This window comes from Benincasa hispida, chromosome 3 (genome assembly GCF_027475165.1).
Source record: "Benincasa hispida cultivar pf3 chromosome 3, pf3_genome.v1.1, whole genome shotgun sequence".
NCBI lineage: Eukaryota > Viridiplantae > Streptophyta > Magnoliopsida > Cucurbitales > Cucurbitaceae > Benincasa > Benincasa hispida.
This window is the reverse complement of record NC_143480.1, coordinates 66,330,346-66,402,434: the sequence shown is the minus strand read 5'-3', so window position 1 is coordinate 66,402,434 and position 72,089 is coordinate 66,330,346. Positions and strand designations below refer to the sequence as shown.

The window sequence follows — 72,089 nt, the reverse complement described above, 5'->3', positions numbered from 1 at the left end:
AACAAAGCTCCTTGGTTATCTTATGTGAACTTAAGCATGTATATGTGATATATAAGTGGATCATGCCTTAAGTGATAACCTAAATAGGTCTGTAGTATAAGGATTAAGGTGGGATACCTGATCCTAGTGACACTACGGGTACAGCCCACTTTGTAGAGGTTTGCAAGTGTTGTAAACTACTACAGATGGTTAATCCTGACCATTCATGTGAAGACGTGGAGCGGGGTGTCCTATACAAAGAGTTTGTATAAGACCTGGACCACGAGATGACTAATCTCTGTATATAACGCCGTTGATACTAGGGAGTTGCATCTCACCTAAACGACCATAGGTGACACGACCTCAATCCTGAGTGTTTTGGGAACTCCTGCCTTTGAGAGCGGTCCTTTGATTAGTATGGGTGAGAGTGGCTAGATTGCCAACTCAACATGCCTATCTTTTTTAGGACTTGTCTGATCTAGGAGCTAGGAACGCAATCCACAAGATGAAATTCACTCATTTCTCGAAGCAGGGATAAGTAGAAAGATTGCTCCCTTAAGAGCTGATTCCGGGGCTTAAACATAGTGGCCATAGCTTCTCTTTGGAAGAGAAGACTCAGTCATAGTAGGACTATGACTTATGTTCATTAGAGAGATCAATGGTAGGAGACAGATGTAACTACAGGGGTATAACGGTTATTGGCCCAGCTGTGCTTACGAGCGATCTGTGAAGGGTTGTTGTACTGCTCATTGGTTAAGATGGACACATAACATATCTATGGTAAGGAGAGTTCAGCTGTCGATCTTTAGTGGAGTGCCTGGCAATTAACGGATGGTGGATCCCGTGACTAAAGAGTTTAGTTAGTTATTCACGTACGGTTGGAGCTTCAAGCTACAGGTCCATGAGGTCCCCTTGGTAGCTCAATGGATTCAGTTAAGGATAAGTTCTTGGTGTTGATTTGAAATGTTCAAATTGACAAGAGGTATTTTGATTATATATGATATAATCGGTATGATGTATGAGATACATCTAGTGGAGGATTGATGTAAATGAGATTTACATTAAATACCATGGAATAGAAAAAGAACTATGGTTTATATGTTTCATGAGATGAAATATTAAAACTATAGGTTATAAATATAGTATGATAACTTGGTTATCATTTATGTTTATAATAATATTAATTATTGGATAATTAATTTTTTTTCTTTTAAATAACCAAAGTTGTGGGTGGTTATTGAATCATGATAACCGTGAGTTTAAAAGGAAAATGGTTTTCCTATTTCAAAAAGAAGATTTTACTAAATATTTGAAAAGGTTTTTGATTTTTCTCTCGCGAAAAAGAAACTCATGAAGTCATCAAGTAAATACAGATTTACTAAACGAAGGCTGGGCGAGCTAAACGATCGTGCAGTGGCGAGCTAAACGATCTTGTAGTATTTACTAAACGATCACATAGCTTTGCTAGACGATCGCTTGCCCAAGGTAAACGATCGTGTAGAGTCTGTAGGCTACAGACCGAACTTAATGATGAGTTAAACGATCGTATATCTTTTGCTAAACGATTGCTTAGCTTTATCTAAACGATTGGGCATCGACCTATACGATAGGTCTCCGCCATCTCCCACTTGCCTAGTCATGTATGCGATTGGTGTTTCCTCCGTTAGTCTGCCTCATACCAAGTCCGAACAGAGCCCACCCTCTGGATTCTCACATTGAGAATACCAAGGTAGCCTTGTTGGTGGTGTCAAACTCAACTCGACACCGTCGAGGTTTTCTGGAGGCCGTTCGTGGTGCTGTGGAGGCCATTCGTGTTGCTGAGGAGTTCGTGGCCAAGGCGATCATTGAGGACGAGTGCGAGGAGTTCGTGACCGAGGAGATCGTTGAGGACGAGTGGGAGTGTCCGTGATGTGTTCATTGTGGTGTTGCGGTCGTGTAGATCGAGCGTTCGTGGTTGCTGTTGTTTGAGCGATCAGAGTGTGCAATGGACCGTGGAAACGCTTCTGCCATTATGCGTAGAGTTTAATCTCTTTATGCATTTGTTGTTCTTGCTGTAATTTTTGCATTTGATTTGTATAATCGCTTCTTTGAAGTCGACTGTAAATGCATTGTTTATTCATGATTGTAATTTGGAATAATCTTGTTCTACTGCTCATGGAAAACTCGCTTCCGATTTCCTTCATCCACTATGTTCATGCCCCGGAATCAGCCCTTAAAAGAGCAATTTATCTACTTGCCCCTGTATCGGAGAAGAAGTGAATTTCGTCTCATGTAGCTATGTTCCCAACTCCTCAGTCAAACGAATCCACAAAATGGTAGGCTTGTTGAGTTGGCAATTTGGCCACTCTCACCCATACAAATCAAAGGATCGCCTTTATGAGTAGGAGTTCACAATTCACTCAGGATTCAGGTCATGTCATTTATGGTCATCCTAGTGAAATGTAAGTCTCTATTATTAATGGCGTTATATAAAGAGACTAATCATTTCGTGATTGGTCTTATACAAACTCTTTGTATAGGATATCCCTCCTCACATGTCTCCACATGAATGATCAGGATCAAATCATTTGTAGCACTTTATAACACTTGTAACACCTACAAAGTGGGTCGTATCCGTAGTATCACTAGGATAGGATAAGGTACCTAGCCTTATCCATCTATTTCAGACCGTTTAGGTTATTATTTAAACAAGATCCACTTGTATGTCTCTATTACATGTTTAAATTACATAAAATAATCTAGGATATTAGTCTATTGGATTTAATATATGCTTATAAAATAACACTTATTTTATTAACAACAATATGTTTATACAAAGTTTACAAACTACGAGATTACAAGAGATTTAGGGCACCAATCCCAACAGGTGTATCTTGTAAGGATCAAATCCATAGTTCCATACATCAGCTTATAGTCCTTCATTCTCCTAAATACTTGAGGATGTTCTTAATCGTTGTCCAATAGTCTAACCCTAGATTGGACTGATATCTACTAACAATTCTCACTGTACGACAAATGTCTAGCCTAGTGCATAGCATAACATACATTAAGCTGCCCACAACTGAGGCATACGGAATACGTCTCATATCCTCAACTTCTTGAGGTGTCACGACCTCAACTACGACCATGATCTCAACCCCAATTATTAACATTCACAACATTTACCTCAGGGAATGGTATTGTTCCAATTGGTCGAGATTCGTGGTTCTTCATCAATAACTCATTATTTTGTCTGATCATGAGAAGACATGAAATTAATTCAGAATATTATTTAAACCTTTCTCTCGATATTGTTGTTGTAGGAGCATATTTGAGACATGAAATGTAGAAAATGTCTTATCTTATCTAACATATAAACATTAGTGATTTTCTCTCTGCATAACAATAATTTCGAACTAATTTTAAATAATGTAGAATTGTAATCACTTATTGATTTAAAATCTTGTAGCCTTAAATGCATCTACTCATAACGAGCTTTTGGAAGAATAACTGTTTTTTGATGATCATACCTTTCTTTCAAAATTTTTGACAAGATAAAGGGATCTTTTATTGTAAAATACTCCATTTTCAATCTCTTGTAGAGATGACTATGAAGGAAAATCATAGCTTTTGCTTTATCTTGACTAGATGTCGTATTTTCTTCTTTAATTGTTTCTTCCAAGTTCATAGTATTCTGGTGCTTTCAGCATCGAGCACCCATGACAAATACAAAGGTTATGAATTCTAATTTTATTAGGTTTTTCATGGCAACACTATCACAAAACATTGTATTTATATTAAAATTTTAATATGTACTAAGAATGCAAATTTTTAATTTATTAATTATAATAAAGAGAAAAAAATCGACCTACCTTTAGGACCTACCTTCAGCGAGAGAAGCGACAAGAGCTCGTGCTAATAATGTGTTGTGAAATTGAGGAGCTCAACGGAGCATAATGAAGCACAAATATGGAGAAAATATAATATAATAATATATAAATAAATAAAATATAAAATAAAATAAAATAACTAAAATTATGAAAATTTGAGTGAAATTTTGAAGTGCATTTTCTCACCAATGTGTGTTCTTTCAAGATTCACCAAATGTCATTATTTATAGACAAATTGGCAAGTGGGACGTGGTACACTCGAATACTATGCATAAGTGGTTGAATGACACATGGGCAACATGTGTGGTAATGAAAAAAATGATATTTAGCATTGGACACTAAACATGAACATCTAACATCTATTTATAATATTTATAATACATACCACAATAATATTTTAACCTAAATACGTTCTAGTCAATGTAAAATTAAAGATGTGAAAAACACTTATTTTTTGTAAAGTTATTATACAATTTTAATTTATATAATCCACATCTAATTTGATATTATAATTATATAAAGATTAAATTATAAGTTTTGTCTTTGAAAGTTAAACGATAAGTTTTGTCTTTGAATTTTGATATACAACTATTTAGTTTCTAAACTTTGACAAGTATATATTATGCCTTTAAACTTTTGATATTATGTCAAATATATAGGTCCATGAACTTTAAGTGTTAATTTAACCTTTTAAAAAAAAATTCATAAACCCAACTAGGACATGAAATTGAAAATTTAGGCTCACACTAGACATCATTTAATTTTATACTAATAGAAAACAGTTAACTTTTAACGTTTTTAAACAATAAATCCGTTAGACACAAAATTGAAAGTTCGGAACATCTATCAAATAATTAAAGTTCAATAAATATCTGTTAGACACAAAATTTAAAGTTCAATATCGTATTAGACACTTTTAAAAGTTTATAAACTAAATTTGTTATATAACTTATATAAAATCAAAATTTGATATTTTTGTACGAGATCTTTGACGGGGAGAATCCCCACTAATCTATGGTTAAGAATCAAAGTATTTAGCTAAACTAAATTAAAAAAAATAAAAATAAAATCTAAAGCATCTACTAAATTGAGGCTAGCTCAAAAATGTTTTTGTAATCAAAAGATCTATGGATGAACTACCTTTGTAATAGTAATGGATGTCTTTATCGAGTGAGTTATGTTTCGATTCACTATATCATGGGCTCATTTAGATAAAAAAAAAAAATAGCAGTAACAAATATAACAATTGGACTTAAAGTATTAGCAAACAAAGAATAATGCAAAAAGATTTGCAAATATAGCAAAATTAAGATCCAACTCTTAGAGTTTATCAATAATAGATCATATCACTGCTAATAGAAATATACGTGAGATAGAATCTATCATCGATAGATTTTGCTATATTTACAAATTCTTTCAAAAAAAAAAAAAAAAACTATCATACATTAAGTGCTATCCTTGCGGATTGCCAAATTAAGAAAAAAGGGCAAAAGAAATTACCAATTCATGGCACAAACAACAAGCTTTGACAAAAAGATTCAATTTCAGGTATCTAACGCAACACAAACATTTGTTAGCATCGAAGTCACTCCATCATCCCAAGTTCCCAACGAACGATCGATACCCAAAATTTCGTTCAAATTCTTCGAATCATTTATAATTCTTCATCTTCGTTTTTGCAGTGTCTTGTATCCGATTCCCGAAAGGCTATCATGAAAGTGAATCGCATAGCCGTGGCCTTGCTGCTTCTTCTTCTTGCTGTGTTCGATTTGGGGTTTTCCGTTGAAGACCCATTTATCAGAATGAAACTGGGAGGCGTTCGCGATTACATCGGCGCACAGAACAGCGTTGAAATCGATTATCTAGCTCGCTTTGCAGTTCAAGAACACAATAAGAAAGAGGTCTTTTCCTTTGTTTTCTCTAGTTTTACTGCTCCTAACTCCCCTTTTCCTTCTCTGGGTATCGATTAATTTCTGGGTTCATTTCACTCTCTGATTTTCCTTCTTGTTTCGCTCAGAATCGAGTCGATTTCTCACTTAATTTGTTACCCCTGTTTTCGGTTGTTAATTGGTCGTTTTAATTTGCTTAATCACCAATTCTGAGTTCTTGTTTCTTTGGTGTAGAATGGTCTTTTGGAATTTGAGCGCGTGTTGAAAGCTAAAGAACAGGTAATTGCTGGTAAATTGTATCATCTTACATTGGAAGCCATTGATGGCGGTAAGAAGAAGGTCTATGAAGCCAAAGTCTGGGTGAAGCCTTGGATGAATTTCAAACAATTGCAGGAATTCAAACTATGCCCATGATGGATCTTCCAGGTATCGTTCTGTTCCTTGTGTTAAAGCTGGTATGGTCTTGATTCTTGAATCATTCTGATTGATGTCAATGGTGTGTTTTGTATATCTGCTTGACAGTATAAGACTATGGACACTTTAGTTCGGCTAGCATCTGTTAGACACTAGAACATTCTGATACTGGTTGGACATGTATTAGTCAATTACTGGTACAGTAAATATGTGTTAGACACTTTTGAACACTTGTGAAGTATACTAAAATGACACATAGTAATATAGGACAAACATAACAAATTTAAATTTTGAGAGCAAAATGCATCAAACTCATATTTTTAGTTATAAATGCGTAAACTTGTCCACTTTGAATTTTCTAATGCTATGAAAATGCTATATATGTTTTTAACGTGTCCTTGTGTTTGTGTCGTAGATTTTTAAAAAATGTTGCATCACCATGACTTTGTTGTGTTGTGTCTCATGCTCCATATCTGTATTTGTGCTTCTTCACTTACAATGAATAGTTTGATTTCTGGCTTTTGAATGTCATGTGGATCGGAACACGTCTCAAATTAAAAATATGAATAAAAGAATGAAATGGTAGTCATGGTGTTGTCTGAAGAGTTGAGGGAAGATAAAGGGTGTGATATTAGTTAATCCTCTCTTTCTTTTCTTGTTTATTCTAATTGCTGGTCTGCTTGGTAGAATGACTGCAAAGAGAGATTCACTCTTGCTGAGCACCACAGCCTCACACACACAGAAAATGACTCTCGCACACTCTCATCAGTCATCAAAATAATTAACTCTGTTAACAATATCAGTCGGTACTGAGGAAGTAATGATAAACCCAAGTCAGTCACTGACTAATTCAATTAAGAAATCTTTTGAATCTTTAGTGTTGAATATATATGAAGCCACATCAAGTCTTACTATTGGTAGATCCAAGCGATTGGTCTTGGTGATTTAATTAAGTTAGAGGAAACAGTAATTCGGGGCTTGTGTGATCTCTCGCTCTCCATTATTTGTTATTCTATTTTGTTCTTCCATGGATATCGTATAATGAAGCCTGAGGTGAGTTCTTTTGGGATTTGGTGGTCTCCAAGGTTTAAAATAAGCTTGTCTATGGAAGAAAGCTTTATTTTCTAAATGATCTACAACCTCATGAGTCCTGTCGGTTTCCAGGAAGCATGAGAGAGTGTTGAAAATTTCTCTTTTTGGTTGGCCATAGCAAATTTGGTTTGTAAAAACACTCCTCCATTTGGTCAGTACTTGTCTACTAGTTTTCCCTGTAATCCAGGACTCTTTGGTATAACATTATTTTTATTTGGGTTTAGATCATTGTTGACCCTCGGTTAGGGGTCGTCTGAAGTATCATTTTCAGAATATCTTTTGGTTTTGAGGTCAAATGGAACTTTTTTTTTTTTTTTTTTTTTTTTTTTTTTTTTTTTTGAGAATGGAGCTCAGGCAACTTTGGGGAGGATCAATTGATTTGGCGTGGTAATACCAGATATACCATCTAGAAGTTTATTACTTTCGTTTTTTTCTAGTTGTGTGTTACCTACAAGGAGCAAGTTAAATACTATGGGATCATGTTTTGTGGAATTTTTTTTCTATACATGGATTGGAGCGATCGCTCTCTCTATCTTAAAGATATTCTTGAGCAAGCAGTTGCAAAGATGCCTCCTCATGAACTGCTACTTCGAGAAACGACATTGGATATCTTAGAGGGGCAAAAAATTAATATAGTATGATGGAGAATCCTTGTGTCGTCTCAGTTTTTCGTTATATTATCAAGCTGTCATGACTCATGTCAACTTCCATGCTTGCTTTAGTTTTCATGTTACTATTTAACTAGATAATTTGTCTCAGAATAAATCGATATATTTTCTAGATCTTCCCATGAGGAAGATATGGATCAAAATAGGAACTAAAATTCCATATAAAAATTTTGATTTCATGTGGTGTGTATTGTTAAAATGGATTCGAGAGTCGTTCCTTGCCGAGTCCTAAAATTGATTTTCACAAATGTTCCTGACCAAATGTTTGCTGTTCCTGGATGGCAGGTAACTGAAGACTATGCATAAACATCTTCCATTGCCCATATGGATAGCTACTGATAGTAACAGCAGAATAGAACATAAAAAGTAAAACTGAACTGAAACATTATATAAGGAACGGTGTTATATGCTTTGTTTATAATAATTGTGAAATATGCAACTGGTAATCTAAGTTTGTTGAAACAATAAGAGATGTATATACTTTTATGTAGAGATTCCTTCAAAGTTTGACAATGAGACCCACAAGTATGTTAGTAGTATATCCTTGCCTTCTTAATTTCTAGCATTTGGGCTTTGGAAAGATGGCTTTGTTTCTAAAAATGTCTTTGAAAATTGTGATTGAATGACTTGTAAAAGTGAGGGTCTAGTTAGGGATATTAGTAAGTAGTCTATTTTGTTATAAATAGAGGCAGAGGGATTGAGGGAAGGGATGTAGTTGTTGAGTGATCTAGGGCTTGAGTTAGCATACTCAACAAGGGAGGTTCCTATTATGTAGTTTCATCTTTTATATTTCAGATCTTAATCTAGTTACGAGGTATCCGAACAAAAAAATTCAGATTTGAACAATCTTGTTTCGTTTTTATCTTATAAATTGGTAATTTGCCCGGAACAAAATAGAGTTTTTGTTAAATTATAAGTTTAATCCTTAAGGATTCATTTGATAACGTTTATATTTTCTGTTTTTTTATCCTTTGTTTCTCATTTTTCAAGAAATTAACTTGTTTTATAATCATTTTCGTTTCTTGTTTCTAAATTTTAAGAAACATTGTCAAATAAATTGGCCAAATTTGAGGAACTACAAAGGTAAGTTTATCCAGATCCATTTTTTATTTATATTAACTGTTGTGAAAATGGTACAAAAAGGTAAGGTTTGTAACACTACATCTATTTTGGGATCAAATCCTATGTGACTCGACATTTGATTTTTTTTTCTTTTCGTTTTTTCTGTTTCGATATGTTTTATTTATTAAATTTGCTATATTTATTATTACTTCCCCCGTTGACAGGAATATTTCTTTACTATTTAATGAGATTAGAAAATTAATAAATAAGAAGAAGTTATACTAACAAATGTTAAAGTTATATTTTCCATTTAAACTAAGTAAATTTCATTTCCATATTCATATGAAGACTCACAAAATTTTTTAAACAAAAGGCTCACGTACATCAATATTTCTTATATTTAATAAAAATTTTCAATTAATACCAACAAAATTAGAAGATTCTCATACTTTTCCATTTATATATATTAATTGAATTTTTCATACTTTTCCATTTATATATATTACTTGAAATTTTCTTTTTAGAAATAATAAAAATGAAATTAAATATTTTTAAAAAACTATGGATCGTAATATAAATTATAAAATCAAAATTTTAAATCAATTAAGCAAATATAGTACTTTACTTTCTTTGTTAAATAGCTGAAGGATGAACATCCATATTATAGTTTAAAATATAACATACAAGCTTTCTATAAAAATATGATAAAATGGTAAAAACTGTATAATAATAGTAACTAATTTTTTACAAAAAGAAAAAAAATTGCATATTCTTAACTAATGTATCTCACCCCTGTAAATTAAATAGGACAGTCTACGTTTTCTTAACTTCAATAACAGATCCAATATATACTTTAGTTGCAATTACACGATATATATGGATTTTAATTTTATTCATCCATCTACGATTTTTTTTTTCATTTTTATTTCTCTTTTCTTACTTTTAAATTTAATGTAAATAATTTAAAATTTAAACATAATGAAAAGTCTACTAAATCAGAATATATATTTTACCCTAATTTATGTTAAGGAATTTTAATCTTTCCCTTCTTTTTGGAATAATTTAAAATCTTACTGATTTAAATAAATGAAAAATATTGTATTTAGTAGTATTAAATTTCACCTTAAAATTATGTCTAAAAATCTGATCACTAGTTTATTTAAGATACATGGATGCATCTAATAATGAATAAATTAATAAAGATGAGTTTGAAGTTGATGAAACGGCTTAGCCACTAAAATGGTTTTTCTTTTCAGTTTTTTTTTTTTTCATTGTTTATTTTTTAATTTAGGGATATCTAACCCCTAATCTTAATAGTAAAAGTTTTATGACAAAATTTTAGGGATCGAACTTCAGATCTTAAGGTATTGATATTACAAATTTATGTTTGTTGAGTCGTGTTCATATTGACAATATTTTATAACAACTCGATTGTGCTCATTTAGGTGAGTCTTGCTTTTTCTTATATATATATATACACGCATATATACACTATAATATTTTTTTTAATCCGACATGAACATAGTTTAATTGATATAAAATTTATGATCGATTTTGATTTTCATAGTTTACATCATTATAAAAAAATGAAGAAGAAGAAGAAAAAATCAGTAGATAAGTCTTTTTGAAAGATTACCATATTCTTTCAAAATATTTAGTAAAACATTACAAATTTAGTTTATGAACTTTGAAGTTTGTATTTGGTTCCTAAACTTTCAAAATTACGAATTAAGTCTCTAAGCTTTTGAATTGATTTATATTCATGGATCTAGTTAGACACAAAATTGAAAGGTTAAGGTTCCATTTGGTAATCAGACCAATTAATTTTACAAATTTGGAATTTTTGAAAGATTTATTCATACAAAATTTAAAGTTCAAAGATATATTAGACATGATTAAAAATTTATAATTTGGTAATTAATTTGTTAAATGATGTGGAGCTTTGTGATTGGTCTCAAATTTCTATTAAAACACACTTTTTATTTAGATACTTTGTGATTTATTCCATTTTAATTCATGTCTTTTCAATTGACCAAATCTGGTCAATCCTGTACATTCAATGGATTTTAAGGGTATTTTTGAGAGTAGCTTTAGAAATAGTAATTTTTTAAAAAATTGATTTAATAATTTAAAAAAAATTTATTTAATAATAAGTGATTGGTTAACAATGATTTTCGTACAATTATTTTAATGTTTGGTTCTAAACCTTTAAAAAGTGATTTAGTATCATTAAAACTAAAAGTGATTTTCAATGACTTAAAGGCACGTTTGAGATTGACTTTTAGAATAAGTATTTTGAGCTAAATGATTTAATTATAATTAATTTTGTAAAAGTGTGATTAATCAGGTTAATATTTGAATACTTGTACAGATGATTTAAATATAACTAATAATATTTTTAAATGATTAATGTTTGTTTTCAAAGGTAGTTTCAGAATCATCAACTTATTAAGCCTCCGGTTTGGTAACCATTTCATTTTTTATTTTTGGGTTTTAAAAATTAGGTCTATTTTTTTCCCATTTCTTACAATGATATGCACCTTTCTTAAGTAAAATGGTTGAATTTTTAGTCAAGTTCTAAAATAACAAAGGAAGAAATTTAGAGGTGAAAGTAGTATGTATAGGCTTAATTTGAAAAAAAATACAAAACCAATAAGTAAATGATTATCAAACAAGGCCTACAAAAATATTACATTTAAGATTAAAAAAAATTAGAGGCAAAAAAAATTATATAGAGAAAAAAATAGAGAGCTAGAAAAAATTTCAAAAGAAAAAAAAGATGATTGAGCTAGAGGGAAACTTTAGAGAGAAATTTAATCGAGACATCGAAAATTTGAAGATAGAAAAGTAAGGTTACAATACATAAAAAAAAAACTTTTGGGAGAATGACAAAAGTTTTATAGATAAAAAAGGGTAAATATCAATTTATACCCCTTAACGTTGAAGGTTGTATCAATTTAAACCCTAAACTAATAATTGTATAAATTTAATATTGAGATTTGTGTCCTAAAACCTTGTAGTTTATTAGTTACTTAATATATTATTTTATTATTTTATTAAATATGCAATAATGAATAATCCATTATAATAAAAATCCATGGTTATTATATGTAATCTTGAACAATATGTGGTTGACATACAAGTTGATCATGTTCAGGTATCCTAAAGAATGTATAGTATATGAATAAGGCTGTGTGCCTTGTCCAGTGAAATTATGGATACGACCCATTTTATAATTGTTACAAATGATTTAATCCACATCGTTCATGTGGAGGCATGTAAGTGGGGATCCTATAAAAAAAAGTTTGTACAAGACTGGACCGTAAAATAATTAATCTCTCTTTGTAACTCTGTTAGTTGAAGAGATTAATATTTTACAAGATGATCATATTGTAGGAGATTGTGCCCTAAATCTCGTGGTTTATAATGACGACATTCATTTATTTAATAAAATAAGGAGTTATTTATTTGACAATTAGAATTGTGTAACTCAACCATATAAACAAGATCCGAGGTTATTTAATATAACTTAAACATGCATGTGGTTAACATACAGGTAGATCATGTTTAAGTAATAACCTAAATGGTCTATAGTATATAAATATGGCTGGGTGCCTTATTCTAGTGACACCACGGATACGACCCACTTTGTAATTGTTATAATAGTTGTAAAGTGTTACAAACGATTTGATCCTAACTGCTCATGTGGAGACATGTGAGTTGAGACATCCTATACAAAAAGTCTGTATAAGACTGAACTGCGAAATGTGTCTTTCTTTATAACATCGTTACTTGAAAAGACTTACATTTCAGTAAGATGACCATATGTAATTTAACCTCAAACCTGAGTGAATTGTGAACTCCTGCCTATGAGGGCAATCATTTGATCTGTATGGGTGAGAGTGGCCTGATTCGCCGACTCAATATGCCTACCATATTAGGGATTTGTTTGAGTGGGGAGCTAGGAACACAGCTACACAAGATGTAATTCACTCCTTCCCGATCATATGGTAAGTAGATAAATTTCTCCCTTAAGGGCTGATTTCGGGCCTTGAACGATGAAGTACTCCACCCTCTCAGTTATCAGATAGGGGTCTAGTTTATAGTTGGACTATAACTAATTGTTCATTAGAAGGATTAGTGGTAATTAAGAAGTTAGATGTAACTACAGGGGTAAAACAGTAATTTTGACCTAGCTATAGTTATGAACGATTCGTGAAGGATCAACTAACTATTGATTGATTATATCTATGGACACAGAAATATATCTACAGTGCGAAGAGTGCAGCTATCGGTCTTTAGTGGAGTCACTGGTAGTTAATGAATGTTGGTTAATTAGTTAAAGAGTTTAATTAATTGATTAATTTTGTATCATTAGAGCTTTTAATCTATAGGTCTATTAGGTCTCTTTGCTAGTTCACTAAGGATAAACACAAGGAATAAATAGTTTTGAAATAATTTGAATCATTCAAATTATTTAAGAAAAATTTTATGTTAATGTGATCAATATAAAGTATAATGTTTATTGATACATTATAATACATAGTTAATATAAATATGATTTATAATTAATACTACATATAAGACAATTAATATAGTGTATATTGATACATTATAGTGCATTATGAATATGATTTTAATCAATAAGAGAGATAAATATTAGAATGAGATTTAAATGGAATAATATATATTGATACATTATAATATTGTTAATTATAAATATGATTTATAATTAATACTATATAATATATGAGAGGGATATATTTGAATAAGGTTCAAATATTATTTATATAAATGAGATTTATATAAATATTATAAGTTAAACTTTAATGTGAATATGAATCATATTAAAACTATAGGTTTTGAGAGAGATGTGCATCTTAATGTGATTAAAATGCATATTATATGATTAATTAAGTTAGTTAATTAATCATATAACCTTATTATATGATAATAATGTACATTAAATAACTTTCATTACATGGGAGTTATTTGGAGTTATTTGATTTTCACGATGGATGAAAGTTAAAATAACTTCCATCCTCCATCTTCCTTCACAATTTGTATTGCGAATACATAAGTGTAGATTTTGAACGTGAAAAATGACTCTCTTAAGCTCTCTCACTTACTCTCCAACTCTCTGCCATTTTCTTCTTCTTCCAAAACAAAGGATCCCACAATCTGTATTCCTTATCAGAGAATAGCAAGGAAGTCTTTTTGGTGGTGTCCATTATTCGTGGTTAGTGTTGTTCGTAGAAGATTTATTCGAGGGAGATAAAATTTGAAGTTATTTGGGACATGGAGAGAAAACACCGTGAAGATGAGTCTTCAAGTATAAATTTCTCGTGATCTTTTTGTTCGATTTTATGCCCTAAAACTCGTAGATAGTAAATGTAAATAATTGATTGTCATCAATAAATAGTTATTGATGTTATTTCAATAAGAGTTATTGATTGTGTTGTAATAGTTTTGTCTTAATAACTCTAAATTCAATAAACTAATATCCTAAGTTGTGTTATGAGTCTTGAACAGTATGTGGAGACTGTTGGGTTTTATGCACTAAAACTCATAGATAAAAAATGTAAACAATTGTCTGTCAACAATAAATAGTTATTGATGTTATTTCAATAAGTGTTATGGATTATATTGTATTTGTTTTGTCTTAATAACTCTAAATCTGATAAATAAACATCATAGGTTGTCTTATGAGTCTTGAATTGTATGCGAAGACATACGGGGTTCAATGTTCAAGATACAACCTAAAGGGTCTACAGTATAGAGATAAGGCTAGGTATCTTATCCTTGTGACACTATAGTTACGACCCACTTTGTATTTGATATAAACGCAATGATCCAATATTCATATAGGTGATATGCGAGTGGGGGTATTCTATACAATGAGTTTGTATAAGATCAGACTGTGAAATAATAACCACTAGTTGTAACTTCGTTGACTAATTAGGTTTCTATTTCAATAGAATGACCTAAGAAACTTAGTCTTAATCCTGAGTATATTATGAACTCTTGTTCACGAGTGATTTTTCTTAATTTGTATGGGTGAGAGTGGCCAATTCGTGACTCAATATGCTATTTTTGGGACAAAACTGAGTGGAGAGCTGGAAACATAATAATACAAGATGGATTTCACTTCTTCCCGACTTTAGGATAAGTAGATGAGTGTTCTCTTAAGTAGTGTCTCCTGAACTTGAACAAAGGACCAACGAGAGGGGCTTTGGTTTAATGATTGGACCATAAAAATGTTGTTCATCGGAGGAGTATTGGTACTTAAGGATATAAAAGTAATCTAGGGGTATAATGGTAATTTTGACCCAGCTGATGTTACGAACACTCGTGAAGAACTAACTTGCTATTATTGGTCTATATCCATGGACACATAAATATATTTGCAGTGTTATAAAAGTGCAGTGTGAGTCTTTAATGGAGTGTACCTAGAGTTAACTAATATTGATTAATGTGGTTAATGAATTTAGCAAATTAATCTCATATCGTTGACACTGATCTGTAGGTCCATGAGGTTATTGGGGTTGGTGCCCTAAATCTTGTAGGATTCTGTAGTTTGTAATTGTATTGTACAAACATTTTATTTCTTTAATAAAATATGAGATGTTTTATTTGACATTTATTAGCATTAAACCTACAAACCAATAAACTAACATCAAAGATTATCTTATGTAGCTTAAACATGTACATAGAGACATAAACGTGGATCATGTTTAAGTGATAACCTAAATGGTATGTAGTAGATGGATAAGGCTGGATACCTTATCTTGGTGACACTACGAGTATGACCCGCTTGGTAGATGTTAATTTGTTGTAAAGTGTCCTGATCATTTATGTGGAGACATGTGAGCAGGGGTATTCTATACAAATGAGTTTGTATAAGTTTGGACCACGAAATGACTAGTCTCATTATCTAACACCGTTTATAATAGAGACTTACATTTCACTAGGATGACCATAGGTGACATGACCTGAATCCTAAGTGAGTTGTGAACTCCTGCCTATGAGGGCGGTCCTTTGATTTGTATAGGTGAGAGTGGCCAGATCACCGACTCAACAAGCCTACCATTTTGGGGATTCTTCTGATTAGGGAGCTGGGAACATAGCTATACAAGACACTTCTTCCCCAAGGTCGAGGTAAGTAAATAAATTGCTCTCTTAAGGGCTAATTCCGAGGCTTGAACAATGTGACGACACACCCTCTCTTGACCTAAGAGGGGTTTGGTCATAGTTGGACTATGATTTATTGTTCATTAGGGGATCGGTGGTGCTTAAGAAGTTAGATGTAACTATAGAGGCAAAACGGTAATTTTGGCATAGTTGTACTTACGAGTAATTTGTGAAGGGTTATCGCTGTTGGGGATGATTCCCTAAAGTCTCATGTCCTGTAGTTTGTAAACAAATTTTGTACGAACACTTGTGATGTATAATATATGATATTTACTTCACTTCTTGACTTTGCACATTGGATGTTTTATTTGCTTTACCACAAACCAATAAACTAAAATCCTTGGTTGTCATTATGTAAATTAAGCATGTATGTGGTGACATACAAATGGATCATGTCTTAAGTGATAACCAAAATGGTCTATAGCATATGGATATAGGAGGAAAACCTTATCATAGTAATGCTACGGATGCGACTCGCTTTGTGAAATGGTTACAAGTGTCGTGATTTACTACAGATGGTTTGATCCTTATCATTCATGTGGAGATGTGCGAGTAGGGGCGTCCTATACAAAGAGTTTGTATAAGACCTGACCACGAAGTGTTAATGTCTCGTTATATAACGCTGTTCATGACAGAGATTTCACTTCACTAGGATGACCATAGGTAACATGACCTCAATCCTGAGTGAGTTAAAAACTTCTGCCATTGAGGGCAGTCCTTTGATTTGTATGGGTGCGAGTGGCCAGATCGCTGACTTAAACCTACCACTTTAGGGATTCGTCTGATTTGGGAGTTGGGAACTCAGCTACACAAGATGGAATTCACTCCTTCCCGAAGTAGGGGTAAGTAGATAGATTGCTCCCTTAAGGGCTGATCCTGAGGCTTGAACGATGTGGCGCCACATACCTTCTCATGGCCCGAGAGGTGTTCACACATAGTAGGACTATGTTGTATTGTTCATTAGAGAGATCAGTGGTACTTAAGAAGTAAGATGTAACTACAGGAGCAAAATGATAAATTGGGTCATCTGTACTTACGAGCATCTGTGAAGGGTTATCGTACTCATGATTGGTTATATCTGATGGACACAGAAATATATTTATGGTAAGAAGAGTTCAGCTATCGATCTTTAGTTGAATGCCTGGCAGTTAACGATGGTGGATCTCGTGGCTAAAGAGTTTAGTCAGCTATTCACATACCGTTGGATTTTCGAGCCATAGGTCCATAAGGTCCCCTTGGTAACTTGGATACAAGTTGGGAATAAGTTTTTGGGTCACAAACCTTCATCTTGAATGAAGCTTTTCACAAACCCACATACACACAAGGTAGATAGTTAACATTTCACATCTATAAATATTCATTAACATATGTGCACATAGTTATCCCTATCATGGGCTCAGAAGCTAGGCCCGTCGGCCCTTTGACCATCCCATGTAAGGTCTCTCCCACAGGCTTAAGCACTAGACTTCTTGGTCCCTTGACCATCCTGTGATACCCCATCTTGGGTTTAGGAGCTAGTTCGTTGACCCCCCGACCATCTCAATCCCATGCTCACCTCATGGTATAAGCATTCATTCATAAACAATAGCATATTAATTCAGAATATGCTAAAAGACTAAAATAACAAACCACTCATAGTGATTTGTTGGAATTGCTTTTCTTTCCCAGTTCACCTGGTTTTCCTTAATCTTCTGTTAAATCCTATTTCATATTCAATTTCAAGCTTAGATTACTCATCATTCCGGACCTTATCTCAAGACATTTCCCTCTACAAAAATGTTTTAAAATGTCTTAACTATCTTACCCTAAAGTTTGGCACTGAGATTCCCTCTAAAAAATTTGGAGTCTCAAGTTTACTCTACTCGACCCGGCTGTCTTTTCACTGGTGAACACCTCTCGGTTTTCCTTATGTTTGACAGCCTTAGAGTTATAATTTCCTCATAATAGCCCTCATACTAAAACTTTATTCAATTTAAAAGATTTTGGTTCAAGAATCACCTGATTTGCACGAGTAGTTTGGAATAACTCCTCGTTTGAACTTGGCACAGTCGTTTGTCCATACAATCTGCTCTGCCCAACATCACTGTTTTGATCACCGCTCAGATCAACGTTGCTTTTTCTCCATTCAACGCATGGATTTCTCCTATTTACTCTCAATTACTTCTTTTTATGTGATCTCTCATAAGGGAAATTTTTTATGAATTGAAGTGAAGCCTCCTGCCCTATTTATAGGCATTTACCCTTCACCTTAGCTTAACACCTCCACCGTGAAGCATGTCCAGGCGTTCTCTTTTCAATCTTCCAACGCCCAACCTTGCCACCTCTTGTTTGAAGTGTCTTCTTCATCTTCTTCCATCTTAAGTTAACCGATTTGCATGTTTTCTCCTTCGCCTAGCTCAATTTGCATGATCTTCAGGCATTTCCTTTGATCGCCATATGTTCGGTTAATCTTTCCAGCCCACAGCTCTCAGATCCTTGTCGTGCAGTACATCGTATCATGCCTGACCATTGTATAGCATTTATCCCTCATTGTATAGCTTATCGTTAGCTAATCTCTTATTGTCGCTTAACATTCAACCCTCTTGTTATTGCCAATCGTCTAGTGCCTACGTCCCATCACATAACACTCATGCCCCATCGTGTAGCTCAATCATTTAGTGATCTCTCTGATGCGTTGTAAATGTGATGAAATAATGGTATGAAATTGCGATGATGATTTATGCATTGCACATGCAATTTTTCCTAGTAAAACCCAAGTATAAATCTCATTAGGTTTCCTGGTAAGTCTAGGGTCGAACACATGGACTACTGAGTTACTATGCAAAAGTAAAATTGATTCCTTTGCAGTGGCAAAAACAAATAAGTTTGGTTGGTGAATTGTTTAAGTATAAATTCTATACGACGGATTCAAGTAAAGAGTTGATGAAATCGAGAATACAATGAGTATGCGATGAACGGGTTGAGAAGGGATTTAGCTAACACTTCCTAAGATTGCATTCAAGTTATGCGATCATGCTACACACACACAACAACATGTCATCTCTTAATGAAAACGCCATAGTTCCTATTTTTAGGACCATGCGATGTATACGATAATGTCGATAGGACTTATGTCTAAGTCTCTATTCTTGTCTATGCGATGATGAACGATACATACATACACAAGGTGACCGCATACTATCATATCCTATTTCTAAGGTGCATGCGATGAACAATAGCAAACAGAACTTATGTCTAAGTTTTTATCTCTTGTTTATGCGGTTCTAATCTGACTTTCTCAAGCCTAGATTCTAATCTGACTCTCTCAAGCCTAGATTATTTCTTTAGACTACTCTCTCAAGTATCTCTAAAAGGGTGAATAACGCATACATAAGACAAGATGATCGCATAAAGTGAAGATCCTAGGTCATGCTAGCTAAGTACTTCTCAACCCATTCGAAAATTTAGCTACTCATGCGAAATGTGAAGAGATTGAACAGATGTTGAGATGAGAGTTCCATTTTATAAATAAAGTCAGAATACAAAACAATAATGGAAAGTAGGGATAAGAAGCTTGGTAGCAATGTCCTGTTTCCCGTGGCTTTTACACTATCTTTTTACTCTACTCTACCTAGAAGAATATCCTTGCTCTTACAAGTGTCGGCCCTCTCTCCTTTTAAAGCGCTTCCTAGCAGTCTTTCGAGCTGTCCAGGAATGTCCTCTCGGCGTCTTTTTCTCTTCACTCGCCTCCGCCTTCTAAGTATATGAATAACTACAAGCTAACGAATATCTATTTGTATATGATCTATCTTCTATGTGTGTCGAACTTTTTTAACAATGGTGGCCTTCAGTATTTATAGAGCTCAAGGTGAAGAAGATTTTCTCTCTAATGATTGCAATGATGGGAAGTCATTAAATCTTCTGTCTGATGTGCCGATTAATGATCACCGAAAAGTTGAATGTACTTGCTACAATGTGTCGTTAACAGCTTGTCAACTAAATTCGAATTCGACTGTCATCAGCTTTCTATCCCATCATGATTTATTAAGCTTTCACCTTGATGCGCCATCTTTATGCGGCCACCTTTTTTAGCACATTCTCGCGGGCACATACAATCGCATGGCTTTGCAGTCGCAATCTTCCCATACGCGTGGACGCCGAATTCCTTGGATCGCATTTTAACTTGCGCCAACGCATTTTTCTTGCACAAAATAAGTGAATTAGCTGCTTTTATGTGATGGGCTCATGCGATCGTAATATTGTCAGTTTAATGCTTTTGGACATGACTTTATGTATTTTTACCATCGCATTCCCTCATTGTTTTACTTATTTTCGCTATAATAACGTACATTTCTGCCCATTATCACTCTCGCTCTCAACAATCTCGCTGACGCTCATCGTTCAGCACATGGCCTATCCCATAGCGCTTGCACCTATCGTTTAGCTCCATCGTGTAGCGCTGACGCCTATCGTCTACTGCGTCCGCTTATCGTAAAACGCCATCACCCAACGTGTGCGTCTATCGCGCGACGCCCCATCATCTAGTGCTTTTCCTATCGTGTAACGCTCATGCTCATCGTGTAGCGCCATCGTATAGTCTATCGCTCAGCACCCGCGCCTAACGCATCATCTAGTGTTCCCCACTCATCGTTTAGTGCTATCGTCTAGCACTATTATCATTCTTTTATGTTTATCGTCTAGCGCTTGTACTGATCGTTTAGTACCATTTCCTATCATATAGCTCTATTGTCTAGCGCATCACTTCACATCGTTTAGTGCCGCATGTAGCTACACTATCGTCTAGTGCATCACTCAGCGCCCACACATAACTATACGATCGTCTACTAGCGCCTTACGCTTATTATCTCGCTCTCTTCGCTCTCGCTCATGTAGCCTCAACGCATGAGCAACTCTTGGCAATGCCTCTTGCTAACGCTTCGGCCAACCTATGTCTAAACCTCACCATCACTACGCATGGTTTCCCTAGCTTCAATGCTAAACTCTTTTTAACCTCTACAACTTAGCCTATCTCATCCGTTAATATTTCCTAACATCAAACACATGGTTCCTTTTTGACTTCTTACTTAGCCAAATTTCTACTAGTTAAGACTTGTCTCAAAGCTACTCAAAGAAAATCTATTCAAACACTTAGAAATTTCCTTCTCTTCAACATAGGATTTATCTTATGCTTAGTTAATTCCCTTAATTACCAACTTAAGTAGGGAAATTGAAATCCGGGTTTCATATTTACCTCCCCCTTAAGAAAATTTCGTCCCCAAAATTTGATCATTACTATAAACATTACTTTATTACTTATTTCAACATATTTACAGGCTTCATTTTATTTAAGTAGAACTTATTTACAACTACCCATTTTCCACGCCTATTCTAATACCAAAGTCCTTCCACGCTTGATTCCCTCCTGAACCACTGGTAGAACTATTTGTTGGGCAGTCTTTACAGTGATGCCCTGGTTCCTCATATTTTAGGCACAACCCCTCTCTTCCCTCCTGATCCTTTAGATGACTTCTCTGACATCTATGGCAGGGAAAATCCTTACTAGGGTCGAGTGTCATTTCTCGATGGATGAGGAAACGGAAAAACTTTGGGCATTTCTTCCCTTTATGCCCTGCTCATCTGCATATATAACATCTATCCATTCCCTTTAAGCATTCCCTTGGATGGTACTTCTCACATCTCTCACAGAGAGGATTTCTTTCTTGGCTTGATCCCATCTAGCTAGCAATTATTTCAACAAACAAACACAGATTGTCAAAATATACTTTATTTATCATAATGTAAATAAAACATATTTACAAGAAAGAAGTTTTAATTAAACATATAAGTTTGTAGTTGGGATGGGGCTACGTTTGTAAAATATAGTTAAAACTTGTAAGCTGGTTCCCTAAACAAAGTTATGATTTCATTTACTCCATTAAGTTTTCCGCTGCAATATTAAGTGTTTTAAAGGAAACTAGTAAGAATGGGCAATAGGTGTCATAAAAGAGTGATATTTGTTGTTTTCATGCCTCCTTTTAGGTAAGAGACGAAATCTGGGAGGGGGTGAGACAATTAATTAATTTAATTATATATGATATAATTACTATAATGTATTTGATACAATATAAAGTTTCTTTGAGAGGAAATAAATATTTGAATATGATTCAAATGTTAATTATATGAATTGGATTCATATAATTAAATTTAATATAAATGAGATTTATATTATATGTCATTGGTGAGGGAATAGAAACTATTATTTATATTGTATTTGATACAATATAGAAACTATAGTTTATATGTTATATGTGATATAACATATAGTTATGTATATATGTATATTTATATACTTATATAATATTAATTAATGAAAATTAAACTATTTTTAATTTTATTTTATTTAATTTAAATTTATGTAATATTTGAAATTAAGGGATGGAAATAACTTCCTTCCCCTATTCTCTATCAACTCATGTATTATGTGAGTGGTTGGATGAGGGAGATCTTCTTCTTTTTCATTTTGACAGAGGGAGTATCACAGAATTGTTCTGAGATCCCAGTCTTCCCAATCTTCTCTCCTCTCATCTCTAATTTTTTCTCTCTCCCAAAATTTCAAGAGCCTAGAAACTCTTTGGATTCTCATCCCAAATAATACAAGGTGTTTTGAATGGTGGTGGTCATTTGGAGATCATTCTGTTTGTGACGCTTTTGAAGAAGGGTTCTTCAAAGTTTTTTTTTTTTTTTTAAACCCTAATTCTTCTTCTTCTCTTTTATTCATTTTGTTTCAAGCATGCTGTAATTTATTTTAATGCATAAAGTTTCTGTATTGAATCTATATAATTGAGCATTTTGTAAAATTTGAATTTTGGGTCAAATCCCGTTTCCACTTAAGGACCTTCAACGGTTCCTTCAGAGATCCCATTCCTAGCTCGTAAAGGGTATTGAAGTAATTATGTCTTGAATAGAGTTTGAAATGTTCAAATTCACTTAGTATAATGTATAATGATATACTATAATATAAAATTTATATTTTAATTAAACTTTATAATATAAATTTAATTTTGGATATGATTCAAAATTAATTTATGAGAGAATTAAATACTTGAAGAAGTTAAAATATTAAGTTAATATGAATTGTATACATTTTAAAACTATAAGTTAAATTAATGTGTATTAGATGCACATTAAAACTATAGGTTATAAGAGAAATATAATTGAATATGATCCAGGCTAAATTAAATATGTGATATTTAATTTAGTAATTAATTATTTGAAAGATTAATTAATTATTTAATTTAATTTGATTTAATTTAATTTAATAAATTGAATTAAAACTATAGGTTATGTGAGAGATGTTCATTTAAATATTATTTAAATGAAATTATTAATTAAATTAGATATAATTATTAATTTAATGAAATATTATTATTTAATTAATTGATTAAATTAATTATTTAATTGATTGATTAAATTAATTATTTAATTTAATTTGTTAAATTAAATGAATTTAAAAAAGAACTCCCACGTATGAGAATTATCAAAAAAACGTGGAATACTCATTTAACTCTCAGTCTCTCATCCCTAAATAGACATGGAGAAAGAAGAAGATCAAACACAAAAACGTTCTGGTGAAAAAATCTCTCAAAAATCTCTAAAAAAATCACATTGTACTTGTGATTTTTCTTTTCCCATTTTGAGATTGGTTCCACAAACCATTAACCTCAATTTCTCAGAGAACAGGGAGGTTTCGAAGTGGTGGTATTCTTGAATTCCATCCAAAGAAGAATAGACTTTTTCATCTAAATCATCAACGAGAGTAAGTAACATTTTTTTTGTTTTTTGTAAGATTAAATTCCCAAAAAAGTAAAACATGTTTATCCTAATTTATATAATATATTGAAGTTTTTTGTATCTCTGTTTTATTCTGTATGTATTTCCACTGTACTGGTATTTTGGATTCTAATTAATTTTGTGTTGGGTCTTAGTTCTTCTGCACGTTAGGCTTTTATTCCTATAATTGGTATTGAAGCAACTCGTATAATTAATTTAAAATTTTCAAATTTTGCACTGGTTTGGTTGCGAATGAATATTTACAATATAATTTGGCCTTAGATTTACATATTTTTTTATTTGATCAATTTGTAAAGGCCCCTTCATTTTTTGGCATTTTATCATATATATCAAATCTTTTTGTAAGTTCATGTCTAGAATTAGGGTTGTTTACGATGAAGATCGAGACCATTTTTGGCCAAAATTGAAGAACAGTCACAAATCTACATAGATCTACTTCCAAAAGTCGTAGCGTTGTAACATTGTTCCTCAGCGTTGCAACATTGACGCGACTTCATAAGGGTTAGCGAAATGCATCCGATTCGGTTGCGGTCCAGGATGGTCTAGTCCTGTCTGGGTGGTTCAAGCTGGATGGGCTCAGTTTTGTGCTAGGTGGCTTGGTTCACAATTTTGGGGTCTGATTCGAAGTAGTTCGGGTTGATTTGGTCCAGTTCTGAAGTGGCAGAATATGTTTTTTAGGATAAATTTTGCAAAACTAATTTAATTCATTGCTTTTATCCTAGTAGCCAAATTACTGGCTCATTTGCTATTCAAATACTTTGGATGTCATTTAGATAAATCCCACCATAGGTTAAGCATATTCATGCATTTTAATATATTATGAGGTTTATGGTATTAATGCATGATATATGATTTTATGAGTTTTCAATATATTTTGTTACGTTAAATATATGAAATTGGAAAAGCATGATGCATGACATTACTTAGGTAAATATAAAGAGTTATATTTATTAATGTCTTGTGTATACTTGATTGACTTTCATGAATGGATTGATATAATTGTTATATTAATAAATTTTAAAATCAATTTGTATTGAGCATGACACATTCATGGTATAATATAACTGTTATATTAAAGTCATAAAATGCATGTAATATGGTTTTCTAATTAATTAGAATTTGATTGTTAATTAATTAAACCATAGAAAGCATGATTATAGGACTAATATTTAATTTTGTAATAGTTATAAATTAAAATTTTGTAATCGTCAACCTATAATAAAGAGTTGCATGTAAACTTAGGATCTCAGGGAATTGGAATTAATTTTAAAATATTTAAATTAAGTTAGACCTTAGATTAAATTAATTTTTTTAATAGACTTAAAATATGACTAAGTAGGATAAACGGGACTCTAGATTATTGGAGTTGATGCCCTAAATCTCGTAGGGTCCTATAGTTTGTAATTGTATTGTACAAATATTTTATTTATTTAATAAAATATGAGATATTTTATTTGGCATTTAGTAGTATTAAATCCACAAACTAATAAATGAACATCCAAGGTTATCTTCTGTAGCTTAAACATGTACGTAGAGACATACAGGTGGATCAAGTTTAAGTGATAACCTAAATGGTCTGTAGTAAATAGATAAGGTTGGATATCTTATCCTTGTGATACTACGAGTACGACCCGCTTTATAGATGTTACAATTATTGTAAAGTGCTGCAAATGATCTGATTCTGATCATTCATGTGAAGACATGTAACGGGGGTGTTCTATACAAAGGAATTTGTATAAGACAAGACCACGAAATGACTAGTCTCATTATATAACGTCGTTCATAATAGACTTACATTTCACCAGGATGACCATAAGTGACATGACCTGAATCTTCAGTAAGTTGTGAACTCCTGCCCTTGAGAACGGTCCTTTGATTTGTATGGATGAGAGTGGTCAGATTGTTTGACTCAATAAGCCTACCATTTTAGGGATTCGTCTGATTGGAAAGTTGGGAATATAGCTACATAAGATGAAATTCACTCCTTCCTTAATGTTGGGGTAAGTAGATAAATTGCTCCCTTAAGGGCTGATTCTGAGGCTTGAACAATGTGGTGACATACCCTCTCTTGGCTCGAGAGGGGTTTGGTCATAGTTAGACTATGATTTATTGTTCATTATAGGGATCAGTGATACTTAAGGAGTTAGATGTAACTATAGAGGCAAAATGGTAATTTTTGCCTAGCTGTACTTACGAGTAATTTGTGAAGGATCATCGCGCTGTTGACTGGTTATATCCAATAGACAATATATCTATAGTGCGAAGAGTGCAACCGTCGGTCTTTAATAGAGTGCTCGATAGTTAATGGTTGTTGAATAATTAAATTAAAGAAGTTTAATTAATTATTCAAGTACCATTGAAGCTTCAAGCTACAGGTCCACGATGTCCCCTTTGTAACTCAACAAGGATCAAACGAGAATCAATATTGGATTAATTTGAATTGTTTAAATTATTTAAGGGATTTAATTATATGTGATATAATTAATTTAATTTAATTATATATAATATAATTACTATAATGTATATAATACATTATAATATAAAGTTTATTTAAGAGGAAATAAATATTTGAATATGATTCAAATATTAATTATATGAATTTGATTCATATAATTAAATTTAACATAAATGAGATTTATATTAAATACCATTGATGAGAAAAGTAAAACTATAAGTTATATTGTATGTGATACAATATTAAACCATAGGTTATATGTTTTATGTCATGTAACCTATAGTTATATATATACAATAAGGTAGTTGTTATATATATATATATAATCGTTTTATTTAAATTAAAACTAATTTATTTTTTATTTTAATTTTAATTTTGAATTAATAGGAGAGAAATAACTTCCTTCCCCTGTTTTCTCTTAACTTACGTAATGAATAGGAGGTTACGTGAAATTATATGAGTGGTTTTCTTTTTACAGAGGGAATTACATAGAGAACGATAGAGAAAAAAAAATTCCAAAAATTGATCTCCCTCTCCTCTCAATTTGATCTTCCTCTCTTCTCAATTCTAAGAGCCCACACATTCCTTAGTGATGCACATCCCAATAGAGAATGCAGGAGGTCCCTTTCGTGGTGGTGGTCATTAGGATTTCGAGTTTATGGCAGTACGTGACATTTTGAAGAAGAGGATACACGAGAATAAAAGGTTCTTCAAGGGTAAGTCTCCCTCTCTAATCATTTTCACAATTTTTATTGTATGGTATAAATTTTATTGAATTTCAAAATTATTCTGTAATAGGTATTCTACATAGAATTGAAATTGGGGGACCGATCTCCACGCTTCCACTCAGGGCCTTCACAGGTTCCTTCACCTTAGTCTGTTAGCATGCAATTCACTAGGTTAATAAAATGGTTTAATTCATTTAGAACATGAAGATTAAAGACTTATTATAGGAGTCATAATTGGCATAAACTTAGAGAGATTCATTGGCCTAAATTTAACTGAGTATAATAAAACCCTAAACTGGTAGAACATTTCAGTGGAAGAGAAAAAAGGGTATATATGATATATCAATTTGTAGCTCTCACGTCCCTAAGAGTTCTCATCATGAGATTTATGCTCCGCTTCGTGTCGCCATGGGTATAATCTTTTTTTGGAAAGTGTTTGCATGGCTCAATACCAAGGTGAATAAGGAAAGTGTTCATAGTAAGTAGGAGAAGGATGTGTGTCAACGTTTGCTGCGGTCTCCTCCATTAGATTGCACCGTGAGATTTCTATGATCTGCCTACATGTCGTCCTAGAGTGACCACTCCTTCGGAGAGCCTGATCATAGGATTCAGAACAACGTAAACTCCAGTAATAGGTAGGGTTTCTTAGGTTAATCTTCAACAGTCATTCCTTACGGTAGCTTATTGAAGTGTAGCTCTGGGATCCGAAAATGGTAGGGTCATACTTACAAGATGAATTAAGCTAGTTAATGAATCCTTGGTGGAAAAAATGGTAGTTAAGAACTATTGGAATAAGTGTTATTCTGATATTAGTAATTAGTTGAGATTGTTTCAATTCAGGAGAAGGGTAACTGATCACCCTTTAGTAGTTGCTGCTCTAAGCCTCTAAAGTATCATTGCAAAACTAAATCAATAGTTTAATTAGGTTTCTTTGATTGTTTGTTTTTGCTAAATTGATTGTATACTTGTATTTTGTGTAATGAGTTAAGGCAAATATAACTACTATGGTAAAATGTTTGTTATTCTTTTCATCATATCTTCCTTAATTATATCCTTCCTAAAGAACGAAAAATTAACCGGTGAAAACTATGCGACATGAAAATATAACTTTAATACATCTTTAGTTATAGATAATATGCTATTTGCCTTAACGAAGGACTGTCCTCCAATCCTTACTTGAAATGCATCCCAAGCAATGGGGGATGCTCATGCCGTTAGACAAAGGCCAATGACAAGGCCCGAGTCTATATCTTGGAAAGTCTATTTAACGTTCTTACCAAGAAGTATGAGGCCATGCTCACTGCACGTGAGACAATGGAATCCCTCCAGGAGATATTTGGGCAACCGTCTACTCAGATCCGACATGAGGCCTTCAAGTACATTATAATGTTCGAATGAAGAAAGACCAATCAGTGAGAAAACATTCTCTTGATCTGATGGAAACCTCCATATTCTCTTTATGGTTGAGATTCCACAGAGGTTGTGGGCTTTGTAATAATTTTTGTAGAGGGAGAGGGAAAATCTTTGAGAGGAAATGTCTGCAAAGAGATCTACTGGGAGTGTAGAGTGAATCATAAACCTTCTGTGTATTATTTGTTTTTGTGTTGAATGGAAGGGAAGATGAAAAAACTAAATCATCAACCTCCCACTTCCACGTACTAGAGAGAAATAAGGGGAAGAGTTAATCCATTAACGTTTTTAAAATTAAAACTAATTTTCAATCTATATATATATATATATATATATACACACTATTATTTTAAACCATATGGTATATCTAATATAACATATGACCTACAGTTCATATTATATCACATATAGTATAATCTATAGTTTAATATTATGTCATTTAACCTATAGTATTTAATATAAATCAAATTCATATTAAATTTAACCTATAGTTTTTATATTAATCAAATTCATATAATTTATATTTGAAACATATTAAATTAATTATTTCCTCTCAAATAAAACTTTATATTATAATGTATCAAATATATTATATTAATTATATCAAATATAATTAATTGTCTCCATTAATTTGAATCATTCAAACTAACCCAAATTTAATTCGATTCTCAATAATCCTAATTGAGCTACTGAGGAAACCTTATGAACCTATATATCGAAACTCCAATGGTACTTAGTTAATTAATTAAACTGTTTAATCAAATTAACCTGTCAGTCACTCCACTAAAGACCAAGAGCTGCAGTCTTCGCACTACAAATATATTTATGTGTCCATTGGATATAACTAATCAACGATGCATTAACCCTTCACAAATTGCTGTAAGTACAGTTGAGGTCAAAATGACCATTTTACCTTTATAGTTACATCTAACTTCTTAAGTACCACTGATCCCTCTAATGAACAATAAGTCATAGTCCAACTATATATAACCAATTTATCATATAATATATATTAAACTATATGTTATATCAAATATAACATATAACCTATAGTTTAATATTGTATCAAATAAAATATAACCTATAGTTTTCATTCTCTCATTAATGCATAGTGTTGAATATAAATCCCATTTATACTTTAATTATATGAATCCAATTCACATAATTAATATCTGAATCATATTCAAATATTTATTTCTTCTCAAATAAACTTTATATTATAATGTATCAAATACATTATAGCAATTATATCATATATAATTAAATTAAATTAATTATATCACATATAACTAATTTCCTCAATTAATTTGAACAATTCAAATTAATCTAAAATTGATTTTCATTTAATTCCCATTGAGCTACAGAGGGGACCTCATACACTAGTAGCTTGAAGCTCCAATTGTACTTGTAATTATTCAACATCTATTAACTATCGGGTACTCCACTAAAGACTGACAGTCGCACTCTTCGCACTACAAATATATTTATGTGTCCATTGAATACAATTAGTCAACAGTGCAATGATCCTTCATAAATTGCTCGTAAGTACAACAGGACCAAAATTATCGTTTTGCCCCTGTAGTTACATCTAACTCCTTAAGTACCATTGATCATTCTAATGAATAATAAGTCATAGTCAAACTATGACCAAACTCCTCTCGGGCCAGGAGAGGGTATGACACCACATTGTTCAAGCCCTGAAATCAATTTTTAAGAGAGCAATTTATCTACTTACCCCGACGTTGAGAAATGAGTGAATTCCATCTTGTGTAATTGTGCTCCCAACTCCCCAATTAGACGAATCCCCAAAGTGGTAGGCTTATTGAGTCGACGATCTGGCCAATCTCACCCATACAAATCAAAATATTTCCCTCATAGGTAGGAGTTCACAACTCACTCAAGATTCAAGTCATGTCACCTATGGTGATCCTAGTGAAATGTAAGTCTCTATTATGAATGAAATTTTATAATAAGACTAGTCATTTCATGATTCGGTCTTATACAAATTCTTTTATATAGAATACCTCCCCTCACATGTCTCCATATGAATGATCAGGATCATATCATTTGTAGAACTTTACAATAATTATAACATCTACAAAGTGGATCGTACTCATAGTGTTACAAGGATAAGGTATCCAGCCTTATCCATCTACTATAACCCATTTAGGTTATCACTTAAACATGATCCACCTGTATATCTCTACGTACATGTTTAAGCTACAGAAGATAACCTTGGATGTTCGCTTATTGGTTTGTGGGTTTAATACTACTAAATGCCAAGTAAAACATCTCATATTTTATTAAATAAATAAAATATTTGTACAATACAATTACAAACTACAAGATCCTACGAGATTTAGGGCATCAACCCCAACAATAACGTGATAGGAAAAATGAAATATTATATATCCATTTTCCTCCCACTAAGCGTATTATCTAGAGTTAATTAACTTAGAAAAATACGGCTAGTTATTTTTAGTAAATGATTGTTTACTTTGCCCAATGTAACATTTAGTTTGGATAGTTAAACAATATTAATTATTGTTCATTAAATGCTTTAATAAACTTTAATCAATAATTGCATGCTTATAATAGATTTATCTAATTCACTTTCTAGGTAGTTTTCAGGTAGGGTGTTTTGTTTTCATCAGCTTAAATACCCTAGTCTAGATAGAACCGACCTTAGACAAAGGTCTCTTATAGATACATTTGTTAGAAATTTAATCTTTTAATATTAACTAATTTAATCCTATTAAACTAATTAAAAGATCAAACCTATTTCTAATTTTATTAGAAATAATATGGACATAGGTCTAAAGTGAATCATATTTTAAACTATTTAAAAATTGATTTTTATCCTATGTGGGCATGCAATATTTTAGATTTTAATTTCAAATTTCATTTATTTATAACTATTATAAAGAATACATGAAATAAATTAAAACCTAAGATTGCAGCTAAATGACATACTTCGGAAAAAAATATAATATTTATAGATTACCTAAAGTAATGTCATGCTTCATGCAATCTCATTTTCATTACTTAACATACATAACATTTATATAATAAAGTAATGAAAAATATTAACAACATTCATCCATACATACTAACTATATATTGTAACCATCATAATATAAATGATGCATGGTAATGTTATTAATACATGCATTCATATATTACAACTCTTATATTATATGATGCATGAGCATATTATTAATTAAATCATAGAACTATAGTATAACATTATAATATTCATGATACATGAACAATGCATAACCTATGGTGGGATTTTCTCCATTTACATACATTATGACCTATATTATTAAAAAAAAATCATACATCCAATGCATAATTTAAATAGCAATAATTTGGATTGGGTTGAACTCCTAAAAAATTAATTAAATTAGTATAAAAATTATATTAATTTAATTAATAAAAAGCCAATTATTACAAATAATAATTAAAAACATGAGAAAAATAGTTGCTGAACTGCTGGAGGAATTGAATTGAAAAAACCGGTCTGCTTCGCGTTTTCATGTTTCAAGCATTGCGGCGCTTTGCCCTAGCAATGCGGCGCTACGAAAACTTTTCCCGTCGCATCACATTGGAACGCCACGGTGTCGCTGTACAGAACAACTTCTGTACAACACGATTTTGCACCAAGCTTCTTCCTTTTTGGCCCCGAAACATCTAGATCGATGCCGGAACAATTCACAAACGACCCAAACTATGAATTTATAGACTCGATGGTGAATATATAAAAAAAACACCTAGTCCTTACATACCGAATTCGTAAAAGAAAAAATAAAACTATAGACCAACTCAGAACATCCAAAATTGAAAAACCACATTCAACAACATAAATGTAGTACAAAATGAAAAATCACACCATAATTCTGAATCAATTTTAAGAATAATGAAAAATGGGACTCAAAACGACTGCTCTGATACCAATTGAAGAATTGTGAAAACCATGCGAAAGTGAGATCGAATCCCATTTTCATAATTTTTCAAAAATAAAAATTCAGAGGACAGAAATCATATGCATTCTAAAAAAAATACAACATGCTTTTTAAGAAAAGAGAAATTTAGGGTTTAGAAAATACTAACCCTGGAAGTCATAAAATTCTTCACGTAATCCTCTCTAGTCACGATCTCACGAATCTCCTTCGACAATGCCAAATTCAAAAATAATTTAATATATAAACACATATATAATAACTACCTTTTCCCCTATATATATAGATATATATATATATATTAAACCATATGTTATATCTAATATAACATATAACCTATAGTTATATTATATCAAATATAATATAACATATAGCTTAATATTCTCTCACTTAACCCATAGTATTTAATATAAATCAAATTCATATTAAATTTAACACATAGTTTCGATGGTGAAAACATGCATAAAGCGGAAACAAACAAAATAATTAAGCACTCTAATTAAACTTAGTTACTAGCATGCTAAAAAACAAGTTTTTCACATACAAGTGTTTCAGTTTATTACCTTTAAAGAATTCCACCTTAATCCTTCTGCTCTCCATGACCTTCAAATTTTCAGTAGACCACCAAGAGAATCTTCTCTACTATTCTCAGCCTTGAATTTGAGTTGTGGAACTCTGAATTGAGAGGAATTGGATCTAGATTTGAAGAGGGTTTGAGAAAGAGTCTTAAAATTCTCAGAATTTTCCAATAATTCAACATCTTTCTTTTTCAATTTCTGAAATTGAAGTATTTATTTAATAAACACATGCAAGCACTAACACTTCCAGCCATTTAACACTTCAAATTGCATTCAAGAAGTGGGCTACATGTTGATTTAGGGAAAAATTCGACTAAGAAATCTAATGCGTGGAAAATGGAGTAAATAAATATGCGTTCATTGTTCGTTCTTCATGCGTCGCTGGTCACATGTTGGACTAAGAGATGTGCAAATGCGTCTAAGAATCTATGCGATGAACATGCATTCCTGTTACAAGTTTTCTTGCTCTCTCGCCAAGTATAACGAGATCGCAAGTTTCTCGAGGTGATCCGAGGTCGAACTCAGGGACTTGTAGCTAAATGTTATGAGGAAATGTGTTTGCGACGAAGAATAAAAGAATATTGAAGTTTAAGGACTATGCACTACTTCTACTCCTAACTAAACAGATTAAGCAATGGAAGTATGACTATGAGAGTTAGAGACATGGCAACTATTGACGCGTAATAAGATGCATGGGAAAATAGATAAAATGGTGGAGGGAATGACTTCACTATAACATTAGGCTTGATTGCAAGGGTAACCCCAGCCAGTGCAAGTTATGCAATTATGCTATACACAATTGACTACGACGCATGCGATGCATATGCGATAGTGTCGATAGGACTTATGTCTAAGTCTCTATTCTTGCTCACACAACCTAACACATGAACAAGGTGACCGCTTACCATCGTATCTTACTTCTGGACGCATGCGATGTGATCACATACTATCATATCCTATCTATAGGGTGCATGCGCTGTGTAATAGAAAATAGAACTTATGTCTAAACTTTTATTCTTGCTTATGAGATCCAATCTGACTCTCTCAAGCCTAGATTTGGTTTTTAGACTACTCTCTCGAGTATGTTCAAATGATGAATGATGCACTCATAAGACAAGGTAATCACATAAAACATGGTTGACATAAGATTATTCCTATCTCTAGGAATGGCTTACTCTGCTTAGTGAGTTCCACTACTTACCCTCTCAGGCAGTTAGTCGTCATTGATTAGCTTATAGACAAGCATTGCGACCATTCATAGACAAGCTTTGCTATAACCTCACACTAAAAAAATAGGATTTTCTCACAATACTCGTGCAACCACACCTCTCGGTGGTTTGTTACATGCTTTATATGTCTATGTCGCATGATTAAGTATGCGATACTCTAGCGATCTTACTTAGTCGTTGCAATGAAAGTAAAGGATAATAAAGAAGAGGTAAATGAAGATGGAATCGAAGGAAATAGAGAAATGCATTGATAAAAAAATGTATTAATGGCTTAAGAAAAAATGTAATACAATACAGAGATAGAAGAGGGATGGAGGGCCAGATGTAGGCAATGTCTTGCTTCCATCAGATATGTGTCAAGGCTGCCGATGGTGCCATGGATGGGTGGTGGAGTAGTCTCTCTCGAGATCTACCTCCGGCGAAGCTCCGGTCGTCACTCAGAATGAGTGAAAGAATGAAGAACTCTCAAAGAATGTCTTCTCACGCTTTCATCTGTGATCACAAGGATCTGCCCGAAGGCAGAAGCTCAGATCATTTGAAGTTGGGCTCTAAGGCTTCTATTTAGAGCTCGATCGTCGACAACATTAATGGTCATTCTCTGAGTTTCTGCTGCTAACGACGTGATGGACCTGCTCTGAATCTCTGCTACTAACGGCATGGTAGGTGAAATGTCAACATCACTTTTTGATACTCCCAAGGTATGCGTTCATGATTGGTTTCCGAAGTGTCATCGCACTCCACCACTTTTGCATTCATCCCTCTATTATGGTTATTACTCTGTAGCCGCAACCTCTATGCGATGGATGCATGAAGTTAATGGCCGCAACATCCATGCATCGAATATATGTGATGGTGAGATTCACTGCATGCAATCGGTTCCTGCGATAGCTACAAAAATAGACATTTGGATGCAAAATAACGTATAATATTGGGTTAGCCGAGATTTTCAATGCTGATTGACGCAAGCTCACTTTTCTCATGAATTCTTAGTAAATCACCACATATGAATTCTTAGTATAATCAACACATATTCTACTTATCAACCTTCATAATTCTAAATAAAATGCCTATAATAACGTGCATTTTTGCCCGTTATCAAAATCCAATTTCTTGGATAATTCCACTATAGCCAAATTTCTGTTTTAAATTTTCAAATTATCCTTAATTTATAATTAAATTAAATATAATACAAAATTCAATATCTAACAATTGAATTTTAAAATTGAAATTTTATTTGATTTTAAATAATTAATTAGATAAATTTAATTAATTAATTAAAAATAATTTAATATCAAATATTAAATTAATTAAACACCTACTTAAAACATGAATCCCTATTCATGTTATCAAAATTAAAATATTTTGAACACTAAAATTATATTTAATTTCAAAATTAAACATTAATTATATCGAATATAATTATCCAAACTCTAAGTAGAAATTTGAACATTTCAAATTCCAAACTCTAATTTCGAATTGGAACGTTTCAAATTCGTTCAATATTGTAATCCAAGGTTTAATCTTTTACGAGCTAGTAGAGGGACCTTATGGACCTACAGATCATGAGCTCCAACGATCTGAGATTAATTGTCTAAACTCTTTAAACCGAATTAATCGATATTTGTTAACTACCGAGACACACCACTATAGCTCAATAGTTGCACTCTTTTCACTGTAGATATATTTCTATCAACTTGATTTAACCATAAGCAATAAGTCTACCCTTCACAGGTTGTTTGTAATAACGGCTGGGTCAAATGCTGTTTTACCCTCGAATTTACATCTTGCTCCTTAAATCATTAAATCGAGTCTCTCTCTGGCCAATGATCGGGTGGGGCCCCTTGTTCAAGATTTAGAATCAGTACTTAAGAGAACAACCTGTCTATTATCCCAAAATCAGGTAGGTGTGAATTCTATCTTGAGTCCTATATCCCTAGTTATCTACCCGGTCTTACCCCTGAAATTGGAGGCTTATTGATCAATGCTATTGAGTTAACCCTCACCTATAAAAATCTAAGGATAATTCTGAATAAATAGGAGTTCATGGTTAGCTCAAGATTAAGGTCGAGTTATCTAGGTCATCGATTTGAAACAGTCAGTCTTAAACAGTAAACAACGTTACAAAGTAAGAGTGACTTGTTTCTTAGTCCTGATCTTATACAAACTCTTTGCATAAGACGCCTCTACTCGCATGTCTCCACATGAATGATTCAGGATCACATCGTTTGTACTAGATATAAAATGAGCTGTATCCAATAGTGTTACCAGGATAAAGTACCCAACCTTATTCATATACTATAAACCGTTTTGGTTATTTACTCGAACTCAATCCAGCTTATGTCTCCACATAAAGTCCAAGTATTCATGTAATAGCCATGGATCTTAGTTTATAGGATTTAGTCATTACAAGTGTAATTAACAGTCTCAACAACAAATTTTATTGAATAAATATCAATAATATCTTTATTGATAATAAACTATTTTTATCATTACAAACTGTGAGTTTTAGGACATACAATCCAACGAACTCCCATTTAGACTAAAACTCCAATGGATTTACATATATACAAATATATACAATGTTGAGTAATGAGAGAATAGAATAAACTAGGGCATCTATACACCTTTGACATTCTCCCACTTGCCCTAGTTTTATGAAGCTCGTAGTCCCAGTCCTACTAGGTGATCCCCGAACACTTTAGCTGGGAGGACCTTTGTAAATGGATCAACATGATTATCTTTAGAGGCTATTTTCGTGACTATCACGTCTCCCCTGTGTATTATCTCTCTGATGAGATGGTATTTTCACTTAATTTTCTTTCCTCGTTTATGGCTCTAAATTTCCTTGAGTTGGCAACTGCTCCACTGTTATCACAATATAGGGTGATCGACAGGTGCATATTTGGTACAACTTTCAAATCAGTCAGAAACTTTATGAGTCATATTGCTTCTTTGGTTGCTTCACAAGTAGCTACATACTCACTTCCATGGTAGAGTCAACAATACAGCTTTGCTTTATGCTTCTCTATACTAGAGCTCCTCCATTTAGAGTGAATATTAACCCCAAAGTTGATTTCCTTGAATTGATATCAGTCTAAAAGCCAGAATTAGTGTATTTAGTAAGGAACAGATCATTTGCACCATACATGAGCATATAGTCCATCGTTCTCCGAAGATCTTGAGAATGTTTTTAACGACAGTCCAATGATCATATCCATTATTGGACTGATATCTGTTGATAATTCCATTTTCATAGCATATGTCGAGACGTGTACACAACATAGAGTACATCAAGCTCCCAACTGCTGATGCATAAGGAATTCTTTTCGTTTCCTCCATTTCTTAAGGTGTCTTATAACACTGTTCCTTAGAAAAATGATTTCCATGCTTGAAAGGTAACATACCTTTCTTGGAATTTTGCATTTTATATCTGGACAACATCTTGTCAATATAAGATGCTGAAACAATGTCAGCGTTCCGTTCTTACGATTCCGAACTATTTGGATTCCAAAAACATACTGTGTTTCTCCCAAATCCTTCATTTGGAACTACGTAGCTAGTCATCTCTTAATATTTGCTAGAAATTCTACTTTATTTCCTATGAGTAGAATATCATCAACATATAGAATTGAAAAAGCTACAATTTTGTTGACAATTTTCTTGTAAATACAAGGTTTGTCAACATTCTATTCAAAGCCATAAGATTTGATCGCAGTGTCATCGAGATGCTTGTTTTAACCCATAAATGGATCTATTAAGCTTGCAAACCTTTTGCTCGACCCTATTCACTAAACCTCTCTGATTGAGACTTATAGATACTCTCTTCAAGATAGCCATTTAGAAAAGTTGTCTTAACATCCATTGTGAGATTTCATAATCATAAAAGACGGTAATGAACAAGAGTATTTTAAGACTTAATCATGACAACTAGAGATATAGTTTTTTCATAGTCTATCCCCTCTCTTTGGGTAAACCCTTTTGCCATGAGTCTAGCTTTATGGGTTTGTACCTTATCAGCTTGGTCTCGTTTTCTCTTGTAGGCAACCAATAGATTTTACCCTTGATCTACAAGTTTCCAGATTGAATTGAAGTATATTTACTCCATTTCAAGGTCCATGGCTTTTATTCATTGATCTCTATCCATATTTTCCATTGTCTGTTTAAAAGTCAATGGATCCTCTAAGCCATCATCTGGTATAATGATTTGAGTTTCTGTTAAACCCATGTAATGGTCAGACTGATAAATAACCCTCCCACTACGTCGAGACATTCTAAACTCTTGAGAATGATGTGAAGTGCCAGTTTCATCAAAAACTCTAATTGAAGGACCAACTTAATCAACAACTTTTGTTGATCTATCTGTAGTTTCTCCGAACATCTCACTCAATACTAGCTTACTGCGAGGTTCATGATTTTTAATATACTTTTTCTATAAGAATGTTGCATTTGTCCATACAAATACTTTATCTTCTCGAGGATCATAAAAATAACTACCTTTTGTCTCTTTAGGATAGGCTATAAATAGACATACTTTTGAACGACATTCCAATTTCTTTGAGCTCTACACCAACATATGTACTGTACATCGCCAAATCCTGAAGTGACGTAAACTACCTTTACATCATTTCCATAACTCGTAAGGTGTTTTTGAAACACTTTTCGAGGGAACCATATTGAAAAACACTACAGTCTCTACTGCATGACCCTAAAAAGAACTAGGAAACTGAGCATAACTCATCATTGAACGAACCATGTCCAATAGGGTTCTATTTCTCCTTTCCACTATACCATTTTGTTATGGTGTGCCAGTATTAAGAGTTGAGACTGAATTCCATGTTCTATCAAATAGTCCTGGAATTTTAAATCCATAAACTCACCACCTCAATCTAATCGAGGTGTTTTAATTTTTTTACCTAATTGATTTACAACCTTTACCTTATATTCCTTGAAATTTTCAACTGTTTCAGACTTATGATGCATTAGGTAAATATAGTCATATCTTGAATTATCATCTATAAAGCTGATGAAATATTCATACCCTTCTCTAGCTTTAACATTCATCGAACTGCAAAGGTCTGAATGTACCAGCTCTAAAGATTCTTTGGTTCTAAAACCATTTCCTATAAAAGATCTTTTGGTCATCTTACCCTCAAGACAAGATTCACATGAAGGTAGAGAGTTATCTTTTAACTAATTTAGAATTTCACTCCTAACCAAACTCCCAATCCTATTGAGATTAATGTGTCCTAATCTTAAGTGTCAAAGATAGGCATTTGGAGAAATCTTTCATTTCTTCTTTAGAGTTTCAGCTGTTCTAAACATCTTTATATTTAAAATGGCTTTTACCTCAGTTGGTTTTAACATGTATAAGTTAAATTTGCAGAACATACCTTAAGACCTTTCGAAATAATGAACACTTCATTATTTTGAAAAGATACTTTGTAATTTTGTTCAAGCAAACATGAGATAGATATTAAATTCGTTTTCATAGAAGGAATATAATAGACATTTTCAAGTAAAATTTGTTTATCTCTAACAAATAACTTCATATCTCTAACAAAATGAAAACCTTGTTAGAAAAAAAGGTGGAGGACAAATATGAAAAATGAAAGATATATTTTCCATTCAATTAAGCATGTCTTTATATAGGCTTACAAACAAAACCATAGGAATGCCAATAGTTTAAAGCTATAAATGTCATCAAATGCTCATAACTCACATAACTCCTACAACTCAAAAATCACTAATGGTTACAGAAAACTAAAAGTCACAAAACCCAAAAGTCACACTAAATGCCATAAATAAAGTTTAATAATGACAAACTTTTCAACCCCCCCCCCCCCCTTAAACTTGATTTGTTACACCAAGTAAACTCCTCATTTTGATAAAAGCCTCCAACTTGAGGGGCTTTATGAAAATGTCCGCCGCATGGTCTCGTGACTTGATATATTTGAGTTCTACTTCTTTCTTCGTAATGCAATCCCGAATGTAGTGAAATTGGGTATCAATGTGCTTGCTCCTCCCATGAAATACCGGATTTTTGGCTAAGGCAATGGCCGATTTGTTGTCAACAAAAATCTCTATTGGACCTTCCATTTGAAACTTCAACTCCTTCACTAAGTTTCTTAGCCAAATTGCATGACATACACATGAAGTTGCTGCGATGTACTTTGCCTCGCATGTTGATAATGTGACTATGGGTTGCTTTTTTGATATCCATGTGAACGTCGTTTCACCAATAAAAAACACAAACCCCGTAGTGCTCTTTCGATCATCCAAATCACTACTCCAATCACTATCACAATAACTAACAATATCAAAATTGCTAGAAGAGACATAGGAAAGACCATATCCAATCGTCCCTTTGATGTAGCGAAGTATCCTTTTTTCCATTTTGCAATGTGTTGTTGTCGGTTCCTCCATAAATCGACTAATAATTCCAAACGAATAAAGAATATCTGGTCTTGTACATGTCAAGTATCTCAAACTTCCAACCAAACTTTTGAAATATATAGAATTTACCTTCTCTCCTCCATCTTGCTTGGTGATTTTGACTCCACATTCCATCGATGTTCCAACTGGATTAACATCATTCATATTGAACTTCTTAAGGACTTCTTTAGCATAGCCCTCTTGGGATATAAAAAATCTCATCTTCACCTTGTTTGACCTCGATCCCAAGATAGTAACTCATGAGACCAATGTCCGTCATTTCAAACCCCTTTGCCATCTCTCTTTTGAACTCATCAAACATGCTAGGATTGTTTCCAGTATATACTAAATCATTAACATATAAACAAATGATTAGTATGCTTTCACCTTGCATTTTGATGTAAAGGGCATGCTCATGAGGACACTTCATATACTTATTCTCTTGAAAGTACTTGTCAATCTTCGAATTCCATGCTCTTGGTGCTTGCTTTAAACCATAAAGTGCCTTCTTCAATCGAAGCACTTTATCTTCTTCACCCTTGACTTCATAACCCAATGGTTGTTCCACATAGACCTCTTCCTCAAGAATTCCGTTCAAGAATGCCGATTTGACATCCATTTGATGTATCTTCCAATGATTATGGGCAGCCAAAGCAATAATCAAACGAATAGTTTCAAGACGAACAACAGGGGAAAATACCTAATCATAGTTGATGCCATGTCATTGGCTATACCCTTTCACCACTAGTCTCGCCTTATTTCTCTCAACATCGCCATTGACTTTTTTCTTTGTCTTGTATACCCACTTCACTCCGATTGGTTTGTGCAATTTTGGATGCTTGGTCAATTCCCATGTGTCATTTTTCTCTATCACTCGAATTTCTTCATCCATTGCATCCTTCCATTTCTTACTTGCAATGACTTTTTGGAAACTAATAGGCTCACAATCACCAAAAAGACAATAGAGAATTATGTCAATTTGATTTTCATTTACCTCATTAAGTTCCCATAGACTTCAAATTCCTCTTGGGCTAATTTTGTTCTCTGAATTGCTGGATGAACCTTCAGATGATGATTGATCAGTCAGATGAGGTGGCATTGGAATGGGCAAACCTTCACCCATTTCATCCTTAGTCGGCTCATTTTCATCGTCTTCTTCAAAATATGGAAGGAAATCATACTTCTTCTCTTGTATATTCCAATCTCAAGAGGCTTCCCCATCAAAAACAACATCACGACTAATCATTACCTTCCCATTCAAAGGATTGTAAAGACGATAACCCTTTGAACTTGCATCATAGCCAATGAAGATGAGTTTCTCTCTTCAATCATCGAGCTTGGTCCTTTTTTCTTCCAACACATGAGCATATGCAATACTCCCAAACACCTTGAAGTGACCAATCCCGAGCTTTCTTCCATTCCATGCTTCTTGAGGCGTCTTGTCAAGCACACTTTTGGTTGGTTCTCAATTTTTCAAATAAATCGCACAAGCTACGGCCTCCGCCCAAAATTCTCTCTGCATCTTTTTTGTCTTTAGCATGCTTCTTGCCATGTTCAAGATTGTCCGATTCTTCCTCTCCACCATGCCATTTTGTTGCAGTGTCCTTGGGACTGTTAACAGACGTTGGATGCCTTTTTCATCACAAAATTGTTTGAACTTATTTGATGTTAATGCACCACCTCGATCGGTTCGCATGGCCTTGATTGTAAGGTTGCTTTCATTCTCCACACGTGCCTTAAATCTCTTGAAGATTTCAAATACTTCTGATTTTTCCTTCAAAAAGTATACTCATATTTTTCTAGAAAAATAATCAATAAAGAGAAGGAAATATTTACTTTTACCAAGAGACTCTAGTTTGATCATTCCACACACATCGGCATGGATGAGTTCTAAAGGCTTCTTTGCTCTTATCATAGACTCCTTCAGAAAACTACTTCGATGATGTTTGTCAGGCATGTTGGGGTTGATGCCCTAAAGTCTCGTGTCATGTAGTTTGTAAACAGTATATACGAACACCAGTGATTGTTAATATATGATATTTACTTCATATATTATTTTTTTACTCAGTTATTTGTTTTATTTGTTTTACCACAAACCAATAAACATAAAATCCCTGGTTATCTGTATGTGACTCAAACATATATGTGGTGACATACAAGTGGATCATGTCTTGAGTGATAACCAAAATGGTCTATAGTATATGGATATAGGAGGGAAACCTTATCTTGGTAATGCTACGGATGCGGCCCGCTTTGTGGAATGGTCATAAATGTTGTGACTTTCCACAGATGGTCTGATCTTGATCATTCTTGTCGGGGACTTGCGAGCGGGGGCGTCCTATACAAGGAGTTTGTATAAGACCTAACCACGAAGTGTTAATGTCTCGTTATATAACACTGTTCATGACAGAGACTTCACTTCACTAGGATAACCATAGGTAACATGACCTCAATCCTGAGTGAGTTGGGAACTCCTGCCATTGAGGGCGGTTCTTTGATTTGCATGGGTGCGAGTGGCCAGGTCACCGACTCAATACTACTACTTTTGGGATTCTTCTGATTTGGAAACTGGAAACTCAGTTACACAAGATAGAATTCACTCCTTCTCCCAAGTACGGGCAAGTATATAGATAACTCCTTTAATGGCTGATTCGAAGGCTTGAACAATATGGCGCCATACACCTTCTCTTAGCCCGAGAGGTGTTCACACATAGTTGGACTATGTTGTATTGTTCATTAGAGAAATCAGTGGTACTTAAGGAGTGAGATGTAACTACAGGGGCAAAATGGTAAATTGGCCCAGTTGTACTTACGAGCATCTGTGAAGGGTCATCGTACTCTTGATTGGTAATGTCCGATGGACACATAAATATATCTGTGGTAAGAAGAGTTTAGCTGTTGGTCTTTAGTGGAATCACTGATAGTTAACGGATGGTGAATCTCGTGGCTAAAGAGTTTAGTCAGCTATTCACGTACTGTTGGAGCTTCGAACCACATATTCATTAGGTCACCTAGGTAGATTGGATAAAGTCGAGAACCAGTATTTGGGTTAATTTGAAATGTTCAAATTGACTAGAGGAAGTTCAATTATATATGATATAATTGGATTGGTTAATTATATATGATATAATTGGCTAAATGTATGAGATACATTATTTTGGAGGAAATTAGATATAAATATGATTTATATCAAGTAGAGGAAAAAAAATACTATAGTAGATATATGATATCAAACTATAGGATATAAATATAATATGATTATATTTATTAATTAAATTAATTAATTAATTATTTGATTATTAACCGATTAATCCACATTCGGACGTGGGAAGTTGGGGCTACGATGGTTATGGTTACCAGCGGGTTAGAGCAATGAAAAGAGTTTTCATTTTAATATTCATTCGTGCATTCATCGCCCACGCCCAAAAAAGAATCCGTGAAAGATCGCAAGAGCCTATACGATAGAAGCTCGTTCTTCTAAACAATCGTGTATTTCACGCGTTCTCTAAACGATCGTATTCATCTTTCCTAAACGATCATTCAGTTTTTCCTAAACGATCGTATAACTCTACTATACGATAAGCATTTCTGCTATATGATAGCAGGGTTCATCTCCCACTTTCTTATCGTCTATACGACATCTTCTCCTCCGTCCTCTACCAAACTCACCAGAGCCCACTCTTTAGGTTTTTGACGTCGAGGACACCCAGGTTTCTCTTGTGGTGGTGTCGTCCCTGCGGCATTGTTCATGTACTTTTGGATCGTGCTATTGCAATCGACAGACTCGCTGGATGCTGGTAGATTGGTAGGAGGTTTTCCACTACTTTGGGTTCAATCGTTCAAACAGCGTCTTCATCTAGTATGAAACATTTCCTTGTATTTTATTGTATTCTGAGCATGCCGATTATGAGTTTAATATGCACAACTATTTGTATGGAATGTATATCGTTTATGTTTCGGTCACTGTGAAATTAGAGCGATCTAAGCCCGCTCATGGAACTCTCGGTATAAGATCCTTTAATAAACACCCTTCACACACTTGGTTTGGCTTGTGAATATGTGGTAAACCTCACACCATTTTCTTCTTCGAAAAATCTTCTAGACTTCCAAAATTGAGGTGCCCGAACCATAGATGCCATAGCCAAGAGAGATCTCTATAACATGTCTTCAAGCATTTTGGAACATCCTTACATATATTCAAAGGAAACATTCGGTTTTTGGTCATGGAGACTTTAGTAATAAGTCTCTCATGATTATCCCTCAAATACAAACAATTATTTTTCATTTGAACTTCAAAACCTTTCTCTAACAATTGTCCTACACTCAATATATTATTTTTTACATTTAGAATGTAATAAACATTTGTGATATATTGATTTTCTCTATTTTTTAACCGAATGAGAATTGTACCTATTCCTTTGATGGCAACCAAAGAATTGTCTCCAAAGGCAATATTACCTTTCTCCATCTCATTCAACTCCACAAACATCTCGCGTTTTCCACACATGTGATTCGAGGCTCCTATGTCAAGATACCACATACTATATTGACTTTCTTCTTCTCCCTTTGAAGCCATAAATAAGGTTCCATTCTCCTCTGCATAATTGGATTGCCCTTGATGGGCTTTTGATGTACTAGCGGTTGATCGGTCCTGATTCTTTCGATCAATCAACTCTGTTTGAGATGAGTAATATTCATTTACATAATGTCCATTTCTGTTACAATTATAATATTTTACCTGAGATTTATCTCTCCCGGACCTTCCTCCAGGTCTTCCATGACCTCGACCTCCTCTTCCTCTTGAGGATTCAGGCGAGTTTTGAGAAACATCGGTGTTGACTTCATCTCTTCCACCATGGCCTCGACCACCACGACCTCTTCCACGTCCACAACTATTCTCCTCCTTGATTTTGAGTTGGAGAAGTTGTTCAACGGTCTCTGTTTGCTCCATCCTCCTTTCTTTTTCTCTTTATAGGCTTGTAACGAGCCTATAAATTGTTCAATTGTCATGTTCTTGAGATCCTGTGTCTCTTCGATCGTCGTGGCGATAATATCGAACTTTTTATTTACCCTTCGTAGAACCTTCTCCATGACACGAACATCGGTGATTTCTTTACCATTTCGTCTCAATTGGTTTACGACAGCCATTACTTTTGTGTGATATTCCACTATCACCTCTGTCTCCTTCATTTATAAAGATTCAAACTCACCACGTAAGGTCTGCAACCGTACCTTTTTCACACGATCGGCTCCTCTATGAGTCGATTGGAGCTTGTCCCATGCTGCCTTTGACGTCTCTGCATTGGCGATGGTCTCAAACATATCTTCGTCCACCGATTGATACAAGATATAAAGAGCCTTCTTGTCCTTCTTTCTTGTCTCCTTTAATGCATCTCTTTGCGCTTGATCGACTCCAGCTTCTTCCTCTTGGAAACCTTTCTCCACGATCTCCCACACGTCTTGTGCTCCTAGTAACGCTTTTATCTTGATGCTCCAATTGTCATAGTTGAGCTTGGTAAGTATTGGTAGTTGAAGTGAACCTATCCCACTGTTGGCCACTTTTCTCTCAATATTTTCTACTAGCTCTAATGCCACTATGTTAGAAAAAAATATGAAGGAAAAATATGAAAAATGAGAGATATATTTTCCATTCAACTAAGCATGTCTTTATATAGGCTTATAAACATAACCATAGGAATGCCAATGGTTTAAAGATATAAATGTCATCAAATGCTCATAACTCACATAACTCCTATAACTCAAAAATCACTATTGGTTACAAAAAACTAAAAGTTAAAAAACCCAAAGTCATACTAAATGCCACAAATAAAGTTTAATAATGACAAACTTTTCAACAAAGCTGGTCCGACTACAGATAAAAAAAACCCTTGACTGAGAGATTTGGAACAACTTCGATAGAAGAAATGTGTGTCGCTTTAGAATCGAGAACAAACTAAGAGATCCGAAATAGCATCAACGATGTTGGATCTCTTTTGATTGCTTCAACAACGTTGGAACTGTTTTGATGGCGTTGGAGTTTAAACATACAAGAGTTTTCAAACCAAGTGAGAAATCGATAGTGGAGTTGTGAGAGGATTTTGAATATGGAGAAGAAAGAAAAGGGGTTTTAGGGTTTTAATTTACTTTACCTTTTTTTTCAATGCCCAACACTGATAGAGGGATGGAAATCCAAAGGAGCAGGCAAGTGAACAAATAGAGTAGAGGAGGGGGTAGAGGGAGAGAGATGGAGGGAAGGAGTAAACAACAAGGGGTAAGGAGAGGAAGAACAGTAGGGGAAAATCTAATATTGAGGGAGAGAAGGAAATGAAGTTTTTTTTTTCTTTTTCTCTATCCTATTTCATTCTTTTGTTTTAGGAAAAATATTTTTCTTTTAGTGACAATGTTATATGTTGCTAATGGTTATTAACTTTTTGTGATGCAATTTAGCATGTTGCTGAAACATTTAGTGACGTTAGTTTATAGTCTGTCACTAATAATTATTTTTTATAACATATTTTTGGATGCATCGCTATAAATTAGTATTTAGTGACATATTTTGGCCACGTCACTAATAAATTGTCACTAAAAGTATTTTTTTTTTTTTTTTTTGTAGTGAGGGGTTTCTATTTAATGGTTGGACAATAAACAGTGAGTATTGATACTTAAGAATATAAAAGTAACCTAGGGATAAAATGGTAATTTGACCCAGCTAGTGTTATGAACACTCGTGAAGGACTAACTTGATGTTGTTGGTCTATATCCGTGGACACAGAAATATATCTACAGTGAGAATAGTACAATTGTGGGTTTTTAGTGAAGTGTATCCACAGTTAACAAATGTTGGTTAATATGGTTAATGAGTTTAGCTAATTAATCTCATATCGTTGGAGTTTCTGATATGTGAGTTTATCAGATCCCCTTCCTAGCTCGTAAAGGGTATTGGTGTAATTATCTTTTGAATGGAATTTGAAATGTTCAAATTCACTTAGGTAAATAATATAAGGTATGGTGATACATTATAATATAAAGTTTATTTTTTTAATTAAGATTCGTTGTCTTTTAACCGTCTGTTCTTCTTTGTCAACGTTACGTTAGACCTAAAGGAAAAGGCGCTACTTAGCCCTACATTAGTAGAAGTAAGCGGCTGAGTTAGCCTAGCCTACCCTACTAATGTATTGTATAGTAGGGTATAGTAGGCGAGCGAGTTAGCGAAGACGCTTAGGCTTATAATATAAATTTAATTTTGAATATCATTCAAACTTAATTAATGAGAGAATTAAATATTTGAAGAATTTCAAATATTAATTTAATATAAACTAGATTCATGTTAAAACTATAGGAGGTTATGAGAGAAACGCAATTAAATATGATTCAAATGCAGGCTAAATTAAATATGTGATATTTAATATGGTAATTAATTAGAGAATTAATTAACTAATTAATTAAATTTGATTAAACTAATTGAATTAAAACTATAGGCTATGTGAGAGATATTCATTTAAATATGATTTAAATGAAATTATTAATTAAATTTAATTTAATTAATTATAAATTACTAATTAATTTAATTTAATTTAATTAATTATTATTTATTTGATTTAATTTGTTAAATTAAAAATAATAAAATTCAAAATAACATGGGATTATCATAAACATGGAGCACCGTAGACGTTTACCACTTTCTCCAGTAGTCTCTCACGCCTGATATACCTGCAGAGGTGAAAACAAAATCATATAAAGGTTTCTTGAGAAATAATCTCTCTAGAATTCTCTCAGCAAAATCACACAATTGAGAATAGGAAGGTTTCCATGACCATTTTACAGTACAAAGAGGTTCATGATTTCCATCACAAGGAGAATTGGTGATTGCATCTGAGTCGTCAACTAGAGTAAGTGATGACATTCCCTTCTCTATAAAATTAAATCACAAAAAGATAAAACATGTTTAACCTAAATTATATGGTAATATAGGTAAATATATGTTAATTGATATGATGCAATTAATTATTATAATGTATATGATACATTATAATAAATAGTTATTTTTAATGAGATTTAAAATTAAACTATATAATATGTGAGATTTAATATATTTCAATATGATTCAAATATTAAATTAATTTGTTCAATGAGATTCGTATTAAATTTATATGCTATCAATTTGATGTGAATTATAACGATGATAGATGGATTCTACGATGACGCTTTTTGAAAAAACACGCCTTTTTTAAGTTAGGAATTTTGAGTTAAATTTTACTTTTGATGGCGGTTTTAAAGCGCGGTCGAACTTTACTGTGTTGTCATTTGAGATTGGTGGATTGGTTTATTGAAATTATTCTATTGGTTTCTTGTAGTTGTGCTGGCCGAGATGGGAGGTTGAGATATATAGATAGCATTGCTAACAGATTTTTGTTGATTTTCAATTCTGATAGAAGATTATAATTTGTTTTGTTTTAATTTGAAATTTTCAAAATGGTTTCAAATTAGTTTTGATTGAAATTTTCAATTTAATTCAAATAGAGTTTTCTTATTAAGATTTCAAGTTCCTAAATTGAATTTCACATTATTCCAAATTGATGCCTAAATTTGATTAAAATTTCAAATTTATAAACAAGATGTCAATTTCACTTCTTTTGAAATCTTTCTGGGAGTTTAATTTAATTTCAATGCATATTGATTGGAATTTCAAAAGAATTTCAATTTTGTTTCTCATTGATTTTTTATATTAGACTTAATTAGATTTTGGGATAGTTCCTCCAAAATTCATCTTAATTGATTCTACTTGGGAGTTCTAAAATAATACAAAGTTTGACAATGAATTTTAAATAAAATCGACTATATGAAATGAGTTTTGTCTAGGCTGAGATACTTATGACCGTAAGGAAACACCTCTATCTAGGAACTATTCATTAGTTGTATTTTTTTTAATTTCATTACCATTTTTTTGAATAAGTATTTTTAATAAAGTTAATTAACATTTGTTTTTATAAATTAGGAAAAATTTATAGAAATAAATTGAAAAACAAAAATAAGATGTTTCTAAACGAGTATTGTAGGGTGCTAATTTTCTTTCCCTACACTCAACAGCCCCCAAACCTAGCTTCGGTTAAGTAGACCACATTTTTTCTCTAAAATAGGTGATCAATCACACCGTTAATGATTAGTGGTGACTCCAAATCTTTCACCTCGAAAGAGACCCTCAGGGAGGAACATCGGTCGCTCCGCGTCACGATGATGTTGCAACAACTTGACGATTCCACTGGGGAATATAGAGGGTCAAAGTCGTTATGTTTTATTTTTTGTATCCATGCATTTCTGTTGGTCTATTTTGTCGTCATTTAATTGTTTATATTTTTTTAGATAATTTTTTAATACTTTATTTATTATTTTCATTCTATGCATTTTCATGCATCACACACACTTTCAGAAGCCTTCTACTTGGGCTATACCCTTTAGGATTATATTTGGAGGATGAGTAATGTAACCTTCGTGGAACTTGGTTCCCGTGTAGGCGCATGAAAATCTTCACTCCAGTCAACTATGTTGTGAAAACCGTTGAAAGTTCTAAAAAAATAGCAAAATTTAGGAGATTATTAATTAGATTTTTTTCTTCAAAGTCTTTTAGAAAAAAATATTTTTCAATTGTCTTTGCAAAAAGAAATAATTAAAAAAATAAAAATGAAAATTTCGAAAATTTTCATAAAAAGTTTTAGACTTGGATTTTCTTTGTCTTTAGGAAATTAGAAGACTTTCATGGTTTTTAAAAGAAAAAAGTGTTGGCTTTTTGACCCTTAATCTCAAATTAATTAATTTTAATTAATTAATTAATCAATGTTTTGATGATAACAAACTCAACTTTTAATTACTGAAAATTTTAGTGTTTTAATATGTCCATAGCGTAGAGCTCGGAACAACATTCCAACACCTCTTGAGTCACTCAAATCGGAGCTAAAACGAAGACGATATGATGGATGATGTGGCATAACTAGACCATTTGTATGTAGACATGTGGCAGCATATTGTTGAAGGTGGATCATTAAGAGATTAATATATGATGGACTTTTGATTTTTGGATTGATTTAAAAAAAATTAAAAGAAATTTAAAAGGAAAATAAATTTAATATTATTTTATGTTTGTGTCTAACGGTTAGTTTTTTACACATGGTACGTTTTTTATTTTTGGATTGATTTTAAAAAGAATGAATTTAAAAAGAAAATAAATTAAAAGAAAAATAAATTTAATATTATTTTATGTTTGTGTCTAACGGTTAGTTTTGACACATGATATGTTTTTTATTTTTTGGATTAATTTTAAAAAGAAAATGAATTTCAAAAGAAAATAAATTTAATATTATATTGTGTTTGTATCTAACATCTAGTTTAGTTTAAAATCTCCACCATTGATTTTTCTTTTCTAAAATCCAATGGTCCAATGGTCCAATGGTTTCTAAAAAATTTTCTATCTCTATATAAACCATCTTCCTCTCCAAATTTTGTACTAATAAATTTTACATTTCATAATTCTAACGGTTGGGCTCTAATCTGTGGAAAGAGTCGGAAAGACTTTATTCAAATTCTCAAGAGGCGCTTGGAGAGTGGAGTAGGTCAAGTTTGATCGAACCACTATAAAAATTACGGTGTTTTTTTCTCTAACTCTTTCCTTTTTATTTTTGCAATTAATTTAAGCAATTTATTGTATGTTTTAGTTTGTTTTTATTTATTTGCTAAAATTTGATAGAATTAAATTATCACACTATTTGTCATCTTATTTGTTGCATAAATTGAATTTTTCTTATTATTTATAAAAAGTGTATTAATTAGTTTAATTTAGTTAATTTAAAAAAAAATTAATTAAACTCTATTCACCCTCTAGAGTTGTCATATCAATCCAACAAAAAGTTTTTTTTTATTTTTTTTATTTTTTTATTTTTTTATTTTTATTTTTTAAAGAAACAAGGATGAGGTCTTTTAGGAGAAAGTTAAAAAACATCACTAAAGATTTTAAAATTGGATTTTTTCCATGATGAGAGCCTTCAGGAAAATAGTTTTCTATGGTTTAAAAGTTTTTTTCATAAATATGAGGTTTCTTCGGAAAAAAAATTCTTTAAAAAGTCAGTAAAATTAAAAAAAAAAAAAGTTTTCAGATAAAACGAAACAAAAACCATTAAAAAAACAAAAACAAAAAAGATTAAAAGAGTTTTTCCTTAAAAAAAAAAAAAAAAAAAAAGGCCTTAAAAAATCTTTAAGAAAAAAAAACCCAAAATTTTCACAAGGATTTTGAATTTGGATTTTTTTAGAAAAAGAAAATTCAATGACCTTTAAAAAAACAAAAGTATTTTCTCAAAAAAGGTATTGTACAAACAAAAGTAAAAAAAATCATAAACAAGTTTTCACGTAAAAGGGTTTTTTTTTTTTTTCCAAAAATAAAGTGTATAGAAAAGAAGGATTTTTTTTAATGCTTTTGGAAAAAAATAGAAAAAATAATAGGAGGTCTTAATTAGATTTTTTTTAGAAGGAGGATGTTTAGAAAAGGAAATTTTTCTATGGTAAAAAAATATATACTTCTTTCCCTAAAAAAAGAACTCTAAAGACAAAATTCTTAAAAAAAAATGGGAAAGTCTTCTTATAAAAGTCTTAATATTTCATAAAGGGTTTGGGGTAGTCTTTCCTATGATCTTAAAAGAAAAAACACACACAAACAAAAACAGAAACAAACACACACACAAAAAGAAGAGTTTTTCTTTTAAGAAAAGATTTTGAAGATGTTTTTTTTAAGAAAAAAAAAAGGTCACAAAAAACCAAAAATTTGAAGTTTTTTTTATCAAGGTTTTTAAAAATTGGATTTTTTTTTTTTCAAGATAGAAATCTTCAGAAAAGGTATGTAAAAAAAAAAAAAAAACCACAAAAGGATTTTCAATTTGGAGGGTATTTAGAAAAAGAATTTCAATGATTATTTAAAGAGAAAAAAAAAACAAATAAAAGAAGAGTAAAAAAAGGTGGTCTTGTACAAAAAAGTTTATTAGAAAGAAAAGAGTCTAAAAACGCCAAAAAAAAAAAAAAAGGAAAATTCAAAATTTGTTTTTCCTAAAGAGTTTTGGATTTGGATTCCCCCACCCCCCTCAAGAAAAGAGCCTTTAGGAAAGAAGGATTTCAATAGTGTTAAAAAAGGAACTCTTTGTGCTTGCATTTTTCTCAATTTGATATCAAGTTTCTCATTTATATCAAGATACACATAACATCTTTGGAAGTATTGTAGTGTTTTGGAGGGAACATAATTGTACATATGTGAGATCCTCATTTAAGTTAGTTCATTTGTTATTTTATAACATTAAACTAATTTGAAACCATTGGTCTTTCTAAGATTAGAATTTGTCCTCATATTAGTTTTGACATTCATAAAAATACATAAAATCACTCAAAACATCTTTCAGCATCTTTTACATTTTAGGATAAGATATTGTTAGTATCCTCGTATAGACACCAGGGTCGTGCATTATGAAAGGCTTATGGAGTTCATATCTAAAATAAAAGGGTCATGCATTTGTTCATTTTGTATATAACCATAAGTGAATTATAACTCTTGTATAAAAAAGTCTCATTTATGCTGCATTTAGGGTCGGACATTTGTTTGAAGTCAAAATTTGAAAAGACATTGACATTCTTTATATGCATAATCATCTCATTTTGCATAAAATTTATAAAAAAATATTAAGCATGTCATCATGCATACATACATGAATTAAAAAATAAAAAATATATATTTTTCATCACATCTTTAATACATTTCCATTTTGTAAAAAAGAAACTATCACATTTTCTTTACCTTTTCTTTTAAAGAAAATAGCTCAACAACCACATGTTCTATCTTTATAGGGTATAAGGAAAAACATGGAAGAACAAAATGATGAGCTAAAAAATATGAGACGGATCATTAACCAGATTCAAGAACAAGTCACAAGAATCCAAAATGTGGAGCTCAAAAGTTAAGTCAAACTCAAGAACAGGTCTTAAGATTTCAAAATTCGGAGATATTGAGAATGAGACAAGACATTGATGAGATTCAAAATGAAGTAGCAAAAATCCTTGATGCTTTCAAGAATACTGAAAAAACTACAAACTATCAACTTGGATACTCATTACATAAGAAGTTAACAAAAGCAAATGAAACAGATTATCCTGAAAAAGTTATTTATAATGAAATGCTTGAAGACAATGAAGAAGTTTACTTCCAAGGACATGAGCATAATAGGAACATAGATCAAGACAATTTGAACTTTCTTGAAATGAAGAAGACCATAGATGACCTTAAAATGAGAGATATATAGTTGCATGATTTATTTTTATAGCATGTTCATGCATCATATAATATAAATATTATAATATATGTATGCATGCATTAATAACATAGTCATGTATCAATTATATTATAAGGGTTATATAATATATAGTTTGGATGTATGGATGTATGTATGTTATCATTTGAATTTCATTACTTTAGTATATAAGTGTTATGTATGTTAAGTAATGAAATGGAGATTGCATGAAGCATGACACTACTTTAGATAATTTTATTAAGTATGTCACTCAATGTAATGTATGATTTTAATTTGTTTCATTTATTTTATAATTATTATAATTAAATGAAATTAGAAACTAAAATCAATAATTCAGAATTGCATGCAAACTTAGGTTCAAATCATTTTTTAAAATTATTTCAAAATATGTTTCACATAGACTTAAGATCACAAAATTTCTAATGAGATTATAAATTAGTTTAATCTTTTAATCAGTTTAATAGAATTAAATTGATTTTAATTAAAAGATTAAATTTGTAGCAAACGTATCTGCAAAGGACCTTTTGTCTAAGGCTAGTTTTGTCTAGCCTGGGGTATTAGTTGATGGAAACAGAAAACCTCTACCTGGAAACTAACTTGGAAAGGTGAATTAGATAGATTTGCTACAACCATGCAATTGTTTGATTGAAGTTTATTAAAACGTGTAATAAACATTAATCAAAATTATTTAACTATTCAAAGTAATTGTTACTTTTGGGCAAATTTAAACAATCACTTAGTAAAAATAATTAGCCTACTTTTCTAAGTTAAATAATCCTAGGTAAACCACTCAGTGGGAGGAAAATGAGGTATATGATACTTCATTTTTCTCCTTTTCACGTTTCTCCCTCAAAGTTCACATCGTGAGATCTATACTCGTCCTTGAGGCATATTTGCTTGTGTCTCCCTATGAGTAGTGTTTTATAGGTCAATACGAAGGTGAATGGAGAGAGTGTTTATATAAGTGGGAGTGGGACTTGTGTCAACACATCCAGGTCTCTCTCATTAGTTTGTAGTTAATTTTCATGCTCGACCTCTAAGTACCTTTGCTCGTATCCCCCTACGGATAAAATTTGCATGACTCTTTACTCAAACTCCAGAAATGGATAGAATTGCTTTAGTTTTTTTCCTAATCAGGTTTTCCCTACAATTGGCTCATTGGGACAAAACAACAAAACCTAAAATGAGGAATTACATTTACAACAAAATGTTAAGCTAGTTAACAGTTTCTGAACCGAACAATGGTGACTAATAGTTACAGTAACAAGGAGTTATTCTGTATATTGGTGGAGATTGTCTCATTTCAGCAAAACAGATATCACAAAAGGTGCATTAAATTATTTTGCTAAATTTGATTGGTTTTTCCAAATGGATAATGCTTGAATACTAATATGAAGAAATTATATGTTTCAGCAAATTTACATAATGACTTACGCAACTTTAAATTTACTTGTCGTTCACAAACTTACTAGCAAAAACTATACTACATCGAAAAATACTATCAACACAATATTAATCATCGATGTGAAGGAACTCTTAACAAGAGTACATATGAGCGAAAGCTGATCTTTCCAAAAGCATTGTGACAGAATTACCACATTTACATTCATACAAACAGATATGCATTAAACTACTAAATTACTGGCATGCTTAGAGATAAAACAACACAAAGTGTGACGGCCAATTATCCCATAACTGTCCAATTAATAAATAATAAATATAATCATATTATATTCATTAACCTATAAGTTAATATCATATATCAACCATAGTATTTTCTTCTCACCTAGATATAAATCATATTTATATCCAATTTCCTCCAAATTAATGTATCTCATACATAAAGTCAATCATATCAAATATAATTAACCAGTTCAATTATATCATATATAATCGAACTTCCTCTCGTCAATTTGAACATTTCAAACTGACCCAAAAACTGATTCTCAACTTGAATCAAGCTACCAAGGGGACCTTATGGACCTATTGCTCGAAGCTCCAACGGTATGTGAATAGTTGACTAAATTCTTTAGCCTCGAAATCCACCATCCGTTAATTGTTAGGCATTCCAGTAAAGACTGACAACTGAACTCTTCTTACCACAGATATATTTATGTGTCCATCGGATATAACCAATCATCAGTACGATAACCTTTTATAGATGCTCGTAAGTACAGCTAGGCCAATTTACCGTTTTGCCCTTATAGTTACATCTTACTCCTTAAGTACCACTGATCCCTCTAATGAACAATACAACATAGTCCTACTACGTGTGAACACCTCTCGGGCCATGAGAAGGTATGTGGTGCCACATCGTTGAAGCTCTAGGATCAGCCCTTAAGGGAGCAATCTATCTACTTACCCTTACTTCGGGGAAGGAGTGAATTCCATCTTGTGTAGCTGAGTTCCCAGCTCCTAAATCATACAAATCCTTAAAGTGGTAGGTTTGAGTCGACGACTTGGCCACTTGCACCCATTCAAATCAAAGAATTGTCCTCAAAGGCAGGAGTTCCCAACTCACTCAGGATTGTGGTTATGTTACCTATGGTCATCCTAGTGAAGTGAAGTCTTTGTCATGAATGGCGTTATATAACGAAACGTTAACACTTAGTGGTAAAGTCTTATACAAACTCTTTGTATAGGACGTACCCGCTCGTATGTCCCCACACGAATGATCAGGATCAAACCATATGTGGTAAGTCACAACATTTGTAATCATTCAACAAAGCGAGCCGCATCCGTAGCGTTACTAGGATAAGGTTTCCCTCCTATATCCATATACTACAGACCATTTTGGTTATCATTTAAGACATGATCCACTTGTATGTCACCACATACATGCTTAAGTTACATAATGACAACCATAAATTTTAGTTTATTGATTTGTGATAAAGTAAATAAAACATCCAATGTGCAAAGTCAATAAGTGAAGTAAATATCATATATTATACATCACAAGCGTTCGTACAAAATGTGTTTACAAACTACAGGACATGAGACTTCAGGACATCATGCCCAAAAATCTCCTATTTATCCTAAAGCAAGTGGGATGTTCAAAAACTAGTACAAAAGAATAAACTAGGGCACTAGGGCCCAGAACAATAAAATCTCCCACTTGCCCTAGTCCAGCTGCGAGCGGTCCCGTAAACCCATGCTCTGAAGATGACCCTCAAACACTGTAGCCGTGAGAGCCTTCATAAATGGGTCAACAACGTTGTGCTCCGAAGAAATCTTCATGACGATCACGTCTCCTCGATGCACTATCTTACGGATCAGGTGATACTTCCACTCTATGTGTTTTCTACGCCTGTGACTCCTGGGCTCCTTGGAGTTCACCACAACACCACTATTGTCACAATAGAGGGTGATGGGTCTAGACATATCTGGAACAACTTCCAGCTCTGTCAGGAGCTTCCTGAGCCAAATGACCTTCTTAATAGCTTCGCAAGCCACTACGTACTCAACCTTCATCGTGGAGTCGGTGATGCACCCCTACTTAGTGCTTTGCTACACTATAGCTCTTTCGTTAAGAGTAAAAAATGACCCTGAAGTGGACTTGCGAGAGTCCTTATCAGTCTAAAAATCAGAATCCCTGTATCCAGTAAGGATCAAATCTCTAGATCCATACACGAGCATGTAGTCCCTCGTTCTCTGAAGATACTTAAGGATGTTCATAACTGCGGTCCAGTGACCCTGGCCTGGGTTAGACTGATACCTACTAACTATTCCCACAGCATAGCAGATGTCTGCCTAGTATAGATATCGTAAACATCAAACTGCCAACGACAGATGCATATGGGACCCGTCTCATCTCCTCAACCTCTTGAGGTGTCTTAGGACACATGTCCTTAGAAAAAGTGACTCCATGCCTGAACGGTAGTAGGCCCCTTTTGGAGTCCTGCATCGAGTACTTGAGCAATATCTTGTCAATGTATGATGCCTGAGACAGTACTAGAACTTTGTTCTTACTATTCCGAAAGATCTGTATACCCAGAACAAATTGAGCCTCTCCCAAATCTTTCATTTGAAATTAGGTTGCTAGCCAGTTCTTAATTACAGTCAGTAGACCTACATCATTCCCAATGAGTAGGATATCGTCTACATACAACACTAAGAAAACTACTGAACCATGGACAATCTTTTTGTAGATACAAGGTTCATCAACGTTTTGGTCAAAGCCATACGATTTGATACTCAATAATCGTCTACCCCATCGTTTACACGACCTGACCAACGCTTGGTCGTCTTCATCCTCGAAGAACAGCAACCCTTGCTACGAAGCTTCTTTACAAACGACTCACAGACTCAAACTATCTTTGAATATAGACTCGATAGAAGTTAATAATGCTAAAAAACGCAGGGGCCTTTACAATTAACTTGAAATGTAAAAGAATTTAACAAACCGAGGTTTCATCCCAGAAAAATTCATTAATCCATACATTCACAAACGAATTAACGCTTAAAACAAAGTGTAGACATGCTTTTACCCATCGAGAATATAAATGCAATTCTTTGCAGCAATGAAATTGGAATATCAAAAACCTGGCTTTGATACCAATTGAATGAACTCTTATACAAGAGTACCTATGAGTAGAGGCGGATCTTTCCAAAAGCATTGTGATAGAATTACCATATTTACATTCAAACAAATAGATATGCATTAAACTACTAAATTACCGGCATGCTTAAAGATAAAACAACACAGAGAATAGCAACGTACCAGTTGAAGACTCTCTTCTTGGCAAATCTCGCTCTCTCCACAAACGAGTGCTCTTGCTCTCGCTGGAATAACAAGCTATCGTTTAGCAACACTTCATCGTCTACCACGAATGGACTCCACATGAACAGATGAAGAATAGAGACGACACCACCACTTGGAACCCTTATTATTCTCGGAGTGAGAATCCAAAGAGTGGGCTCTGTTCGGATTTGGTAGAGGGGAGGAGGAAAACAGATCGTATACAACGATCAAGCAAGTGGGAGAAAAAAACATCTATCGTATAGACAAGGTGCTTGATCGTTTAGGTGAGATACACGATTGTGTAGGAAAAGGTAGATGATCGTCTATATGATTGTTTAGTAAAGCTCGGGTGCTAAGCGATCGTTTAGTAGATGCGCGCACGCGTGTAAGCGATTGTCTAGTAAAAATGAGCTATCATATAGGCTCTCAATTCACTAAGCAATGGGCAGCAAACAAACCGTGAGCTATCTATTCGTGTTCTTTGCAAACTGAAAAAAAAATTCATTTTATTCTTCAGTTACGAAAATCGAATAGAACTTCCCACTAATGCATGGTTATGGAGAAAACGACGACCAATTATCCCAAAACTGTCCAATTAATAAATAATAAATATAATCATATCATATTATTAACTTATAATTTAATATCATATATCAACCATAGTGTTTTCTCCTCCACTAGATATAAATCATATTTATATCCAATTTCCTCCAAATTAATGTATCTCATACATAAAGTCAATCATATCAAATATAATTAACTTCCTCTCGTCAATTTGAACATTTCAATCTAACCAAAAAATTGATTCTCAACTTGAATCAAGCTACCAAGGGGACCTTATGGACCTATTGCTCGAAACTCCAACGGTACGTGAATAGCTGACTAAACTCTTTAGCCATGAGATCCACCATCCGTTAATTGCTAGACATTCCAGTAAAGACCAACAGTTGAACTCTTCTTACCAAATATATATTTATGTGTCCATCAGATATAGCCAATCATCAGTACGAAAACTCTTTATAGATGCTCGTAAGTACAGCTGGGCCAATTTACGTTTTGCCTCTATAGTTACATCTTATTCCTTAAGTACCACTGATCCCTCTAATGAACAATGCAACATAGTCCTACTATATGTGAACACCTCTCAGGCTATGAGAAGGTGCGTGGCGCCACATCGTTGAAGCCTCGGGATTAGCTCTTAAGGGAGCAATCTATCTACTTACCCTTGCTTCAGGGAAGGAGTGAATTCCATCTTGTGTAGTTGAGTTCCCAGCTCCCAAATCAGATGAATCCTCAAAGTGGTAGATTTGAATCGATGACCTGGCCACTCGCACCCATGTAAATCAAAGGATCGCCCTTAAAGGCAGAAGTTCCCAACTCACTCAGGATTGAAGTCATGTTACCTATGGTCATCCTAATGAAGTGAAGTCGCTGTCATAAATGGCGTCATATAATGAGACGTTAACACTTCATTGTGGGGTCTTATACAAACTCTTTGTATAGGACACTCTCGCTCGCATGTCCCCACACGAATGATTAAGATCAGACCATCTGTGGCAAGTTACAACACTTGTAACCATTCCACAAAGCGGGCCGCATCCGCAGCATTACCAAGATAAGATTTCCCTCTTATATCCATATACTACAGACCATTTTGGTTATCACTTAAGACATGATCCACTTGTATGTCACCACATACATACTTAAGTTACATAATGACAATGAGGGATTTTAGTTTATCGGTTTATGGTAAAGCAAATAAAACATCTAATGTGCAAAGTCAAGAAGTGAAGTAAATATTATATATTATACATCACAAGTATTTATACAAAATGTGTTTACAAACTACAGGACACAAGACTTTAGGGCATCATCCCCATCACGATAACCTAAGATTTTTCCTTACGGAGGATTGTCTTCCTGTGACAGCGTAAATGCCATTCGAAATGTTCAGAAGTCATATGAGCATTGGGTATAGACAAATGAAAAGGCCGAGCGTACATCTTGACAAGTTTTTCTGAAGTCTTGGCCAAGAAGCATGAGCCCATGCTCACTGCTCATGAGATCATGGAGTCATGGGGGAAATATTTGATAATCGTTTGCTCAGCTCAGGCATGACTGTCACATACCCTCCTAAATTACTCTCTTAATCTAGAAGAGACTGTGATAGCAGCAATTACCAACCCACTTATGCCATCCACTGCCCATCTAGACTTTGATGACCTATTTAAATAACCCTTGCCATACAAACACAACATATAACAAACCAATATTATGTCCATATTAAACTTAGAACATTAAGGGTTCAACACACAAGCATGCATCACATATTTACAATACAAAACTTAGTGGATCCCAACACTTCCTTACTAGTCCCTAACCATGTACATGACATTAACATAGACTTAACCAAGGTAGACACCTAAAACTTCTCTTTTGTCTTTTGAATGGCAGAGCAGCAACACAACTATCCTCTGGGGAGGTGACCACTACCTAGGGAAAAGGAAAACATTTGAAAAGAATGAGCTACTAGCCCAGTGAGTGACTATCTAAAAACACGTCTATAAGAAAAGCCAAGCAAACTCACACTTAAAACTTTTAAACATAAAACTACCGAAAATCATTAAACATTATAATCCTTAGTTGAGAGAGAACCTTTTTGCTCAATCCCTCAACGTCAATCTTTAGTTGATGCGAAGTAATCTCAACATAACTAATGTCAACTCTACCTACGTGCACGTGGTAATAACTGAGTATCGTCATATCTTAGGTACTAGGGCATGGATACCTTCTCAAAGTCCTTTAGTATCACGTTTATCATCAAATCATCATAAAGCTCATTCATGGATTAAAAGCATACTTTCAAAACATAAGTAAGTTATCATAAAATAAGAGATGTTCAACACATGCCTCATAAAACATAAGAATGGAAAAACTTAAGTCATGCTTTCATAGAATCATCATAGTACTTAAGCATGCGTTAAAAAGAACTTTTAAAACTAGTTTGATTGGAAACCTTCCTCTTTATACTAGAAATAAAAACAAGTGTCAAACTAGCATAAAGGAAATCATGCGTTCATCAAAGCATTTGGAAAACACTTGAATTTGTCACTCACTGTCTTAGGCGTTCTTTTTATGGTTGGTAGGCTTGCCCTATTGGCATTTGTCCTGTGGAAAAGACAAATACATTTGGTCAATGCCACTAGCTCCCTAATGGGCCTAACTTATAAGAACAAGCTTAACATCTAACTTAGGGTACCAATCTCTCTTCTCAACGCATACTAACCAACGCATGCCACTATTGGTACCTTAGGTAGAGTTGCTAGGCTTTGCGGTCATATGCACTTATCCCTTACGCTATGCCACACTTGCCATGCCTATGCGGTGTGCGCCTCACCTATGCGCCAATGCTCGCTACACCCGTACAACCGTGCGCTCACTGCCTCGCACACCACAACATGCTTCGTACCTTCACAGCACAACACTTGTGCACAAGCTTGACAAAACGCCTGACGCCCAGTCTTGCCCTTGTGTGGATGTGCACTAGTGCCTCCACCTGGTCGATCGAGGTACTTGCTTACTTAATCGTTGCAGTTGCTTGCTTGTTTAACCAAATTTCTAGATTCAGCTTTAAACTCAAATAACACTTTTTCCAGACATTGTTTTGAAAATTTTCCTTCTACAAACTTGTTTATAAATGTCGTAACTTTCTTACATTAAAATTTGAGCTCCCAATTCTTTCTCATCTACCCAGAAAACTTCAAATTTCACACCTTACTCACGATAATCTGAAAGCTTGAACTACTTGGAAAAAACTTTAGATTTCAACTCGAATTTGTGGGAGATTTCTTCCGAAAGACCAAGGTCTTCATCTACACTCTTCAATCTTCAAATCAACTCAAGAACTTCCATTTTTGCACTAGTGAATTGGGCAAACCGAAGACTCCTTTTAGCCTCAACCTTTTTATAGCTGAAGATGCATGTTTCAATACAAGCTCAAGATGTTAACTAGCCCACAAAGTGGGATTAAATCTCCTAATCACGATAGCTGGCCCACTAAGGTCGGTGCTTAAGTTGAAAACCTTTATTTTTTCACTAACGCAAGTCCCTTACTCATCGCTTGCACGCATGCATAACCTCTACTTGGCTAGCGCATGCTCATTCGTCAGCCTTCGCTCACGACTCATACCTCGCAAGCCTTATATTGCTGCATATGGCCTACTAGCTTCTCCTTCTTAATGCCTTAATATATACTCAAGCTATCGCATAAGCCAACGCTCATCGCATAGCATCCTCCCGACCATTGCTTAGTCATCCCACACCTAAGCCTTACCTTTCGTTAGCGCATGACTAGTGCATCACTTAACCTCCTTGGACGCATACGAATGTTGCATACCTAGGCTTCAACCTTCAACGCATCTTGCCACCAAACTTGGTTTCTAACACTTAGCCAAATTTCTTTCTTTTAACCAAGCACAAATATACTTTATACCTGAGATCTTTAGGTTTCAACACTTAGATTATTTTCTTCTTCCTTTAGCATTCTCAAGCCTCTTCCCTACAATTAAATACAGTCATGGGTTACTTAACACTTTAATTAATCATATTTAAGTAAGGAAAACAAGGCTTGGAATTTACAAAGACGCTCTTAAATACATCTTCAATGCCATATGCAAGAAGGGGCATCTGTTCAAGAGCATATTCTCAACATGATGATCCACTTTAACGTGACAACGATGAATAGGTCTGTCATCGATGAGGCCAGTTAGTTTAGCTTCATCCTGGAAATTGTACCTGAAAGTTTCCTGCAGTACCATAATAATATTGTTATAAACAGAAATGACCACAACCCAACGAACTATAGACTTTCCAGTCCTTGATGAAAGTCAAGGAATAGAAAGGAGAGGAAAATGTTGCCTCATCCTCTAAAAATTTCTTTACAGGTTTGACCTCAAGAACTAAGTTTGTGCCTTCTTCTTTCAGCATCAAAAAGTGGAAGAAGAAGAAAGGTGGAAAGGGGAAAGCTAACCCACCAACTGCTGTGCAGAAGGGCAAGAAGGCCAAGGTTGCAAAGAGATCTATTTCCATTGTAACCAGAAGGGACACTGGATGAGTTAGAATTGTCACTTATTGTTTATGATTCTCATTCTTTTGGCCTCCTCGATTTGTAAATAATTAGCAGAAAAGAAGAAGGCCAAGCAAGGTAAATGTGATTTACTTGTTTTGGAGACATGTTTAGTGGATAATGATGATTCAGCCTGGATAATAGATTCAAGCGTCACTAACCATGTTTGTTCTTCATTCGAGGGAATTAATTCTCGACGGCAACTAGAGATTGGGGAAATGAAGATACATGTTGGAACTGGGCACGTTATCTTAGCTACGGTAGTGGGAGGGATTCAACTCTACTTACAGAAATCTTATATTTTATTAGATAATGTATATGTGGTTTCAGGCTTAAAAAAGAACTTGATTTTTGTAACATGTCTTTTAACACAACAATACTCTTTAAATTTTTATGTAAATAAAGTGTTTGTTTACAAGAATGGAGTACATATTTGTTCTGCTAATCTCGAAGATAATTTATATGTGCTAAGGCTGTTAGCAACTAAAGCTCTTCTAAATACCGAATTGTTTAAAACTGAGATAACTCAAAATAAAAGAAAAAAAAATTCTCCTAAGGAAAATGTCCATCTTTGGCACCTAAGATTATGACACATAAATCTCAATAGGATTGCGAGATTGGTCAATAATGGGCTTCTAAGTGAGTTAGAAGAAAATTCTTTACCTATATATGAGTCATGCCTTGAAGGAAAAATGACTAAAAGATCTTTTACTATAAAAGATCACAGAGCCACAGAACCCTTAGAACTTGTACGTTCAGACCTCTATAGTTCGATGAATGTTAAGGTAAGAGAAATGTTTGAATATTTCATCACTTTTACATGATTATTCTAGATATGAGTATTTTTATTTAATGCAACATAAGTCTGAAGCCCTTGAAAAGTTCAAAAAGTACAATACTATGGTTGAAAATTCATTAAATAAAACGATTAAAACATTTCAATCTGATCAAGGTAGAGAGTATTTGGATCTAAAATTCAAAGACTATTTGATAGAACATGGAATTGTATTCCAACTCTCAGCATCTCGTACATCTCAACAAATAGTGTATCAGAAAGGAGAAATTGAACCTTATTAGACATGATTCGGTCTACGATGAGTTATGCTTCCTTACCTGACTCATTTTAAGGCCTTTTATGTTGAAACTCCATATAATCACCATTTTGAAGAGCAGACTGACCCATGGGTCAGTCCATCAGGACCATATTTGAATTTCCTTGTCGAGTTGGCTTAATAATTTTTTCATTGGGCCAACCGAAATATGATTGAATATATTAAATTTTTTTACTCTATATTTTATATGTTTAGAAATAAATTTTTTATTTAGTTAAAACATAATTTTATAATTTAAATCTCTTAGTTTCTGGTTATTGAAAAATTTGAAAAAGCTACAAATTAATAATATTTTCTTTTTTTTTTAAAAAAAAAAAAAATAGTAAATGAAACTTTATAATACTAATAATTAGCTTCTCATGCATCCCCTCCTAACTTATTGTAACATCTCAGACCCATGATTCAAATCAATATTCAGAAATTTGGTATCTGATTGTCTTGACATTCTCCTGCATTCCTTGCAACCTGAAAACGGCATTCTTATTTGTCATTTTAGCATGTTTTGTCCTCACTCACATGCATCCAAGAAAAATTTCCAGGAGGTCGCTCAACCTAAAACTACTCCAAGCTAAGCACGCTTAATTGTGAAGTTCTTTGTTGGTAGGTAGTAACGTTCAATACTTTTAAGTATTTCTTAACCGTGCTTTCATATCCCTAAGATACCTCTCATTTGGATGTGATGTCGGTTCATCCATGTCGTCCTCCTAAATTCGAGACATTACATATACTTTCATATTTTTAGGATTCCTCTCATTTAGATGTGATCTAATTATATTCATGTACCTATTCTGTACTCGTAGGCGTTACAAGGGTACAAAATACATAATAAAATTGATGAATGCATGGATCCATCTCTCTAGATCAATTGAAAGTTTAAAAAAAATGAATTTCATACATTTGACTTTTTTAATTTCTTCAATTAAAATAATAAAATTTAATCCTTTACATTAAATCGTACACATAACAGACTTTACACAGAAAAGAAAAAAGAAACAATTTCTTTTTTTTTTTTTTGATAAGTCAATGACATAAACATTGGTTATACTATTTCCATAATAGCAATCCAACAAAGGATCGAAGTGCAAATGATCAGGAATTTTGAATAAACTAGAAATGAGATATTGTGTGGTGTACGTTTATTAGTGAAGTTGATTTGAAAGAACACAAATGAAGAATAATTATATTGCTCAATTTTATCACTTGGTGACATTAAGGGCATAATTTATTAGGAAAAACCTCCCATTTCTATTGTAAGAATAAGTAGAAAAAAATAACAAAAAAATTAAAGAAAAGCAATAAAACACGAGTATTTACATAGAAAACTCCCTACTCGGAGAAAAACACGGCCCACCAGAAAGAAATCCACTATGTGAAAAATTGTTCCAATCATGTAAAATAATTCTCTCCCCCGATCTCAATTACAAGAGCACTCTCTTAAAATTTTTTATACTAGTTACACATTTTTCCCACTCTCAAACTAGAGAATACATAAAGGAAATTTAACTAGAGTTAGCACACTCAAGCTTAAGGTGTTTCTAATTGGGATGACTTGAAACTAGAGACATAAACTCCTTTTATAGGCTTGGAGCCCATCCCTATTCTTCAATTTAACTGATGTGGGATAAATTATACTTCTAACATTTTGCCAAAACCCCAACAAATTCCACCTTGGCAAGATATTTAAAGAATACACAGCTTCTGCAGCATCCATTATCTTGGCCGACAAGTATAATTCTCATCTCATAGAATTACTTACTACACCATAAAAAGTAGACCACTTGGAATACCACCTCCCAAGATTTTCCTTTCTTATCACATGCTAATAAACCATGCTGATATTTATGATGCAACTTCCACCTATTTTACTCACTTGGGAAGTCCTTCAACCATCAACACAACTTCCACCACACACCTTGCATAACAGCCAAGTTAATACCCATGTGCAAACTTGTGGAATCGCTAACATCACATCCTCTATCATGGTAAAGTGGACATACCACGAGAATGATCTCTGTCTTCTTCAAAGGAATTCACTGTCTCCCCTGACGTAAAAGGCATCGCCAACATCTGATCCAGAGCCTTTTGATGAACCTACTCTATTTTTCATGTGCCCAGACTGTTTGCATGCCCAACAACCTATCTTCTACTTGAAGACTTTCCTTTTATATCGTTGCTGGAATCGCTCCAAAACTGCATCGGAACACCATCACTGCTTAAGTTTCACTTGTGTAACCCATTTTGTATCAACACATTCTTGACTTGCACCTGCCATAAGCCAAAGTTGATTCTTCAATCAAATTGCTCTACATCAAATTTTATTGGACTCATAAAACTTGATACACATCTGCTTCACTCTTAGCAAATCAACAAATAGTGAACAACCCGCATTATTCACAATACTACAGCCTGTTTCAAGAATTCTTTTCTGATGTGGAAGATCGTATAATGCTACAACCACAGAGCATACTTAGAAATTTAAGAAACCATGAACCTGATCCTCTAATACCACTTGTTGGGAAAAACCTCCTATTTCTACCGTAGGAATAAGTAGAAAATATAAAAAAGAAACTAAAGAAAATTAATAAAATTGGAAACATGAGAATTTATGTGGAAAACTCCCAACTCAGGGAAAAATCACGACCCACCAGAAAGAAATCTATGTGAAAAATTGTTACAATGACAGAACAATCATTTCCCCGATCCTAATTACAAGAGCATTCTTTCAAGCTTTTATACTACTCATACCCTTTTCTCACTCTCAAACTAGAGAATACATAAAGTGAATTTAACTAAAGTTAGCACACCCATACTTAAAGTGTTTCTAACTTGGACGACTTGAAACTAAAGACATGTACTCCTTTTATAGGCGTGGAGCTCATCTCTCCATTCTTCAATTTAATTAATGTGGGACAAACTACACTTCTAATATTTTGCCAAAAATTCAGCATAATTGAGTAACCATTGTGCATGTTTTTCAATGTCCCTTGTGAAGTAGGAACTTCTAACATATATTCAAAATTGACAATACCACTCCTTAACGTTAAGATTATAGCATATTTATAACAATTTAGAGCCCGTTTGGATTGACTCGAGGAAAAAAAAATGTTTTTTCAAAAAATTCATTTTTATTTAAACACTTTTGATAAAAACTGATTAAAAATACACTTGGAAAAACTATTTTGAGTGGTTGTCAATCCGTCTAATTTTATTCAAAATAATTTTATTTTTTAAATTAAACACTTGAAAATATATTTTAAATACATCCTTAATCGTGGACAATGTGTTATTCCAACGTGTCTCTTTTAAATCATAAATTTTAAATTATGATGACTATTTATCATAAAAGTATTGAATATTGTACCGAAGTTTAATGATGTCACATATGTATGTGTTTTAAGATTGAATGGTTGCTTTGTTGAGTAAAACTATTAAAATTAATTTGAATATGAAATTATGGGGACAGTGGAATATGACAGTCTAGTTATGAGTTGGGTGTATGTTTTGGTTTTTTCCTAGAAAATGCTGAGGAAGGTTGATTGTGGCTTGAAAACAAAGCATGGGTATGAGAAAACAAAGTATTGTGGAGAATAGACAATGCACAAATGCTTTGAAATGCCATAATGCCTTAATAATGCTAGTGATTTCCATGTAGACTAACCATATATCTCCAAAGTTGAGAATAGGTGATGTAATGAAATAATTATAATCCTTTACTTTGCAACTTGTAATCTTTTTTTTTTTTTTTTTTTTTTTTTTTTTTTTTTTTTTTTTTTTTTTTTTTTTTTTAATGGAGGCATGTGGTTGTCACACTTCCATTTTGGGCATATGGATAATGTTTATGATGGGAGAAAAAAAAATACTTTTTGAATCCATATATATTTTGATTTTTCATACTTCATTTTTTTCTCAAAACAATACCCAAAATATGGAAGAAATTTTGAATTGGAAAAGAAAATTAGAAGTGTATATATATAGAAGAATAGATTTTCTCATGTATATTAAACAAAGGAAATTTTTCATGGATAGAAAAAATGTCAAACTATTTATAGAAAGAGTAGAAAAAAACACTGATAGATACTGATAGACTTCCATCAACATCTATCAGTGATAGTCTTCTATCAGTTTCTATTACTAATAGACGTTGATAAACTTCTAATAGTTTATATCAAAGAAGATTAAAATTTTGTTATTGTATAAATTGTTTTTCTTATTTTTCTATTTTTGAAAATCTTTCTTAAACAAACAACCACATCAATTTAGACATAACTCAACTAATTACATTTTATAAATCTTTCGCTCCACACATGTTCTGAAACTAAAGGAATATAAAGAATAAGAACAATATTATCGAAACAATTTAGTATACTATACTTCTATCGAAACAATTTAGTATACTATACTTTTAAGTACTTTTATTGATTTGATAGATTGATGGTACACAATTGACTTGCTTTTATACTTATGTTTTCTTGAAACGTGTAGAAGTATGTTGATTGATGAGTATGGATGTCTTCTCTTTAGTAGAGATGTGTTATTTTTTACGATGTCTTTGTAAAGTCTTTTCCACATAAAACTTTATGCTTTGATATATTCCTTTCATAACTCATTATCGTTTTAAAGTAGTAAACAAATTGTCGTTTCTAATATATAATAAACACGTTTTAAAGAAACTTAGATGCAATCAAGAGAAAAACAAATTATAAATAGCTATCTTTCAATTATGATACAGAAGTTCAAACTTCTATACCCTAAATTTTAAAATTTAAATCCTAAATTATGTAATTCGAAAATCACAATAACTAAACTTAATCAATTAAACTTTGACTATTAAAAAAAAAAAAAAAAGAAAGAAAGAAACTGGTTGATGATAGTTTTAACAAATTACTTTATTTTATGGCTAAATTATATATATATATATAAAAAATTGAACTTTCCATTTCATATGAAAAATACCATCATATTTTTAAAAGAGTTCAAACATTTTCTTATGGTTAGTTTTGGATGGAAATCATTAGTGTTTTATTAAAAAAATATCCCTAAATTATGAAAATTTTAAAAAAATATCCTTAAACTTTTTTCTTAAAAAATGTTTCGAAAATAACCTCACTGTTAGTATATGAACAAAGAATGCTAATACTTTGTTAACAAAATAACTCTAGAATTTCAACAACAAACAATTTTTTTTAAAAAAAATGCTCCTACATTAGCATTGTGTTCCGTTTGTTTCAAGTTTTCTTTGAGTTAAAAAAAGAACCAATTTAAAAATAAATTATATAGATATTTTAATCATTTTTTTTCGTATAGATACTTTTATTTTTCTCCTATATTTTTTAAGTTCTTACACCAATTTTCTCAACAACTAAAATAAAAGTCAAAACTTTAAGTTTAATGCATAAAACCTCACAAAATCTCATCAAATTCCAAATTTAAAGTCTTCCCTTAAAACATACCAAAACAATAAATAGCTAAATAAAATAAAATGTATTTGGCTACTAATGCATTCTCAACTGCTAAGGTACAATCTTATTAGAACTATGTCCTAAAACTTTGGTACTTTCATTATTCTCTTTTTTTCTTGTTATAGTATATGTACCTTAACTGAACTGGACAATTTTATTTATTTATTAAGATAAACAAATGCCAAACAATTAACAAAAAGGAGAGTACAAGGATATTGAAGAAGAGAGGAGAAAAATGAAAGGTAAAGAAGTAAAAGGATATTAGTTCGGTTTAATTATGTTCATATATTAACCATGTCAATAAAAGCATTTTTTTATTTTTTTTTAGTTTAAGGGTATTTTTAAAATTTTTTAAATTTATAGGTATTTTAGATACAAAATACTATCGTTTCCACTAAAAAATAGTGAAACTCATTTTAAAAATTTTAAAGAGATTTTTAAAACTTTTGAAAGTTTAAGGATATTTTTTTTTATACAAATAACATATAAATTAGCCTTATTTTATTATATTGTATATCATTTATGACGGAAGTTTTATAAATCTTCAATATTGATATTTATCAAATAATAAGAGTCAGAAAAAAAGGCATAGATTTTTTTTTTTCAATTTCAATTGATTCATATAGGACACTGATTTTATTTTTCTATTTTTCTTTTATTAACATCAAATAACTCTAACATCAGATTTTATTAGTTTTTTTTTTTTTTCTAAAAGGCAACATCAGATATTATTAATTAATTGACAAAAATCAAATGTTTTTAAAAAATATTTCTCGTCCCTAAACCTTCATTTACTAACGTTTATATTTACTACTATTTAAAAACTAGAAATATAATATGTTTGATAATTATTATTACTTTTCGTTTCTTAAAAAATAAAAAAATAATAAATAAACTGAAACTAAAACCTTTTTTTATAACTTATTTCTGGTTTTTTTTCTTTTTCTTTTTCTTTTATTTTTATTTTTATTATTATTATTTTTTTTTTGATAATATGTGAATGAGAGAATTAAACCTCTAAAAAGTATTATTCCAATTTGAATCAAACATCCATTTTCCAACGGAATGTCATAATTTGTTATCACATCAGTCTAATATATTGAAGGTCTCCCATTTGAATACGGCCAACGCCATAATTTTATTACAAAAAAAAAAAAAAAAAAACTTAGAAAATTAATCATAAAAGAATAAAAATGAAAGATTAAAGTGTAACCGTCTGTATTCATGCATGAACTAAACTGTTTCTTTTACACAAATTTAGAGGCAACAAAAGATGTTATTTATACCGAACACCGAACAAAATAAAGCAAAATGATACATCATACCTAATTAGGATTTAGAAGGGGAACGTATAAAAAAGTATTGAAATTATGAAATAACAAAACAGTCTGAGATTTACAGACTATATGGTTAATTTGATTCACATATAATCAAAATCTACAACCCTATTATTTGTCCAAAAGAGAGAGAGAAAAAAACAAAAGATAAAGATAAAAGATTAGATGGAAAAAAAAAAAAAAAAAGTAAAAA

At 32.8% G+C, this 72,089-nt stretch overlaps 3 protein-coding genes across 3 annotated transcripts in view; 1 reads left to right on the top strand and 2 right to left on the bottom strand.

Moving 5' to 3' along the window:
• The first annotated feature begins 5,280 nt into the window (after window positions 1-5,280).
• Window positions 5,281-8,450, top strand: LOC120072633 (cysteine proteinase inhibitor A-like). Its single transcript, XM_039025053.2, has 4 exons — window positions 5,281-5,396; window positions 5,531-5,749; window positions 5,972-6,163; window positions 8,197-8,450. The coding sequence occupies exons 1-3, from the start codon at window positions 5,355-5,357 to the stop codon at window positions 6,149-6,151; spliced, it is 441 nt and encodes a 146-aa protein (XP_038880981.1). The 5' UTR covers window positions 5,281-5,354; the 3' UTR covers window positions 6,152-6,163; window positions 8,197-8,450.
• A 33,353-nt stretch (window positions 8,451-41,803) lies between these two features.
• Window positions 41,804-45,936, bottom strand: LOC150037481 (uncharacterized). The gene is made up of 3 exons (XM_090312022.1): window positions 45,549-45,936; window positions 45,199-45,462; window positions 41,804-41,943 (listed from the first exon to the last, which is right to left on the bottom strand). The coding sequence occupies exons 1-3, from the start codon at window positions 45,934-45,936 to the stop codon at window positions 41,804-41,806; spliced, it is 792 nt and encodes a 263-aa protein (XP_090168148.1).
• Window positions 45,937-71,935: 25,999 nt separating this feature from the next.
• The window catches only part of LOC120072872 (WAT1-related protein At5g07050-like), a 4,469-nt gene continuing 4,315 nt past the window's right edge, over window positions 71,936-72,089 (bottom strand). Inside the window, exon 7 of the mRNA XM_039025398.2 lies at window positions 71,936-72,089. This exon is cut by the window's right edge and continues 473 nt beyond it. The gene's annotated coding sequence lies outside the window, so the exon portion shown is untranslated.

Coding starts and splice junctions, on each gene's coding strand:
- LOC150037481 (XM_090312022.1), bottom strand. CDS start 45,936: ATGGCTGTCGTAAACCAATTGAGACGAAATGGTAAAGAAATCACCGAT. Junction 45,463..45,548: donor CATGGAAGACCTGGAGGAAG/GTCCGGGAGAGA, acceptor CATCTCAAACAG/AGTTGATTGATCGAAAGAAT. Junction 41,944..45,198: donor GGTTGCCATCAAAGGAATAG/GTACAATTCTCA, acceptor CATATTTTGAAG/AAGACGATGAAAATGAGCCG.
- LOC120072633 (XM_039025053.2), top strand. CDS start 5,355: ATGGCACAAACAACAAGCTTTGACAAAAAGATTCAATTTCAG. Junction 5,397..5,530: donor ACAAAAAGATTCAATTTCAG/GTATCTAACGCA, acceptor TCGTTTTTGCAG/TGTCTTGTATCCGATTCCCG. Junction 5,750..5,971: donor AAGAACACAATAAGAAAGAG/GTCTTTTCCTTT, acceptor TCTTTGGTGTAG/AATGGTCTTTTGGAATTTGA.